General features: G+C 36.0%; 2 protein-coding genes across 2 annotated transcripts; both read left to right on the forward strand.

Annotated features, from left to right (window-relative positions):
* Positions 1 to 14,894: 14,894 nt before the first annotated feature.
* LOC116266360 (low affinity inorganic phosphate transporter 1-like) lies at positions 14,895 to 17,277 on the forward strand. Its single transcript, XM_031647535.2, has one exon. The coding sequence runs from the start codon at positions 15,448 to 15,450 to the stop codon at positions 17,134 to 17,136; it is 1,689 nt and encodes a 562-aa protein (XP_031503395.1). The 5' UTR covers positions 14,895 to 15,447; the 3' UTR covers positions 17,137 to 17,277.
* A 4,347-nt stretch (positions 17,278 to 21,624) lies between these two features.
* On the forward strand, positions 21,625 to 48,204 carry LOC116265252 (uncharacterized). The gene is given in 5 exon segments (XM_031645809.1): positions 21,625 to 21,960; positions 47,394 to 47,522; positions 47,524 to 47,745; positions 47,776 to 47,780; positions 48,078 to 48,204. Coding segments are annotated over 5 exon segments (819 nt in total).
* Positions 48,205 to 72,089: the final 23,885 nt, after the last annotated feature.

Consider the following 72,089-nt stretch of genomic DNA (forward strand, 5'->3'; position numbering starts at 1 on the left):
TTCATGCAACAGTACTGGAGAAGACCAAACACATAAGTCATCGTAATCACACTTAAGGTTAAACTGCATACTGTCGTGATGGCTAAAGGATGTCTCATATATCTATGTTTGTTTTTGCATGTTGTGGATAACATATAGTACCCAATTGTTTTAATTTTTCACACACAAGGAAGTAAGAGCAGGAACACAAAGGGTGTTACAAAACAGAAAGGGAAAAACAAAGGGAGTAAGGGACAAACAAACCAATCAAGTTAGGGAAAAACAGATTCACTGACAATCATTTTAACTTCAGCAAGCCTCTTATCTCCAATGCCTGGATCGATCTTAATGTTGTCTAGCGCAGCACTCACATTTGAATGTGTTATTGGATGGAAAACAATTTTCTATTATTGTTGTCTGTGTGACGTGTATTTTTTGTATATCAATAATATAATGGAACATGTAAAATGAAAGATAAGTACCATAAAAGATGATTTTGTAGAAAACCTTTCATGGTAGTTGTTCGTACTATGCTCTAAAGGTTCAACAAAATAATCGATACTAATATTGCTGATTTGTTGGCAACGGCAAAAATCCTCCATGTAGACAACAAATAGATTGTTGTTAAGTCGTCGAATACAACACCTTGTTATAGTCACCATTGTAGAACTAGAACTCACAGTGATGTTATATACAACAGATAAGGCAGATATTTTAAATGGACAAGTTAGCCATATTACCTATTCTCAAGCCAGTTGGAATTGCTGGTTTCTTCATGACCAGCGACTTTTTTTGTGGAACGTGTCGTTTTCATTGGGCTGACTGATATTTTGCCATGGTCAAGGGTTTTCTTCTACCTAGCCATTGATTATCTATTTGGGTGATGGATTTTTCTCGATGGGCTTGTTACCAAAGACGGTCATTCTTACTGGAGTCAGTCAATACTTCTCTAATAAGATTGGCATAAATAGATTTTTTGGTATCCTACCCCTTTTAAGAGGAAACCCCCTTTTTCATATCTCGTCAGTTTTGAAAGAAAATAGACCAGCCGCCTTTTTTTCTTGTATGTCCTTTTCAAAGTAAACTTTTGAAATTCAAATATATTTACACATGTTTGTTATCTCATAACATTATTGAAGATTAATTTGATTACGAAACATATAACTTGGTATTGCCTACGTAATTGTTATGTTGTTTGTCATTGATCATCATCTAAATCTTATATGTGGATATTATATTTAAACAAATGTAAGCTAATGAAGATTGACTCGATTAAGTTGATTACAGACATATAACTTGGTATGTTCATATAATTATTGTGTTGATGTTATTTATCATCAATCGTTGTCTAAGTATTACATATAGAGGTTATATTTAAACACCTACATTAATGAAGATTGATTATATTGATTTGATTTCCAATGTATAACTTACTATTGTCTATGTAACTGCCATAACAAAGAAACCTTATGTAAGCACAACATAGAACATTCTTAGCGTTATATTGTGTACACCACTACAACACAATTTGCAAAGTACAATGAAACAATGTCATTCGGCTGCATTTAATGGAGTCATTGATTACTTCAACTACATAGAATTAAAGTTGTCAGTAACTACAAAAACAATTTGCTCATTAGTATTCATTGTACTATCACATGTGTACTCTTGCCATGTAAATGTCAAGGTACCATTACAATAAATGTTGTACTGTCATGTACTCCAACTATAGCAATGCGGTCATGAATCAGTGTACTATCGCATGTAGATGTTGGCGGGTGCATTAAGTATGCCATGGTAGGAAGAATTTGGACTATATTCATAAATAAATGACTATGTAGCATGCTATCGTGTTTGACAAGGTGAAAGCAATGAAGAAGGTGAAATGAAAGCTGTTAGTGATGGGATACATCCGATTGTCCATGAGCTCTGCCTAGATAAATGGATAAGTAATATTATAGGTACTCTATAGCCTCATATCATAAGGAAATACAATAGTGGATCATTTCATCCTTTGTCTTCTCCTCACAGGTTTTGCACAATGCAATAGAGTTAATGCAACAAAGAGTAATGAATGAAAAGTACTAAATTCTCAGTCTTTATGTCATGTCACATTCTGCAATACATTTACTCCTTACTTGTTATTGATACATTATTTATGGCCTTGTGTGACGTTGTTCAAAGCGTAGTCCACTAGATGCCCTTCAATTCTGGTTTTGTGCATGCTAGAATAATGTTTTCATACCCCCAACTGTTCTGATCATTTGAAGTTGCATGTATTCAATAGATTACCAACAGATACATCAGATATTCTCACACACCTCATTTATACTCATATCTCACATTTTATACTACATGTCATGATTCCTGCATTGTGGGAAGAGTGCCATCATTGGGTACACTATGTGCTTGACATGCATAAGATTGTTTTCTTATAATACAATTCATTAGAAATATATAGATCAGTACATCTTGATTTGATGTTCATGAAAGATTTTTAAAGAGCGAATTTGAATCAACATGTCTTAGCGGCACTTTTTTCATAGGAGGAAAGCTCGCCACTCGAACAATGGATATGAATGTGATGTATTTGTCACCAGATACATGAAAGCAATTTGTAATGACATCAAATTAGTTTTTGATTGTGTATGTAGCAGATAGACATCACATATTTCATTCAGGGTGTTATTTTCTTATTTACAAACAGGTTATTTTTTCTTCACAAAATGATATACCACATCAAAAACAAAAAAAGCCGTGACGACTTGGTGAACTCCATCATGTCGATGACAGCAAATAGAAAAAACACAAAGAAGAAAAAAATAGAAAGCAACATGAATAATATATTTTGTGTCTAGAAAAATGAAGAAGAAAATAAAAAGAAATGACATAGTGTATTTTGCATCAAACAAAGTGGTTGTTACTATTGAAAAACAATCATTATCTTAGACAATTAACATACAAGTGTCACACCATTAATAGACACTCGTTATGTAATACCATTAGCAAATACTCGTTATGTAATACCATTATCTCACACCATTAATAGATACCCCTTATGTAATACGATTAATAGACACTCGTTATGTAATATCATTAAAAAATACTCATTATGTCATAGTATTATCTCACCATTAATAGACACTCATTATATAATACCATTATCTCATACTATTTTTAAACAATCGTGAAATCATCTCAAACCATTAATAGACATTTGTTATCTTACATCATAGACATGTGGTCATTATCATTCTTAAACAATTATCATCTCATCTCACACCATTAACAGACATTCGTTGTCTCACACCATGAGACATTCGTTGTCTCAAACCATGAGACATTCGTTGTCTCACACCACGGGCAAACCATCCTTGACATTTTTAAACAGTCGTTACATGAGATAACAATAGGAGTACAAATAACATGTCCTATAGTCTCTGAAATAACAACAAGGGCATGACCTAGTGAAACAGATAGCTGCTGAGCTATTGACAAAGGCATGAAATAATGAAACAGATCTTATAGTGTCTAAGTTAATGACAGGGGCACCTATTAACAAAACAGGTCCTTTGGCATTTGAGATAACGAAATGAGTCTGACATAACAAAAAGGGTGAGACCAAATAACATGTCATATAGCTTCTGAGATAACGAAAGGGGTATAAGATAACGAAATGTGCAAGACCAGAAAACACATTATCTCCCCATGGACAAACGGTCCTTACTTTTAAGCAGTTGTGTCTCACACCATTAATAGACATTCTTGATCGCACACCATTGACAAATGGTTCTTATTATTTTGAAACAATCATGATCTCATCTCACACCATTAATAGACATTCTTCATCGCACACCATTGACAACTGGTCCTTATTATTTTGGAACAATCATGATCTCATCTCATACCATTAATAGACATTTGTTATCTCACACCATGGACATACACCCCTTTATTATTTTTAAATAGTCTCGTTATCTCATCTAATAATATTCATAAACATCTATTATCTCACACAATGCCCAAACGGTCTTTATCTCACACCATAGATAGACATTATAAAGCACACCAATAAACACAATTAATATTAGTAATATATGTTTATTATCGATCATCTTGTTTATGGCATTTTGTTTTTGATAGATTCTGATTCAATGTGCTGATTTTGTGAGTCAAAAGGGCAATTGTCTAATCAATGTGTTTATAACTAATAACAATATGACTTGCCCATCAAGGATAGGATGCTGGCATGCAGTCTCCACATGCTTCTGTGCTTGTTTGCTGTGGATCTTCCTAACAAAATGCTCATAGGATTGTTTTCTACGGATCTCCCTCTGACCTTGCTTCTACATCATTGTTGATGTTGATGATGGAGTTGATTATGATGATGAGACATGATATGCATCTGTGGATTATGATCGATGCAAGTAAGTTTCTCCATATGCAAATGGTGATCGAGATGGAAAATTTATTGTTGTTGTGAATGGTGAATGACGAGGGGGCCACTCAATCAATTGGGGTACTTGAGGATGCACTACATCTCAATACTGCTCATTATACCATGGTGTAAACCTGCAGAGCAACTTGACATGATTGCATGATAGCTCAAGCACTTTTACAATATTCCAATTAGTCTTTTTTCTAATGTTGTATGGTGTAAACCACACCTACATACAAATGGAACATTTTGTAAGTATTCCAATATTCTTATCAAGCAAACTATTAAGTACTATTTGGTAAATAGACCTATTCATTTGAAGATTCAATATGATTGATCTGGATGCACTTAACATGGCAAACTCTAGGACTGATATCTCTCCACTGTGTGTGTAATGGTCGTGCCTCTGGAAATGAATGGTCTACAATGATATAATAGAAAGTATGTACTCCCACATTTAGAACTGCAGTGCAAGTCAAGACATTACAAGATATGCGAGTGTTTTTTCCAATAAATTAACTTGATGAACACACTATCAGTGCCTACATCAAGAACCAAAATCCTCTCACAGACGCAACAATGTTCTTCAATTGCTTCAGTTAGCTACACAAATGCATAAACATAGCTGCCCCAAAGCATAACTATGCATCAAGTCAAAATCTTCCAAGAATTGGTTGTCTCGCCAGCTTATTATCGAGCCCGAGTTGTCACTAAATAGACAAATGGAAAATAAATAAAGAATAAAAGAACTCAATGCTTGGTCTGCTTCATGTGATGGTGCATCCTGATTTACATGGTCATGTTGATTGACATCCCCTCAAATCTAACAACATTCTCAAACTCATAATCTGTCAACTCCAGGAGATTGTTTCTCTTCCCACTCAAAGTGTGGTTGGATGTCCAAAACACAGGTTTTTTGTGAATTCTCATATCAAACATCCTATCAACATCTTTTAGGGTAATCATCATCTCAAATTCATTGAACATGAATGTGTGTGTTCGAGTATCTTACTTTTGAGTTAAAGTGTACAAGGGACTCCATTGGATTTCCACAAAGCCATGGGCCAACAGCCCATTGAATTTCATTTTCTTCAGTCTCTTCTTCCAGAAGTTTGAGATCATCTCGTACAATTTGACAATAAAATGCCACTGGTAGTGCCCTTATTTCTGTGACACCATACTAATGTCAAATGCATTATCAAACACAGAAACTTTAGTCACAAATAGTTGAATAAACATTCATTATCAAACAAGGGAAACGTCATAGATTACTTACAATGACATCACACATTCGCCTCCTTTTAGACTTTTTTGTTTTTCTTTGCCTAGTACTTCTAATTTTTGTGCAGCTTCCTTCTGGACAACTATTCCATGTTGCTCTCTCACAATCTATTCACCATCTACTTCCTCTCTCCTAAAGGGGTTGGTCAAGGGAATGAAGATATCCTCTACCCTATCCACTATCAGCTCCACAAATGCTTCCTCTACTTCCTCCAACATTTGATTTTCCTCCCCGATCTCAAGTTTCAATTCCTCCATGCTGGTCTTTCTCATTGCTTCTACGACTTTTGCCTCCTCAATTGGATTTTTCCCTTCATTTTCTTTCTCCATCTATACCACAACAGTAGCTTTAGCTGTCCTACCCTCTGCTGGTTCTACCGACTCATTATTCACAACTACCAATCCATCTTTTACCAAGTTCTTTATATTTGGTCATGTTCAACTTCACACCAATAGACCACGTACAACGGAAGGTCAATGTGATACTCTTCCATATGGATTGAATAAATAGACAAAGTCGATCTGCAAGAGGCAAATGAATCATGAGATAATGTCTTACTATCTTTGTTATATAACAAAAGGGGCATGACTAAATAATGTGTCCTATAGCATCTATGATAACAGAATGGGTGGAACATCCTAAAATGTTTGTGGTCATGAAAAGGGTATGAGATAACAAAACGGGCGAGGCAAAAAAATTGTGACATATAATGTATGACATAATGAAAGAAGTATGAGATAACAAAAGAAGTGGAATCAAATATTATGTCCTATAATTTCTGAGATAACGAAATAGGTTATATAGCATCTGAAATAACAACAAATATATGAGATATGAAATAGGTTCTATAACATCTAAGATAATGATAGGGGTATGAGATAACGAAATGGGTCCTACAATATCTGAGATAATGAAACAAGTATGAGATAACGTGCCTCATAGCTTTTGAGGTAACAATAGGGGTACAAATAATGTGTCATAGTGTTTGAGATAACAACATGGGTATGAGATAACGAAACAGGTCCTATAGCATATGAGATAATAGCAGAAGCATGAGCTAACAAAACAAGTTCTATAGTGTATGAAATAACGAAATGGTCTAAAAGAGACAGTGCCAATCAATGCATCCTATGGCATATGAGAACCATAACCAAATAACACATGTTATAGCATCTAAGATAACAAAAGAGGTATAAGATAATGAAATTGGGGGGATAAAAAAATGCATCCTATAACATATGAAATAAGGAAATGCACAGGACCAGAAAATGCATCCTATAGCATCCAAGAGAATGAAAAGAATCTGAGATAACAAAAAGGATGGAACCAAATAACATAACTAATAACATCTGAGATAACAAAACAGGCATGTCCAACCTCGATGAAACCACCTAAATCTATCATTGTCAATGCTTTCTCATATGGGTGGACTCTGCTTGATCTGCTTTGATAGATGACCTTTACCAGCTCTATTCCCTATTCCTTGTTGAAACTGTTTGCTCTGCTCCGACTGACAACCTTTACTGTCTCCACTCTCTCTTCCTTGATGATTCTGCTCACTTTGCTTCGACAGCTGACGTCTATTTGCTCGATTCTTCAACTAATGGCTTTCCAATGACTGTTTTAAAAATGAAGACACTTCCTTGCTGCTCGGGAGTGTATGTTAGCTATAATGACTTACATATATGGACTGACACAATAATCCCTGCCTTTCACATAAGGTCATTCTTTCTAACAACTACAACTGTTGATTCTGCTTCTCAATGATGGACCTAGTTTCAGGTTCCTATTAGACACATGGAAGATAGATAGTTGACGTGCATGAAAGTTTCTTAAACTGAGGTGTACATAACCCGCTTCGATACATATAACTACTACAGATTCAATTGGCCACATATATCTCAACATTGCAACACATCAAATTGATGCTGGAAATTGGAAACATGTTTCACACATTATATATGTTAAAATATCCTTGCAAGGCTAGCCTTCATCTTGCACATCATACACAAAGTGATCCATGTATAACTGCTCTTACCCTAGAAGAAAATAAGTTTGGCTCTTAAGACATGTTTACTTCGTAGGTGTTTCTTTGGGTCAAACTAGTCTTTTTCTCATCTTAAGTGGTCTTTAATACATAATTAGCTGACATTGTTGCAAGCTATGTTAAGAGAGACTTTTCCAAATCTAACATAAGGGGATGTTGAAAATACTCTCTCGTGAAATATATTGGTTGGAAATTGTTTTATGGATCGATCATGAATTTTTAATTTTTGAAAAACCTCAAGAGTATCGTGAGAGAGAGAGAAAGAGAGGACACGAGAAAATACTAGAATCTCTTCTACATTGTATATGATTGAGAAAATAGCAAATATATAGAGTAGATGGGAGGTTAGAACACAATATGGCAAGATATAAAATCGTATCAGATCCACAATTATAGGGTATTGACGTTGCCAATTAGATCCACAATTATATGCTCCTCAATCATTATCCAAAACCTTCCTTAACAATCTCCCGCAATCTGAACGGTGGTTCTACGACGTTGAGATTGTTTCTGAAAGTTTTGAACATCATTCCTCCAAGAGCCTTTGTCATCCCATGTGCAGGTTGCTCTTTGGTTCGAATGAAGTTCACTTATATCTCTCCCTTATTGATATGATCTCTAACGAAGTGAAAATCAATTTCAACATGTTTGGTATGAGCATGAAAGACTGGATTTGTTGCTAGGTATAAAGCACCTATATTATCGCACCATAGGACTGGTGTATCTTGTGAGGAGATCTTCAAATCCTTGAGAAGCAATTTTAACCATAGTATTTCTACAGCAGCACAGGCTAGAGATTTGTATTCAGCTTCAGTGCTGGATCGAGCTACAGTCCTTTGTTTTCTGGAGGCCCATGAGATAACATTATTTCCTAAGAGAGCAACAAAACCACCAGTCGACTTTCGGTCTTCCGGACTTCCAGCCCAGTTTGCGTCTGTATAGATGCTTAATTGCAATGAAGGCGATTGAGTCAAGCGAAGAACATAATGGCTGATGCCTTTTAAATACCGAAGTATTCTTTTAACCATTGTCCAATGAGCCACTTTGGGAGAGTGCATGAACTGACAGACACGATTTACCACAAAAGTAATATTAGGTCATGTCAGTGTAACATACTGTAATGCATCTATCACACTCCTATATAGTGTGGGATCCAAAAAGGAGGATTCTTCAGCAATTGTGACATTTTTGGTAGTCACCATGGGAGACGTTGTGGGTTTGGCATTATCCATTTTAGCTTTGTGAAGAATGCTATTAATGTAATTTTCTTGGCACATGTATATCTCCCCGAGTTGTCGCTTGACTTCAATGCCTAGAAAATACGTGAGAGGGCCAAGATCTTTAACCAAAAAAGTGGAACCAAGCTGGGCAATGATACGAGAAATGAGGGCTGGTGTAGATCCGATAGTTATCAAATCATCAACGTAAACAAGCAGATAAAGTTGATGCCCATCACGAGAGTAAATAAACAAGGATGCATCAGATTGAGACACAACAAAACCAAGATCAGTAAGAAAGCAACTCAGGCGATGATACCATGCGCGTGGAGCCTGCTTGAGCCCATAGAATGCTTTACCTAATTTGCAGACATAATGAGGAAAGGTGCTATCTTGAAAACCCTCAGGTTGAGCCATATATACATCTTCGGAAAGATACCCATTAAGAAACTCATTGTCAAAATCAAGTTGTCGTAAAGACCAACCAAAGTGGGCAGCTAGAGATAGTAACACTCTGATAGTGGTGGGTTTGACAGTCAGACTAAAAGTTTCTTGATAGTCAATGCCAGCCGTTTGAAGAAAACCCCGAGCGACAAGTCAAGCTTTATGTCGTGCAATAGAACCATCAGGGTGACATTTGATTTTGTAAACCTATTTGGAACTAATGACATGGAGATTCGGTTGTGGGGTACAAGATGCCAGGTTTTGTTTTTTTGCAATGCTGAGAACTCATTTTGCATAGCATTACGCCAGCACAATGATTGAATGGCTTCTTTAAAATTCCCTGGTTCCTCTTGTGCTGTGATGGCTGAAAAAATTTTTGGTTTTGAAGAACCTATCATAGAACGGGTTAGCATTGGATAAGATCAAGACTGGTGGTGGCAGCATCAACAGTCAAATCAGAATAGTTGGTGTATCCAGAACAGATGGTGTCTCTGATGTAGGACTTTCAGTCTCATTGAGCGATAGACCGAGGTGCTCACGAGGTGAAGTCGTGGCAGAGGTTGTAGCCATAGGAAGAGGTAACAAAGTATAAGTGGAGGCTGTTGTTGACTGTGTTGGATCACACATTGGATCAACTGGACTAGAAGGAGAGTCGTCAGACATATTTGGTAGCCAACGAGAAACGAGTTAATCTATGAAATCTGTAGAACAATCAGATCCATGTGTATGAGTTTCATCAAAGACAACATGTTGAGATATAAGAATGCAAAGATGTCACTTGTCATAGCATAAATATCCTTTATGATGACTAGGATAACCCAAGAAAATACATGAAGTAGTATTGGGCTGAAATTTGGAATCATTCATAGGCGTCAATAGTGGATAGCATGTGGTTCCAAAAACCCTCAAATGTGCATATTCTGGATCCTTGTGAAACAACATATAAAAGGGCGATTTGCGCTGCAACTTCAAAGTTGGTAAACGATTGATGATATAAATGGTAGTGCGAAAAGCGTCAACCCAAAAACTATATGATAATCCAGCATCATAAAGCATACTTAATCCCGTTTCGACGGTATGACGATTTTTTCGTTCAACAATTGTTCGGGAGTATAAGGGCAAGAAAATTGATGCATAATCCCATGTTCATCACAGAATGAGGCTAAGTCAGAGTTTACAAATTCTTTGCCATTGTCAGAATGAATGGAGCATATATGTTAATTTAACTGCTTTTCAATCAAGATCTTAAAATTCTTGAAACATAGAACAACTTCAGACTTAGCTTTGAGAGGAAACAACCATGAAAATCTAGAATAATCATCAATGATGAGTAGAAAGAACCTGAATCCCTCTCGAGAGGTGATGGGGGCAGGTCCCCATACATCCATGTGAAGCATTTCAAGAGATTGTGAGGCTTGAAAATCAGAAGTTGGAAAGGATTGCTTATGTGCCTTTCCCAAAAGACAAGACTTACATACTCCTTTTGGAATAGGAGAATTTATTGATATGAATCTACTGGAATTTAAAATACCAACGATCTTCTTGTTGGCATGACCAAGACGCCGATGCCATAGTTCGAATGGTGCTGAAATTTTATTGACGTCTACTGGAAACCAACAACTAAATGCTTCTCCCTTGGTTGAAGATGAATCTATGTTTGACCTCGTCGCCTTAATGGGATGGAGTCCGTTATGCATCTTTGGTCCTTGAAGTAGAACCTTGCCCATCTGTTGATCCTTAATAACAAAATCATGTGGTGAAAATTGAAAAATACAATCATTTTCAGATGTAAATTTTCCCACCGATAAAAGATTGTGAGCCATTTTGGGCACATGCAGGGCATTGTTAAGATGAAACGAAGATACTGCAGTATTAACTAATAAATTATATATGTGCTTAATAGAGAGACTTGAACCATTACCAATCATGATATTGTCCAATCCATCATATGCCGTCTTGTTGTGCATCATCTCATCGTTGTTGACAATATGCTTGGTTGCTCCCGAGTCGGGATACCAATATTCACCAGTGGATTCTTGTAAACTCATGGCAGAGAATGCACGTGGAATATCATAACATGTCCTTGCCGAGTGACCTTTCTGTCCACAATATTGACATGTGATGATGGAGCGAGGATGACTTCCATTTCCTGCATTGTTCTTGGAGTCTCCATTTTGTGGTGGTTGAGTTTGAACATGTGGTCGATTTCCTCTTCCTTGGAATCGACCTCCTTGCCGACCTCTGAAGCCACCTCGTCCTCTTCCGCACCCTCGAAAAGTGTTGAAAGTAATCTGGTTTTCAACCTATGGTAATGCTTGGATAGATTTGTGAGGATCGACCCTAGCTGACTTGAACATATTAAGTCTCTTCTCTTGCGTGAACAAAAGATCAAACAGCTCAGAAAACGTAATCGAGGCATTTGAAGAATTAGCACTAATGAGAGTCACAAAACTTTCATATTCAATAGGCAAACCATTCATTGTGATCTGTACAAGATCACCATCCGTTGTATCTAATCCGGCCGCGGATAGTGTATCAGCAAAAAATTTGATTCGCTCCAAGTAAGTTTGCATATCCATATTGCCTTTTGAATGAAATGTAACTCCTTTCGCAACAACATTATTCTCAAAGGTGATTGAGAACTAAATGACTTTTTCAGCGTATTCCATGCCTCAAACGCTGATTTACTAGTCACGATTTTTCTGAGAACTGGTTCGGAGACGGTGGCCTTGATCCAACTTAGTGCTAGTCGATCAGACCTCTTCCAAACAGCAAACTCTGGATTTACTTCAATCTTGCTGTCCTTGACAATGGTTTCTGAAGGAGTGGGGAAAGTCCCATCTATGAACTGTATAAGTTCTTGGGACTCCATGACCGATTCCAACTGGGAGCTCCATAGTAAATAGTTGCCTCGGTTAAGCTTAACAAAGATAAGTGCAGCGATAGCATTCCATTGAGTTGACGATGGAGTTGCCATAATACTTCTACAGAGAGAAAGAATATGATGGTTACAGTAAAAGACAAAGGACGTTACCCTGTTAGTAGATCCAGGGACCTTCGTTTCTTGAAAAATCAGCAACTCCTAACTGGATTGTCCAAAAATTCTGAATTTCGGAAACAGTAGACTCACAACGGAATCCAACGCCACCAAATTCGTTTTCAGATCCGAACCACAACAAAATCGCGCCTAAGATGAAGTGACGCCACCAAATTTGTTTTCAGCTTCAATACAGCTACAGGGAGCTCTTCAGACCAGCCTATGGTTAAAAATTCATAGCGCCCTGGTGTCAACTCCAAAATGTCTGAAATTTGGTGTGGAGATAGACAAAAGGAAGACGATTCCATCGGGTCCTTGCTCAATGCAAACGGTGGCCGGAGCTGACAACGCCGATGATCGGAATTTCAGCAAAATCTCGGGTTACAGCAGGCGGCCAGAACTGACAACGGTTGGAAAATCTGCGATTCCAGCCGGCTCAGGTGTCGGATTCAGTCGATCTTGGGCTCGTTGGAACCGGAACGAATGGAGGGTGCTAATTGTATAGTGTGGAGGCCAAAGGTTGCCGACGCTGGCGGTGGTGCTCTGATGAACAGGAACGCAGGACAGTTGCTGAACAGAGGGCTCAGCAGAATTGGGGAACAAGGATCTTTGCAATATTTTGCTGCAAAGAAATCTCTGCAATTGATCCATGGAAAATCAAGGTGGAGCAGAGGCTGGCTCTGTTACCATGAAAAACCTCAAGAGTATTGTGAGAGAGAGAGAAAGAGAGGACACCAGCAAATACTAGAATCTCTTCTACATTGTATATGCTTGAGAAAATAGCAAATATATAGAGTACAGTAGATGGGAGGTTACAACACAATATGGTAAGATATAAAATCGTATCAGATCCACAATTATAGGGGATTGAGATCAGATCCACAATTATAGGGGATTGACGTTACCAGTTAGATCTACAATTATATGTTCGTCAATCATTATCCAAAACCTTCCTTAACAATTTTCCTTCAAGAAAGTCCTTCAAAAAGCTTTTCAGATGGGAAGGGTGCACCAACCTTTCTCAAAATTATATTGCATTCTTTTTTCTTTTTCTTTTTTGGACAGCTATTTTTGTCTTGCCATAAAACTTTAACATAGCTGGTTGGGCAGGCTGTGTGTTGAAGACACATCAACGGTTCAATTCCTATGATGCTATTCTCTTTGGGAACAGGGGTACTGCATTCCATCCAAGTCTAGATACAGCTCAGGTCCCCAAGAATAGAGAGAATAGGGGGTTTTGGGCCTCTTTATGGACAATGAGTTGTTAACCCTTTACTCACTCGTAAAGATGAAATATTCTTCTTACACTTTGGTAAGTATCCAATGTAAACCAGAGTTTTGAGATTAGAAACCTGTATAAGCATAGAACTGTGACGTCGTTGGTAATACCAATGCATAAACATCATTTATATTTATTATTTTTTTTAGTGTTTTGATATTACGAATCCGTGTTTGTTCTGTCTTTGGAATTATCTTGACTAACCTAATTTAATTTATCCATGTAATTATCTTTGAATTTTTTTAAGTTTGTATTTTTAAATTTCAAATAATTAATTAAAATTTTATTGTGCGATTTAAGAAATCCAAGTACAATCCGATCGATTTGGCCAATTTTCAGAATTTTGTTCGGACTGTTTCGCCCGAAAGATTCAAGTATAATCGGATTTGGCTGACTAGAATTTCGTTACAAGTGTTGCATCTGACATTACCATGAAACTTAGGCAGACCCATAACAGCTGAAGATACGGATACTGATATTCGACCGCGAGCTGAGTTCTTTCTACTTGGAGATGAGGTGTGTTCATAACAAAAAAAAAAAAAAAAAAAAACGTTAAAAACAAGTCAGCTAAAAATTAGAAAAAAAAATGTTTTCTTTTAAAAACACTAATGAGGGAAAAAAATGAACTTTTCAATTTTCTGTTTTTTCATTTTTTCATGTTTTCATATTCTCTATAGCTTCTAAATATTTATTTTCACTTTCTTGCATTTTATTTTTAAGGAATGATCATCTTTCTCTTTCTGTTTAAAGATTAATTGTTTTAAAATTTATCCAATTTTTTTCCTTTTTTGTTTGGAAAAAGAATTTCATTATTGAAATTAAAAAGAACCTAACAACTGAAATTGAAAACTATATTCATGGATACGGTTAAAACTCTTCTCAGCAAACGTTGACAAAGCTCTAGCCAATAAGAATTGTGATTGTCTGCGTTCGCAAGGTTCAGCAAACGATCGGAAACCCCTATGAAAATAATTTAAGGCTCGGATGTCGAAATCAGAAAAGAATATGCCCATCCACCGCCCCTGCCGAGCTTCTTGTCTCAAATTCTACCCGCAATCCGTACCGTGCCTTTCTGCAGCGATGAGGGCCCCTCACTGTTCGTGCGGGGAGTCTTATATGACGTCACCGACGCACGCCGATCCGCTGTTCTGGCAGAGTTACTGGTCCGGCCGGTCCGAGATCACCGGCAAGCAATCGAGAGGCCCAGACGATGGTGCTTGGCCAGAAGGGTTGAGTGAAGAGAAGGGGAAAGAAGCCCTGCCTCTTCCTCACTTGCGGAGGCAACGTCGTTGATCGAGGCTTTCTCGAACGGCGTGAGAGATTGTGATGGGAGATGAGGAGACAGAAAGCGAGAGGACGAGCAGAAGGAAAAAAAGAAAGGGAAAGTAGGGCTTCGATCTTTTAGTTAATTCTTTCGAGATCGAAGTCAAACGCGAAACGTGAGGGACACGCGGCGGCCTCATATAAGACCTCCGTCTCCATCCCGAGGTTCTCTGGCGAGATGACAACCCAGAGCGTAGCGTGTTGACTCTGTGCCAAATTCAGAATATTCGCAGTTCACATTCCATCGAGAGGGAGAGATAGAGATGAGGAGGAAGGCTTCCTTCTCATCTGATCGCGATGATCTTCTTCTACTCGGGAGTTCGCTTACAGCAATCGGACCCCAACAAAAGCAGTCTGCCTTGTGGTCTGTTCTGTTCTGAGGTTCACCTACTCAAGCCGCCATGGATGTACAGCTGCGAGAAAGGGAGTCGGTGAGGGTGTTAAGCTTTCTTGATTCGGCCAAGGTCCAGTGGTACCATTTCACCGCCATTATTGTTGCTGGGATGGGCTTCTTCACCGACGCCTATGATCTCTTCTGCATCTCACTCATCACCAAGCTTCTCGGTCGCATCTATTACTATGAGGCCAACCCTGAGCGTCCTGGATCTCTTCCCCCCAATGTCGCCTCCGCCGTCAACGGGGTGGCCCTCTGCGGCACCCTCTTCGGCCAGCTCTTCTTCGGCTGGCTTGGTGACAAGATGGGGAGGAAGAGGGTGTATGGTCTCACCCTCATCCTCATGTTCGTCTGCTCTATTGCCTCTGGTCTGTCGTTCACCACAAACCCCAAGGGCGTGATGACCACCCTCTGCTTCTTTCGTTTCTGGCTGGGATTCGGCATCGGCGGCGACTACCCTCTGTCTGCTACCATCATGTCTGAGTATGCCAATAAGGCTACCAGAGGGGCGTTCATCGCTGCTGTCTTTGCGATGCAGGGATTCGGCATCCTTGCCGGAGGGATCATCTCCATCATCGTCTCCGCAGGGTTTATGAACAAGTATCCTGCACCCTCCTACAAAGAAGATATGAAGGGGTCGACTGTGGAAGAGGCGGATTATGTGTGGAGGATCATCCTCATGTTTGGAGCGCTACCTGCGGCTCTTACGTACTACTGGCGAATGAAGATGCCGGAGACGGCCAGGTTTACAGCTCTGGTGGAACTGAATGAAACTAAAGCTGAAGAAGACATGAAGAAAGTTTTGCATCTGTCGTTTATCGTCCCCAGAGAGGATTTGGAGCGAAATCAGGACAAGGCAAGGCAGGTCCGGACAATGGAGAGATTCGGCCTCTTTAGCCGAGAGTTCGCCTGGCGCTACGGCAAGTGCCTCCTCGGCACCACTTCCACCTGGTTCTTCCTCGATATTGGCTTCTACAGCCAAAACCTCTTCCAGAAGGACATATTATCCGCCATCGGCTGGATACCTGCTGCCAAGACCATGAACGCTATCGAGGAGGTGTTCAAGATTTCACGAGCTCAGACACTCATTGCCCTCTGCTCCACCGTTCCCGGCTACTGGTTAACGGTGTTGCTTATCGATGTCATCGGCCGTGTGGCCATACAACTGATCGGTTTCTTCTTCATGACGGTAGGCATGTTCGTCCTCGCCGTCCCTTACGACATGTGGACGACGAAGTCACACCGCATCGGTTTTGTGGTCATGTACGCTTTCACCTTCTTCTTTGCCAACTTTGGCCCTAACACGACCACCTTCGTTGTTCCCGCTGAGATCTTCCCGGCGAGGCTGAGGACAACCTGCCACGGCATCTCGGCGGCTGCCGGTAAAGCGGGCGCCATCATCGGCGCGTTCGGGTTTCTCTACGCTGCTCAGAGCAAGGACCCGGCCCAGACGGATCCTGGATATCCACCGGGCATAGGAGTGAGGAACGCTCTGCTTGTGCTGGGAGTGACTAATGCTGTTGGCTTCTTTTGTACCTTCCTGATTGAAGAGTCCAACGGCAAGTCCCTCGAGGAGATGTCGGGGGAGGTCGGGGAGGGTGCCGATTCTGCTGAGAGCTATCGCCTTGATCAACCGGTTTTCAACGATTCTGCAGCTTCTGCTGACAGCTATCGCCTTGATCAGCCGGTTTTCTAGCTATATATATATATATATATATATATATATATATATAGAGGTTTGATCGACTGCAAATTTGTGGTCTGATGTCACAACTTGTGTATGTGTGCATACTAGTTTGGTTGGACTTGCTTTTTACCTTTACTGGCTTGCTTCGTACTCTTTGATTTATTTTGTTTCTACAAAGCATTGTTGGTTGATGCGTGACAATTAATAAATGGGCTTTGCAACGAGTAGAGCTGTACGAGGCATGGACGTCCATCTCTTCAGCTGCTTCTAATTAAGCTGCTGTTCTGGACATGGACGTCCATCTGGCAAAGGAAACAGTTTAGTGCTGGAACAGTTTACTACTGTTTGATGAATATGTGAATAACACAATGTTTCATGAATTTGTCCTAGAGATTAGGATATATTCATGGAATGATAAAAAATTAGGCGTTAGGTAACTGTTGGCCTCTCCAGTAAGTGTAGATAGACATGCTCATTTGACAAAGAGAACAGTCACTTGTATGGAAGTAGTTCAATAAAATACTTAGATAAGTGATCCATGAACCTATCCCAATTATTGTGGCATATTCATAAACAATTACCATTGTCGAACAGCTCCAATGAAATGAAATACTGCTAAAGATCAATAATCTGAAATCTGAAAAACACAGTACAAAGGAGTGTTCCTTTTACCAAACCTTGTAAGGTAAAGGGAGAAGGGGAGTATAGTTGGCTGGTGGCCGATCACTACTAGTCTCTATGGCTTCCATCTAATGTAGAAAGCAAAGAGGAACACTAGTTCGTTGCTCCAGTCACTAGATTCACTGCACAGTCCACCAAACCATCTAATGTTTTAATATACATGAAATATTCGAATACGTACGCTGTATACGAGTGAAAATGATCATTTCAATAGGAGGTATTCGTTTTGTTTATTATTGGGAAAACAAAAACTCTCCGTTCTTCCATTCTTAGGGTTTTAAGCGTTGCCAGAAATAGCATTATCAGGTTCTTAATGGTGAGATTTGTATAAAGTACTCTTTGGTAAAGTTGTTTTTGTTGAAAAAAAAAGAGTGACCAAAATTTCCAAAAACATAAAAATCTTATAAAGCGTAGGAAAATGAAAATAAATCAAAAACTGACAAAAAGATCAAAAAACCTAAACAAAATGAAGAAAATAATTTCTTCGATGATAAAAAATTATGATAAATAATTTAATTTGGTTTTAAGTTTAGATTAAAATTCATGATGATACTAATGTAAAAAATAAAAAGAAAAACCAAAAAATTGAAGAAAAATGCCAAATGTCTTCATTTTTTTTTCATTTTATTCAGTACTCTAGTAACATTTTTGAAAAATACGACGATTTCTGTGAGACTGGTCTTAAGAATGAGCTCAAATGCCTTGCCCGTCTGGGGATGCTGTTTTCCTCGATGGGCGACACAACGTGAAAAGTAAATATCAAATTACGCTTCGCAAAAGGAGAAGAGTCATATTTTGCCTGTTCTGGAAACAGCATTATAGGAGATTCAATTCCCCCTCTTTTAAAAGCAGCTAAAAGGGCATCCTTTTCATTGCCTGTTATAACCAACAGGATGAACAGGACTTCATCTTCCCCACACCACTGTCTTGTTCCAGTAGACAATGGAGTGAACTGTCTGCCGTTTGATGAGGTTTAGGAACAGCAACATGACTGCTAAACTATTCGGCATTCCATTCGTGCAGGCCGGTTTGTCCAATTTTCGATGTTCCAAGATAAGCTGAACCGCACAATATATCCCGGAACTTATAGATCATGTAAACAATATAATTATACAGAAATTATGTGCATTCAAAATGTATACAATTAAACAAACTGATATCATTGACCAAACTCAAGAACATGAGGCAGAAAGAGAGAGAATTAAAAGCAAAAAGACAGCCATGGATAAAGCCCAACCACTCATTCGAATGTTATGCACTCGGGAAGGTTAAGATCCACAACTTTTAAATGATCAGCCTAATGAGGCATTTCATCGAACAGTTTATCTCCAGTTGAATGAAGCGCTACTACAAGGTCGTGGCATTACTCTGGCTTCAGACTGACATCAGAACGATATGGGAACCACTATCACCGGATTCATCCGTGACGAATTCTCAAATCCACCGTCCTCTTCCTCGTCTCCCCATGTGCCGGCGACCAGTCTCAAAGTCCTTCATAGTTACTCCGCAGGTGGGGCTCTCAGTTTGCCGGAGGGCCCCCTCTCGGTTCGCAGTATCTAAAAAGGGAAGGATTGGCACCGACATTGATGCCGATGGATCGGCGGATGATATAGAGCTCTTCTGCCTCCAGCAGGAGCTCGCATAAGCTCAATCGTGTGTCTTGAAGCTCTCTCGATGGGAGGATCATTGCATCGGGATTATTGCTTCCGTAGAATGCACATCAGACACACAAAAACCAGTTCACTTGGCCTTTATAATGGCAATCCTAATTCCAAAATAAACAACCAAGATTAACATTCTTTAATACCCATCAACATAACACCCTCTAAAATTTAAACTAATAACGTTGTTATCACACGCCACCAAACCCAGTCATGCTACCCATCACTTGGTAAGAGAGAGAGAGAAAGATCACATGGTAAGAAAGAGAGGAAGAAAAAGAGTGGCTGAGAGTCGAGCTCTTTCATGCTATTCTATGTAAAACTACCAAACGGCCCGCTGGTTCCTTTTCCGGTGGTTGGGCGGGATTTGTCTAAACAGAACACGCCCGTTCCGTTCCAGGACTAGGGATGCAAATCAAATGTCCTCCTAAGCGCCACACTGGATCTATCGTCCCTCCAATGAGTATTGCCTGTGCAGCATCTAAGTGTAAAATGTGCATACTTAATGTGGCGACGTTGAAAAGGGTTGTAGACTTTGGGAGCGAGACAAGCACAAAAAAATTAAGTCTGGCCTGAGATTGCTTTCCCATTGGTACGGCAAGCTAGGCGGAGGTTCCTTTTCACATGCATCATCTACTTATAATAATTTTCCATGCTGACACCACATCCGTGGATTCCACTCCCACATTCCTCGCAGAAAATTATTTTTATTTATTTGAACTTGTCATAGGTGTGCATCCGATGATTGAATCTATACGTGGTTACATGACTAATACTTTTAAAAGCTCTTCCATTGGTTTCTTACTTTGACAACTACAACAAGATTTTCAGCTTGTTAGCGTTTCCAAATCTCATCCAAAAAGTCTCCCTTTAACATAAAGTCACCAACTCTCGCTACAAAAAGTCAGATCTTCAAGAGAAAAAAACTACACATCAGTAAAGGTGCATTAGTTTATCGATAAATATTAGACAAGTTTGGTCTTAAATGTGGTTCCCCTCCCATTGTCAGTTAATTATGGGCTTCAGTGGCCATACCGAACATAACATCAATTAAGGTTGGATATTTACCAACGCCAAGGACAAACGGCAGAACATTGTTTATTCACTGGATGTTAGGCATGCCATCATCGTATATCTCAAAATTAATAAATGAGGGGTTTCAAAATTTTACTGATATTGTGAGTACGTCAAAAACATCCTTTTATTGACGATTAGGTGGACTGAGTAAACCTTCATGGTCACAGTCGTTTCTCCTCTAACCATTAGTGAAACTCAAGCTTTTGCCATTTTTTTATTATAATCTTATAGACTAAGGGTGGGTATCGGGCCGGGTCGGTCAGCCCGGCCTGATAGCCCGGGTCTCGGCCTGGCACAGCCCGTTTAAAAATAAAAAATAATTTTTTCCCGGCCCGGACCCGGGCCCGACGCCCAGGCATATTATCGACAATGGAGTCAATGAAGCTCACACATTTAATGACGTGTTACACCTAGATGCTAGTGATCACTAAGTCGACATTATTAATGTTTTTCTCAATGTTCGGAAGAGGTTTCCGCTAGGCCGAACAAACAAGATGTCATGTCTACCACACCACTACTCTTTCCTCCTATCATTGATGTTCTCTATTCATTGTTTGATGGTTTTAGAAACAAAACACCATGTGAAACTGTAACAGCTTACCAGCAAGATTTACCAACAATCATGCTAAAGATTGCATCGATTACAGTCAAGGAAGACGCCCCAAAGAATCCAGCTACAGTTACAAATAAAGGCAATAATCAAGGAAGGAACAAATTTAACAAGAAATCAGAGGATGAACCGGCCAGGGTGCAGATTGCGTCCAAAGATGATAAGGGCAATTAAACTACAGTTAAAGGAGGATAATGACAAACACAAATAAAAAACCATCAGCTACAGAATTAATCATGATAAGAATGTAACCTCTCCTAAAATAAAGGAGAGACTTGAGGTGTACTGATATAAATTCTGAAAGGAACCTTCCCACCAGGTGTGTGGAAGAAACCCTCGTGGATGTACGTGCTTTCTCACTGAACCACATAAATTGGTCACTCTCTCTGTCAATAACTTCCGGTTTCTCACATGGCATCAGAGCCTTAGGTCTTGAGCTGTGAAGTTCTTCAAGGTCAGCTTTCATCTATGGCTGCTTCCATCACCTCCTATCCTTACCTGTATCCTTACAACTTAAATGTCGCTAACTTTGTGGCCATTAAGTTGAATCAAACCAATTTTCTGATACGGAATACTCAGCTGCTTGGATTCATTGAGAGCCAAGACATTACTGAGTTCATTGAAGGAGAGATGGCTGCACCTGAACCCACAATCAAGCATGTCAAGGAAGGTGGCATGGTTGAGGAACGTGTGAATCCAAACTATCAAGCAACGCGAAAATCAGATAGTCTATTGCGTGGATGGAACACCGACACTCTCGCAGAAGAGGTGGGCACAATAATCAGGCTTCAGACATCTAAAGAGGTATGGAACACCCTTATGACACACTTCTCTCATAAATGTCAAGAGAGGAAACATTTGCTTATGCAAAAACTCTGAACGTATAAGAAAAGAAACCTAGCCATTTTAGATTATATCTATGGTTTCAAGAAAATATGTGATGAGCTTGCAGCTATAGGCAAAACAATTGAGGATCAGTCGAAATTTTTTGGCTCCTTAGTGGATTGGGACAGGAATATGAATCATTTACCACCACTATGATGAAACCTCCAACACCGTCTTATATGGATGTCGTAGTTACTTCAGAGTCATGAAACTATGCGAAGTATGTATCATGATGATACTAGTCAACATGCTGCCTTTTATAGCAAAAGATACACAAATCCCAAGTTTAAAGCAAACAAAAATGAGTTTTTTAATTCCAAGGGCCAAAAGTTCACATAGGTGGCACAAACTAGAGGACAATTTCCACCAAATCAAACCAAGAATGGTGGACAAAATAGAAAACCAAAGCAAGGACAAAGGAGTTCGTTGTCAAATCTGCCATAAAATGAATCACAATGCTGCAAATTGCTGGCATCGATTCAATCCTAGGATGTACCACACTGTTCACATCCCCAAAGATTTTTGGTTTTTGGAGTGGTCCAAAAAAATGAGTTTTGTTTTGAAAATGAGAGAAAAAGGGACTTGGTTGTTGGTACGAGGATCAACCATTTCCGGCACCTTTAGCGAGGGCAATCAATCTAAGGACTATGTTTATCTTTGATGCATTTCATTTTGGCTTAAACATCCTTATCATTTTAAATGCGGTGTTGTGTTTGAGAAAATGTTGAATATTTGATGTTTCAAACTTTTGAAAATATTTTTGAAGAATTACTTGAAAATGTGAAACATTTTGGAGAAAACTAGAATTGAAAAATATCATTTGGAAAGCTTGGGAAATCATTTTTGAAGTCACTTTAGTGTTCTCTTGAGACTTTAAGTAGGTTTGAGATTTTGCTCTAATTTGGTTCTTTTAGAGCTCTATCTCATCTTGCTTAAGTTCTTTTAGAGATGCGATTGTGCTCATTTGTGATGTTAAGTGAATGTGGATGCATGAATACATTGAGCTTACATAATTCATTCATACCACAATATTTATCTAAAGACATTTCTACCATCACAAATATTTAAGATTTTTGTACTAAATATTTTTGGTGAAAGAGAAAAGTTTTTGAAAATGGAATGACGTTATAGACCCTCAAGCATGATTCCATTTGAGTTTTGGTCTTAGTAAAGTCGGCAAATGAAAAAGATCTTTAAAGAAAAATGTTCAAAAGAATTGAAAAGATGAAAGAGTTGATTCCAAGACAAATACAGAGAAAGGGAGAGAGAAAGAGATCTTGAAAATCGCAAAATCAAAAATTTAAAATAAAGAGATACATATTAATATATATATATATATATATATATATATATATATATATATATGAAAGCCTATGAAAATGAGGTTTAAATCAAATAGAGAAGAGAAGATCATTTTAGAAAGAGAAAGGGAGAGATTTAAAAATGGAGTGCACATATATATTTATTCGTATATACGTATACGAGAATTTATAAAAGTATGTTCAATCATAAAGAGAGAAAGACAAATAAAGATATTTATGTGTATAACATGTATATACACATATGTCTTCATGAGTTTTAAAATCAAGAAATGACTTAAAAATATCTGACTGAAATTTTGATGTAGGCTACAGGGGAGCTTGGACACATAAAAGTGTCTAAGCTAAGTCTCCAAAGCTACATTAGAGAGGGTATTTGGTTTTGAAAATCTTTTGGAAAACATGCTTCCAAATATGAACATAAAATTATAATTAGTTGCTTCAAGAAAATACATTTCTCCACCATTGGGTATGGAAGAAAATCAAATATACATGAAATGATCAATGATGAAGCACTCATTGGGGTTTCTAATTGAGTGATTAATAAATAAACTAAGCATGAAAATGACATGAAAATGCACTTTAACATGTACAAATTCGTGAAGGGCTTTCTCAGGTTGGATAAGTTCCAACCTCAAAAATCAACACAAGAATAAAGAAATCCCAACCCCAATCACTCATTCTCACAATGCATTTGCTCATCAATTAAAGAAAAATTAGAATATCATATATGAACATCATCTCAAGCATATATGAGGAGTAAGAAAATATAGCAAGCATATTTTGGAGGTAAAATGAAGAAATGGAATTTATTTCGCCTTGCTCATACTCTCGGTGCACTTAGGATATAGCTCTTGATTCCGGATGAGAAATCATTTGAGCTTTCTTGTACGACCATGAGAATGTGGCAAGAGGAAAAGATGAAGTTAAAATGAGAGGAAGATTACAAACCTCGAATATGAATGGTATTGAAAATGAGCCCTCTCTTTTGAATGATCTTGGAGTTTCCTCGGATGAAACTCTAAGGTGATGAACCCCCAATTGATCTCTTTGTGCACCTTTGAATAATTTGGACTTGAAAACTATTCGCTTCCAAGGTTGGAAAAGAAAAGAGAGATCTAAGGAAAATTTGGAATTTCAAGTGAGGAAGCAGAAAAGGTTCCTCCATGGTTGGCTCATCACCCAAGAGGGGGGAAAATGGGGTTTTTATAGAGAGTTTTGCAGCCAAAACTCAAAATTCAATTTTTTTTCAATTTCACAACATTTTCATGCGAATTTCAAAAAATTTTGCATTATTTTCAATTTTTTTTAAAAAGAAATAGGTTTGAAATGAGTATGATTGGCCATTAGGCTTGTAAATCATTTTGATGTTTAGGCAGGGCTAATCCCACTTAAAACACTCAAAATCACCCTCTAACGGTCCATTTCCAAAGAAAAAATGAGGTTTGCAGTCGACAAGGCATGCCAAAATGCCCTTGAGGGCATGTGCCTGCACGTGGCAAGTGCGGTCACGCATGAGAGCTCGTCGCGCTATCATCCGGTCGTGTTGTCAGGCGCAATAGTGCGCCGTGCTATAGCATGGCATGTGATATCGCGAGCGAGCACAATCGAGTGAGGCAATATAAGATAAATAAGGGTTGTTTATAAAATAAAATTATTATTTTGCTATTTGAAAAATGGTTTTTTTTAACAAACGGATGGCCGACTCCATTTTGAGCAATTCAGAACTTGCTTCAAATCTGAGTTTGGTTCAATCGGTTGACCGATCAAGCATGCAACTTGGGTTTAAAAACATGTTTTGGCGTGAGAATGAGACCTTAAAACAAAGGGAGGGTTCGTGCACGCGCAACGCTCAAATTTTGTTTTTTAGAACTAAATTTTGAATTTTGGGTTTGAAATGCTTGATTTAGATATGAATATGGGTTTTGGATCTAATTTAGATCAAAAAATTAGATTTTGTGTTTTGGTAAAAGAGTGTAGCATTTTTGAAAAATTTGGGGTGATAAAAGATGCCCCTCTTTGTTACTAAGCCGGCACTAGCTGTGCTTTGTGACAAAGATTAGCACCCTGAATTTTTCAAAAGAAACATTTTTGGAATGATGCTTCAGGCTTAACCTCTTAACTGAATGCGTTGTTTGAGCTTACATGGCAGGTTTAACTCTTTACCTACATTGGTTTGTTGAAATTGAATTCAGGTTTAAACCCCTTGAATGGGTTGCCTTAGCTTGCATTATAGGTTTAACACCTTGCCTACGTGGGTTGCTCTTTTGTCCATAATTTCAGGTTTTACCCATTTCCTGAATGGGTTGCTCCATAACAAGTGGCAATGCCAGGAAAGAACCTTCATCACCTCAGATACCTCTGTTGAAGCAAGGAATGAAGCCCTATTGCTCATTCATTGGTTATAACAAGAAAACTTCCCATCACCTCGAGTGCCTCGAGTGCTTTTTGATAAAAAGGTGTAGACAAAATTATATAAAGGAAACTAATATATTTTCTGTTAATAGGAAAATGAGGGTGCAATGTAATATGAGCTTTGATATGAAAGAATTTATGTTTGTCTTCAATGAGAATGAATTCCGACAAAGCTTATAGGAAAGAAAATGAGAATATGATCGGTCGATGGTGATTATCATAGCAAGATATAAAGTTGATGATGTAGGAAAATAGAGAGCCTTAATTTCCGAATGATTAAATCTTAAGCAAAGTATAAATATATGATGTTTGACTTAGGAAGATATAGACACAATAGGGGTGGATGAATAAATTAAAAATAGGTGCCCGATGATTGAAAATAGAATAACCTTGGAATAAATGATGACCTAATAAAATCATGGAAGTAGTAAAATGGAAAGAAAGACACACTATAGATATTGAAGTTAGAAAATTATTTGGCTAAATATAAATGAAGAAAAAAAGGGAATGCATGACCTCAGTCAAGTACGTGTTGATCACGAACCGAGATTGATGCAAAAAAAATAATGGAAATTGTCTCAAAAAAGAAGATTGATATGTGAGGGTGAAAGGTAGTATCATGTGTATGCTTAGATATAAAAGAATTTTGGATTTGTCTTTAATGAGAAGCAATTGGGGCAAAGCTTGTAGGAAAGAATTGTGAGCAATTTATCACTTGTGAAGAATCTTAACTTTGAAAAGATTAGACCCCAAGTAGAGTATAATAAATGCATGATGCTTGATTCATATAGATTCAATAAGTTAAAATCACATGTCCTATGATTGAAAATGTAGTATACTTGAGTAAAGCAAAGATTGATATTCAATTTAGAATAAATAACAACCCAATAACACAGGGAGAAAGATATGGGTGTTGAGGCCAAAATAATATGTATGACCTGAGTCAAACAAAGTTGGTAATTGAGCCAATAACTAGCTATCATGTTTAAGAATATGAGGTTGGACCAATGAATAAATGAGGGATAGACATTGTAGGATAAAATATAGATTTGGAAGCAGTTCTGAAAAAAATGAACTTGCCGAATGATAGAATTTGAAAAATCAATGTCGCTTAGGTAGTAGCTTTAAAGCATGAGCTTATGACGTGATCATGTTGAAGATTATATAAAGATGATTGAAAAAACATTGATTTAAATGAGAAAGATGGAATGTAAAATTATTAAATTGATCAAAGTTTGTATGAAGACACACATGCATTCATCAGATAATGATAAAGATCCAGCATTTTCGAAAGTCATCTTTATCATGCATATATTTGGAAAATGAGCATGACCCTAATTGACTTTCGTTTGATAAACTATGATTATTCCATATAAGATATGCCGATATACCTTAGCCAAGAGGCTTAGTACGAACATAGACTCCTCCAATAGGCAACTAAGTATAGGGTTCATCAACTTCTTCTTGATCACTCGTTGATATACCACAAATTACCACTCATGGTACTAACGAGGAGACTTTTTCGCCCAAGGTGTGGTCCAATTGTAAGGTTTAGTCTTGTGCTACCGCCTAAGACCAAGCCCAGCAACATGATGACCGCGACAAATAGGTATGAGGAATTTTGTGATATGAGAAATCATGCAAAATCAGTTGTCTCTAATGCAATGTTCCTAAAAATGATGATTAAAATAATAAGAAGAACAAACATTGTCTTCAAACAATTCGTAAATTGAGGTGGGTTGTATTTGATGCTAGATCTAAGTGAACATGATTAATCATCCTCAATTAGTCTTATATGCAAAAGAGCAAACATAATCATCAAATATGTAATGAAATGCTGATGAGGTCAAGGCCAAAGTAGGGGACATGCTTTATCATCGACAATATATGAGATGTTCAAGTTTGTGGAAATGCATCAATTATAATCATAGACAAACGATAATGGGTCCCATCACGGTCGCCATTTGTTCACATCCATAAAGTTTTTTTGTTTTTAGAGTGCTCCAAAAAAATGAGTTTTGTTTTGAAAATGAGAGAGAAAGGGACTCGCCTGTTGGTACGAGGATCGACCGTTCCCAATGCCTTTACGGGGGGTAATCAACCCAAGGGCTATGTTTATCCTTGATGCATTTCGTTTTGGCTTAAACATACTTGTCATTCTAAATGCGGTGTTGTGTTTGAGAAAATGTTAAAGATTTGATGTTTCAAACTTTTGAAAAGATTTTTGACGAATTACTTGAAAATGTGAAACATTTTGGAGAAAACTAGAAATGTGAAATATCATTTGGAAAGCTTGGGAAATCATTTTTGAAGACACTTTATTATTCTCTTGAGACTTTAAGTAAGTTTGAGATTTTACTCTAATTCAGTTACTACCTAATTAGAGTTTTATTTCATCTTGCTTAAGTTCTTTTGAAGATGTGATTGTGCTAATATGTGATGTTAACTGAACTTGAATGCATGAATAAATTTGAACCAAAATCGGATTTGGAGCAAGTTTGAAGTCGCCAAAATGAATTCGACCACCCGTTTTTAACAAAAAAACCATTTTTCAAATAACAAAATAATAATTTTATTTTATAAACAGCCGTTATTTATTTTATATCATTTTATTAAATTTAAATTTAACTTAAAAAAAAGAGTTTTTGCATGTCCCGCGACATACAGTCGCGTGACTCGCACGATCACCTCACGCATTCATGCATCCACATTCACTTAATAACATCACAAATGAGCACAATCACATCTCTAAAAGAACTTAAGCAAGATGAGATAAAACTCTAATTAGGTAGTAACTGAATTAGAGAAAAATCTCAAACCTACTTAAAGTCTCAAGTGAACACTAAAGTGACTTCAAAAATGATTTTCCAAGCTTTCCAAATGATATTTCTCAATTATAGTTTTCTCCAAAATGTTTCACATTCTCAAGTAATTCTTGAAGAATCTTTGCAAAAGCTTGAAACATCAAATCTTCAACATTTTCTCAAACACAACACCACATTTAGAATGACAAAGATGTTTAAGCCAAAAGAAAATGCATCAAAGATAAACATATCCCTTGGGTTGATTACCCCTGGTAAAGGTGCTGGGAACGGTCGATCCTCGTACCGATGGGTGAATCCCTTTCTCTCTCATTTAAAAAAAAAAACTCATTTTTCTAGAGCACTCCAAAAACAAAAAATCTTTGGGGTTGTGAACACACACGCAATGGCAGCTATGAAGATAGTGACGAACATGATGACAATTGGTTTCCAGATACGGGGCATCCACACATATAACATTCGATCTTGGTAATCTTACAAACTTTGCCAAGTACCATGCTAGCGATCAAATTATGGTGAGAAATGGTGAAAAATTAAATATTACTCATATTGGTAATACGGCCATTCAAAATGGGGGAAAGACGTCTTGCACTTAATAATGTTCTTGTTGTGCTTTAAATTAAGAAGAATCTAGTTTCGGTCAGCCAATTAACATTGGAATATCCATATATATTTCAATTCTCTGCTCACAGTTTTTTTGTTAAGGACAAGAGGAACAATTGGCTAATAGCATTGGCTAGTAGAACTAGAGATCTCTATGCATTCCAAGAAACCAAGGACCGACAACATACAACCTTCTTCTCCAACAGATTTCGATCAGCCAATAAAGAGACATGGCATCAGCGTTTGGGTCATTCTCATTATCAGATAGTTGATTTTCTTGTTAGCAAAAATAATATTGAGGTGAGTGGATTTCAATAAGACTGTCAATTTGGTCTAGTTGTCAAGTTGCCAAGATGTGTGGACTTCCTTTTCTTTCAATAGAGGATCATTGTCAATTTTTTCTTGAGCGAATTCATTGCGATTTATGGGGACCAGCCCCCATCATGTCTACACTACAGTTTCGATTTTATGCTATATTTGTTGATGAGACTACAAGATTTGTTTAGTTATATCCCCTTTGGCACAAATCTTAACTTTGTCAAGTGTTTATGGATTTTCATAAATTAGTTGAACTACTGTTTGAGGCAAAGTGAAAAATTTTTTAAACCGATGAAGGAGGTGAGTTTAACAGTCAGGTATTAGAGCATTATTTGAAACATAATGGCATTCAAAACATCAAGGCATGCCCCAAAATGCTACCACAAAATGGTTTGGCTGAACGGTGTCATCGGTCCATCGTTGAATTGGGTCTCACTATGCTATTTCATGCTCATATACCTATGAAATATTGGGTCGATGCCTTTCTAATTGCTGCATGGTTGATTAATCGGTTGCCTACTGCCACTTTGCAAATGAAGTCACACCTTCAATGTGTTTTTGGAAAGAAACCAGATTATGTATGTCTTTGCATCTTTGGAAGTCGATGCTTCCCATATTTGAGAGATTATGCCAAGAATAAATTTGAACTAAGATCATTACTATGTGTCTTATAGTTCTATTCACAAAGGCTACCAGTGTTTATATCCTCCTATTGGATGTGTATATATTTCACGGCATGTAGTATTTGACGAAGTTTACTTCCCATTTCATAAACCTGAAATATTTTTTTCAAGAGTTGAACACCAACTGCAACCTACCACCTTTAATGATTGGACCGAGCCTCCTCATACCACCCGTGATCCAGCTGGCCTTCGTGCTAACTATGAAACTTCATCTACTCGTATGCATCATGAAGAGCTTCCAACACAAGAAGCATCACCAGCTACTGTCACTACCTCGGTTCCTCACGAATCAGCCGTGCACACCGAGCCAACTTCTCCTTTCACCGACTTAGTCTCAACGTCTCCTTAGCTTCCACCTCACGAGGACTTTCACCTTACTACAGTACCCTCACCAAGTTCTACTATACCATCAAGTGCTACTCCTACAGCTCAACTCATGTTTTCCCATTACCAAATTCTCATGCCATGGTCACTCGAGCAAAGGCTGGCATTACCAAGCCCAATCCTCGCTATTTTCTCACTGTGAGTATTCCTTTAGAACCTAAAATAGTAAAAGAGGCCTTAATGCATGATGGATGAGTGGCAGTGATGAAGGAAGAACTCCATGCCCTTGACCCTTGCCACACATGGACCCTGGATCCTTGGCAACTGAATATGAATGTGGTAAGCACTCGTTGGGTTTTCAAAACCAAATTGAAAAGTGATGGCACACAGGAACGTCTCAAGGTTAGACTTGTAGCCCGTGGTTTCAATCAAATACCTGGCATTGATTTTATGAAGACTTTCTCTCCGATCATCAAACCGGCTACCATTCGTATTGTTCTCACTATTGCGTTGACCAACCATTGGGACATCAAACAGCTTGACATCAAAATGTGTTTCTTCATGGTAACTTAGATCAAACTATTTTCATTGAGCAGCCACTAGGCTTCATTGACCCTTCCAAGCCAACTTCAGCAGGCTCTGTATGGTTTTCGCCAGGCTCCTTGCGCTTGGTACGATCGTTTTGGCTCCTTCCTATTAACCAAGGGGTTCTATGATAGTATCTCTGATTTCTTCTTTATGTTGATGACATCATACTCACCGGGAGCAATAGTACTCTTCTTCAGCAGTTTGTCAAAGAGTTGACTATTGAGTTCACCATGAAAGATCCCGGCTATCTTCATCACTTTTTAGGTGTGGAAGTTGTAAAAACCAGCTTTGGACTTTTCTTATATCAAAGGTGTTATGCTTTCAGTCTACTTGAACGTGTGAAATTGCTTGGTTGTAAAAATGCCATTACGCCATTGGTTCAACATTACCAAACCCCTCCTGATGACACGCCCTTCGCCGATCCCATGTTATTTCAAAATCTTGTTGGAGGGCTACAATATTTTTCACCAGGCCAAACATATCATTCAGCGTTAATTATGTCAGTCAGTACATGTAGACAACAACCAATAGTCACTTTCAGCAATAAAACGTATACTTTGTTACATTCATGGAACAATTTCTAATGGGTGTACGCGATCTCCTCAAAGCAATTTTAGGATTCATGCCTTCTCCGATTCTGATTGGGCCAGCTGTCATACTACTCGATGTTCTACTACTGGTTATTGTACATTCATCGGTACAAATTGCATCTCTTGGGCTGTGAAGAAGCATCCCACTGTAGCTCGATCTACGACTGAAACAGAGTATTGATATATGGCCTCTGCAGGAACTGAACTTACATGGATTACATATATTTTGAAAGATCTTGGTATATACTTGGCTCACGCTCCAATCCTATACTACGATAACATGTGTGCTCTCTAGGTTTCTACTAAACCGGTTTTTCATTCCTGTATGAAACATGTCGAATTAGATTATCACTTTATTCATTAGAAGATCGCGCTAGGCCAACTTACAACAGAATTTGTACCTTCCTCTCAACAACTTGCTTACATTTTCACCAAGGCCCTCTCAAGTCATCTCTTTTACTCTCTTCGCGACAAACAGGGCTTGACTAGAGCCCCACCAAGTTTGAGGGGGGATGAAACCGTAACAGCTTACCAGCAAGACTTACCAACAATCACACTGAAGATTGCATCAGTTACAGTCAAGGAAGATGCCCCAGGAATCCAGCTACAGTTACAGATAAAGGCAATAATCAAGGAAGGAACAAATTTAACAAAAATCAGAGGATGAACCGGCCAATCTGCAGATTGCATCCAAAGATGATAAGAGCAATCAAACTACAGTTACAAAAGAGGATAATGACAAACACAAATAAAAATAAACCGTCAACTACAGAATTAATCATGATAAGAATGTAACCTCTCCTAAAATAAAGGAGAGACTTGAGGTGTATTGATATAAATTTTGAAAGGAACCATCTCACCAGGTGTGTGGAAGAAACCCTTGTGGGCGTAGGTGCTTTGTCACCGAACCACATAAATTGGTCTCTCTCTCTCTCTCAATAACTTTTGGTTTCTCACATCATGTTCCTTATGTATGGCATTCCTTATGTCTGGCATTTGTTTTTCCCATTTCTGTCTTGTTCATTCTGTTCTGGTTTGATTTTTATTTTTCTCATTCTATATGTACTGTCCAGTATTTACATCTTGCACCATTTGTTGCATCTGTTCTATTCATTCTGTCCACCGTTTGATAATTAGAACACTCAGTTTTGTTGGTTTTTACTTGATTCATCTATTATTTTAAAGTTAGTGACATCACACAAAGCTTATGCAAAAAATCATTCATCATTTTTTTGTTTGAATTTGTTCTATTAATTTTGTCTACTGTTTGATAATTACAACACTTTGTTTTGTTGGCTCTACTTGTTTTGTCCATTGTTTTAAAGTTAGAGACATCATACAAAGCTTATGTAAAAAGTCATTCATCATTTTTATGTTCGAAATAACAAGAGTATGTTACATAAGTATTACTATAAAATTCATAACGAAAAACACATTTAATCAAAATCGACGTATTCAATAACTTGATTCTGTTGACTCAAGATAACACATATAACACCAATATAGCAAAATTAACTTCATAACTCGAACAAAAGAAACCAATATCACAAAATTAATTTCATAACTTGAACAAATTATCAATGTTAGATGTTCAACTAAACATTATCACGTAACCCACAAGAAATCAAATTACAAATTATTGGGAGATGCACATTGGCATATATTAACACAGAAATTAATACAAAGGCTCATAAACCTAAGGCAATGAGATTAGTCCTACATGATGTATATGCCTTTAGTCCTCCCATCATAAACCACATAAAACTTGGGACGTGGCATAATTGTCTAGTTCTTGCATGCCATTGAAACAAAAAGACAAACAAACAATTAACTTACCTGCATGAAGTATGAAAATGATCTAGTGTAGCTGAAATAATGACATATGACATAATGATATAATCCAGCACTAAAAACATGCACACCCTTCCCCTCAAAATTTCTCTAAAAGCTGGATCTTGCTAAGAGTCAAGGAAGGGAATAAAGCTCTAATGGGGTGTGGGCGTATAAGGGAAAATGTTGGCCTTCGGGAGCGACGCCAAAGCTTATAGAGTTCTACTCAGTCACAGTCGAGGAAGTGATTGCAGTTGTGGCTTTTTAAAAGAGGGGAGAAGGAGATGGGTTAATAACCTGGACTTGAAAATGTCATATTTAGCTAGAAAAGCATAACCATTGAATAAATGGTGGAAAAGTCCTCTCAATAAAGAAGAACATCCAAAGGGGGAAAAAAAAAGCAGGCACGCTGTTTGGCTAATGGGCAAATCATTCCAATATATTTAACAAGCAAGGAAAATATGCTTGCAAAATCACCTTATTACACCATGATTCTACATAAAAACAGGAAACTAGCAGAAGGAAATAATGGTGGTGAGAGATAGGCTGTAGCAATTGATTGCAAGTAAAGAACAAAAAAATGAAACTACTCTTTCTATAGAATGCTTATAAAAGAATATATATATATATATATATATATATATATATATATATATATATATATATATATATATATATATATATATATATATATATATATATATATATATATATATAAAGATAAAAAAAATATGGGCAGCCAATAGAAGTGCAAATGAGATTGTTTAATGATAATAAAGTACAAGCTATTAATTTTTTGGATAAGAGCCATTTCTGAAGGTCCTACTTTGTAATATGTACATGCAAGGAGGCAAAATTTTATGGGGAGGACAAAAAATATGAAGATTACGAAATATGGACATTTTATAGAACAAAAAACATTTCAGTTGAGCATGTCTTGAATAACCTGATGTAGGAAAAATAAGTTGATTTGTGTAAGTTGAAAGGGTAATTAATATAGTAACAATTTATCTCAGCCATCTACAACCATGTAAACAACAAAAAGGAAAAAACCATATGTGATATCTTAATGTCTAAAAACATAATTTCTTTTCCAATCTCAAATAACAACCGACATGAAATGTGCTATATAACCATTTATCTTTGTGAAACACCAATCAGAAAGCATGCAAAAGAGATAAATTGAAGAACATAAAGTTAAACTAAATAGAAATACATTTAGTGAATATCTCATTAACAAATAAGTCATTTCAAATTAACAAAAATTTGCTCATTCTTTGATGCCTCAATCAAGTGTAGAGGATGTGTTGATGGACAATTGCCATCACATCAGTTCAAACACAAGAAACAACATCATCAACTGTCTCTGACAATTCAAGGTAATAAAATTCACTAACCCAAGGATTTGGGTTTGCTTTGTTTTTGTTGACTTTGCATATCAAACAAGCTTCAAGGTTTTACTTTTACAAGGAGTTGTCAATCTATGTCAATAGGATCTTTTTAATAGAAAAGTTGTTCAATTTGAGATGCACAAATAGCTCATCATCCATACATGTATTTTTAAGTTCATAGGAATGAAACCAAACTCATACTTTTTCATGCCTTTAGAATGTGAACTTAAGATATTAAACCATTTACATTTAAATAAAACAAGCCTCAAATCTCCAAAATAATCAACTTCAAAGATATCCTTATTGGTACTATAGTCGGTAACTTCACCAATAACATAACTTTTATCTCTTACAATAGAAAAACTAGAAGTTTATGCAGTGACAACAATGCCACTATTCTAAGTTTTTCTCTTTTATTCTCTTTCAAATACATGAAATTGAAATCCATTTGTGACAAGACCATTATATTTTTTCACCATCTTCTGCGGATATTGGGAGAGCCGTAAACTTCATCATTCACTTGTTGGCATGTAACGCTTTGGCGTAATTGAGGAATTTATTGCAAATAAATGATTAGTTAGATGAAAATTTTAAATAATACATATTAAAAGTAAAATTAATAAAACTGCCTGAGATATAATATACATGATTTTGGAACCATTCTAGAAAGTAGACATATGCATACCTTGTGCTCTTGAGTACTGATCCAGTTGAATAATTACATTTACCCCCAAGCCCATCTATCAACACTAATTTTCATTTATTTTTTCTTTTTTTGCCTATTTTACTCGGGTCAACTCGATCTTTTGTTTTATGATTGATGTTTGGTAAGCAATTGTTTTACTGAACGAGTCAAAGCTAGTGACTTTTCCTTGTCTTTGATTGTCTCTACTTTTTTTGAGTTCTATCCATGGGTTATGATGTAGTCCTGCCAAAACTCTCGACTTTTGATGATCATCAAACTATTGACTTAAATTTTCTTGTCCTTGTAGAGAAACTGAAATCATTAAGAGCTTACATGATGAAATATGATTACTTGTGAGGAAGGTTTTATCATACTTGAGATGCTTGTATGCACTGAGATGTGGAAACATGAACTGAAGTGCAAAAACATGCACCAAAATGCAAAAATGTCACAATAAAATGTGAGTACCTATATGCTTGTGGGTTCCATACAAATACAGGTGCTTATACGCTTGTAAAGATTTAAAACTTCTATGCAAAAGAACATAAAAATGTGCATCAAAGTGTGAAAATATGTGTTGATGTGGGTGTACTTGTGTGCGGCGAAGCGGGAAATCTTACGCAATAGTATGTTTACTTGGGGGCATTGAAGCATTAAATCTTATGCCAAAACACATTTTACTTGGGTCCACTAGAGCGCAAAGAAAATTTTATATTAGAATGCAAAAGTTTGAAGCCTTATGCAGGCTAGTATATTTACTTGGGTGCATCGAAGCACAAAATCTTATGTCAAGGCACGTTTACTTAGGGGTGCCAAAGCACAAAATCTTATACAAAAGTGCATTAACTTGTGTGCGCAGTAGTGTCAAATCTTACATCAAAACACGAGATTTATGCACTGGTACATTTACTTGGGGATGCGAAAGTGCGAAATCTTATGCCAAGACACATTTACTTAGGGTTGGTGAAACACTAAATCTTATATCAGAACATGATATTTTGAAAACTTGTGTGAAATTTTATGACAATGCACACTTATCTGAGGGTACTGAAGTGTGAAATTTTATACCAGTGCATGTTCATGTAAAACTTGTTTGTGCTTAAGCACAAAAAATAGTGTACTATAGTATGAAAATTGTTGTGCCGAAACACAAAATCATTTTGGAATTTGAGCTGCATCAAAATGCAAAGCCACATGCGAGAGCATGAAGTTTGTGAAAATTTGAGTGCACCAAAGCGTGAAACTGAAACTTGTGTGTGAATTGAAAACTTGTTTGCATTGACATGCAAAACCTAAAAATTTACATGTTTGAAAAATTGTGCACTAATGAGCAAATTTTGAGAAACTTGTATGCACTGAAGTGCAAAATTTGAAAATTTTGTATGTGCTGGAGAGTAGAAATGTTGTGCTGATACACAAAATGAGTTGTGAAATTTGTTTGCATTGAAGTGTGAAATCATGTGCAAAGACACAAATATATAGAAATGGGAAAACTTATGTGAGATTGAAAACAAATGTTGATTGAAAAATTTGTGGGTATTGAAATGTGATTTTGGGAAACTTATATGCATCGAAGGGCAAAATTGAAAAACTTGTGTGCAACGAGGTGCGATACTGGAAACTTGTGTGATTAGAAAAATATGCACGTATCGAGGTGTGAGACTGGATAATCTTGTGAAATTTGAAAACCTGTGTGCACCAAGGCGCAAAATATGAAAAACTTGTGAAATTTAAAAACCCATACGCATCTAGGTGATGACATTTGGAAAACTTGTAAAATTTGAAAATCTATTTGCACTAATGTGAAAATTAAAAAAAAAAGTGTCAAGTTGGAAAACCTATATGCAAAGGTGTGAAATTTTGGAAAACTTGTGAAATTGAAAAACCTGTATGCACCGAGGTGTAAGATTTTAGAGAACCTCTGTGCACCAATGTGCCAACTTTTAGAAAATTTCTGAAATCTGGAAAACCTATATGCAATGTGTGAGATTTAAAAAACTTGTGAAATTTGAAGACCTATATTCACCAAGGTGCAAGACTTGGAAAATTTGTGTGCACCTAGGTGCCAAATTTAAAAAACTTGTGCTTACTAAGTTGCAAAATTTTGAAAACTTATAAAATAGAAAAACTTGTGAAAAACATGAATACACTAAAATCAGAGATTTGAAAAACCTGTATCTGATTGGAAAGCTTGTGCACACTGATTTACGAAATTGAAAATTGGAAGACATACAGGCACCGTGGCATGAAAGTTGAAAACACTATGTGCACCAAAATGCAAAATTTTGAAAAACATGTGTGATCTTTGAAAAATTCTACGAAATCAAAATCAGGTATGCACAAATTTACGAAATTTTGAAAAAGTTGTGAAATTGAAAAACTTGTGAGCACTAAAGTGTGAAATTTTGAAAAAATTATGAATTTGAAAATTTGTGTACTAAGGTGAAAGTTTTTTGAAAAATTTGCATGCACTAAGATGCAAATTTTGAAAATTTTTTGTGCATTGGAATGCGAAGTTGAAAAACCTGTGAGCATTGAAATGTTAAATTGAAAACTTGTGTGCATTGGAGTGAAAAATTATAAAAGTCATGTATGCTTAAATAGTTGGAGCTTTTGACAAAACTTGAAAAATTGGTAAGTGCTTGGACGTGGAAACTTATGGACTGATTGCTCTCAGATTTTGAAAACTTTGCAATTGCCTTATTGAAAACCTTTTATGGCCATTTCCTTGCAGCTTATTATGTTCTTGTAAAAAATGATGTCACAGTATGAAGGGTAGTGAAGGAAATGTGTGAATGAAGACAAGAGACTAGTCTAACCATTAGGAAATATATCACATGAAAGAATACCGAGATGCTTGAACATGTGAGGGACAAAAATAACTCTAATTGAAGAAAGAAACTTGAGAGAGAGATCCCAATCATCCCTACATGGCATGAGAGAGAACAAGAAATGAAATGATAAGAAGCTTGATCTAAAATATACTCATGATTCAGGAATAGAGTCTCATGTCTGGATCAGTTCTTAGAATAGAATGTACAATGTGGCAGAGGAGAAATGTTTTGATCATAGCAACTATCAAAACAACATGGTGAGAATCAAGACAAACATGTGAATGAATACACAAATAGATGATGGCCAGACTAAGTGATGAGACTGTGCCTGTTAGGATCGACCCAATAAGGGATTCAAACTGAATGGCAATGTTGACCCTGTCTTTGAAATTTTGTCTAGTTTTTTATGAAAATTTGGTGCAGAATAATTATGAAATGTGATGCAAGAAGATAAACATGTAGCCAAACAAAACACGCAAAATGCTTCAAATAGCAACCCTTAATGACATGGCTCTATCATACAAATGTTTCAAAATGGCTTGGGCACCTAAGTTAAACTGATCCAAATGGTTCTAAAAGCTGAGGGTCTTCATTTTCCTTGATTACTCACCAATATACTAGGCTAATGCCTCAGTACGGGTGAGTGGAGGGCCAATACCAACCTCGAGTAGGTTGGTCCAGCTGTTGAACTATCTTGAGCTAATGCATGCATGGAGTATTCTGTGTTATAGTGACCAAGACAAATGGGTGAAGGGAAATTTTGAAATATGCAAGCACATGTTTAAACAGTTGGCTCTAATGTAGTGGGACTTAGGATGTGAGTTAAAATCAAAATGAGAAGCAAAAATAGTTTTCAAGCAACTCATAAATTAAGAGGGTTAATGTGTGATCCTATTCCTAAGTGAACATAGAAGAGCGCTCTCAATTCCAAGTCCTAATGCACATAAAAAATATACACATACATCAAATGAGGGTACCTAAGTAGCTTTAAGGGTGAGAGAACATTTAAAACATAGAAAAATGAAACATCCTTGTCTAGTCAAGATAGTGACAGGTCCCATTATGGTCACCATTTTTGTTTACATGTAAAATTTTTTACCAATTCTTACATGAAGACCATAATAAATGGGATATCATTAGTTGTACTTGCATCCATTTCCTTGTATGGGATTCCAATAGATAGGACCCGACCTATAGGATCCAAGATTTGAAATTCGAAATCCAATATCCAAGAACTAGAATTTGAGATCCAAAAACTGAAATTCAGAATCCATGATCCAATGCTTGAGATCTAAAATCTGATATCCAAAATCTGAAATCTGAAATCTGAAATCCAAAATCCAAGACCAAAGATCTATAATCCAATATATGAATTCCAATATCTGAATCAAAAGTTTGAAATCCAAAATCTGATATCCAAAATCCATAATATAAGGTTCAAGATCCAAAATCCAATATCCATTATCTAAAATTTATTATTCAAGATTCATTACAAGAAATCTGATCCAAAATCCGAAGTTCAAGATCCAAAATTTAATATTTAAAATCAATGAACCGTAATCTAAGATCTGAAATTGATATGAAATAATCCAAAATCCATGATCCCATATTTAATGTCCAAAATATGAAATCCAATACTTGGTATTTAAGATGCAAGATCCATAATGAGATATAAGAAATCCGAAAATCATAATCTATCATTATGATTATTGAGATCTAAATCCAAACTCCTTGTTTAAGATCAAATCATGGTTAATAAACATTCAAGATGTAAATGACTAAAGCTAGGGTGGTCAAAAGGACTGGATTTAGTCTTGCCTAAGCTGTGTTTGAACCTACCTAGGGACATACTTGATTAGAACATATGTGTTGGGGTTTATTTAAAGTGCATGATTCTTGATGTGATCTTTATTAATTGGATGTGGATGTCAATGCAGTTCACTAGATCTAGGCTATGAGTATCGGTTCGTAGATTGTAGGCTCTGGGATCAGTCTGGGCTTGGTCTCAGAGGACTGAACTAAGATTGGACTGCATGCCTGTATGACCTAGGGTTTTTGAAATCATTTTAAAGAAATTGATTTTGAAAACTTTTTAGAAAACTATAATTTGGAAACAGCCCTTGCATTAACATCAAACTGGATTCAGGTTTTCACATACATGGGTTAACGCCTCAGGGTATGCTACTAGGCAGATCTAGTTTGGTTTCAATCAAAGGGTGCATGTGGGTGTAAAGTGATCTAGTGCATGTTAAAACATATGCTATGCATGACTAATGAAAACATATATGAAATGTGATCTATTACGCATGAGACAAAAGCAAACAACACGAAATCATAGAATTGAGATGAAAAACTAAAAAAGAGAGATAAACATACCATAACAAAGATGGACGTGCTAAATTTTCTCAAGAATTAAATTCTAAACTAAAATAAGAAGAAACATGTGAAAAATAGAAAAGAAATATAGGTTAGTTGAGGTAGACTCGATGACATTTTAAAGTTATGAGCGCGATCCTCACTTGTAAACTTTGGTTTTTTGAAAATTCATTTGAAAATCATGATATCTTGGATTAATTAATTTTAGATTGAAATTTGAAATTCAATATTATTGAAAATGGTTCTCATATGAGAAAAAACTTATATTATATTTATATCTTGATCAAAATCATTTGGATGTGAAAACATGTTAGTTTTGGACTTTGAGTTTAATGCAAGATTTTGAACATAGATTTGAAATCTAGTTTACTTGGATACAAATATATCTTGATCAAATTTATATCCAGATATAAAATCCAATTTTATTCAAGTTGAAAACTACTTTATTGAGATATAAAAGTTTATTGAAAACTAGTCCTTTCTATAATGGATTGAGGAAAATGGACTTATGAAATGGATTTCAAATTGGATATAACTTTGAAGACGACATTTGGATTTTAAAATAGAGATTTTGGATTTGAAATCCATTTCAAAGCATTATTAATGTGGCCTCGAGTCCAGCTTGAATCTATTGACATAGAGGCCTTGAACTTGGTTATTTCACATCAAGTGCCTACATGGATGGAGTAATAAATCATTTGATATGCTATTAAAGTTATTGAACAAAGCATTTTCTGTTGGTGCGCAAATACCAACATCATTTTATGTAACAAAGAAAATTTTTAAAGCATTGGGTATGACCTATGAGAATACATGCATGTCCTCAAAATTGTATGTTGTTTTGGAAAAAATATATTGACAAGGATCAATGTAACGTCTGTGGTGCTTCTAGAGTTAGTATGGACATATTTTGATGAATTGCATCCATTTTTTTGCATTGGACACTTATAATGTCAGACTTGGTTTGGCAAGTTATGGTTTCAATCATTTCCTTACTTTGAGTACATCAATAATACATAATCTATCATCATTGTTGAATATAATCTACCACCATGGATGGATATGAAAGCCATACGTGAATTTGTTTTTGTTAATTTCTGGGCCAAATTCTCTAGGAGAAAAGATTGATGTTTATTTGCAGCTACTAATTGGTAAGTTAAAATTGTTGTTGGATTTTGGTGTAGATACTTATAATGTAAGCAAAAACTAGTATTTTCGGATGCATGTGGCTTTGTTATGGACCATAAATGATTTTTTAGCTTATGCAGACTTGTTAGGATGGAGTACAAAAAAAAAATTGGCAAGCCCTATATCCAAAAGGAAACAAATTCTCATCATTTAAGAAATAATTGTAAAGAATGCTATATGGGTCATCAAAGATTTTTACCTACACATCATCCATATAGGTTGGACAAACGTTCATTTGATTGCGCTGATGAATTATGAATTGTTCCTATATATCTTTCTGGAACTAATGTATTACAAGAAGTAGAACATGAATCATTGAAACAAAATTGGAAAAATAAAAGCATATTTTTATTTTTTTATATTGGAAGGACAATTTATTAGATCACAATTTGAATGTAATGCACATCAATTTTTTTTTGTGAAAATATAGTTGGTACATTATTGAAGTTAGAGGGAAAGACAAAATATCATTACAATTCTCGTTTGGACTTACAAGTGATGAATATAAGGCATGGACTCCTTCCACAAATATATAATAGAATTGGTAAGATATTGTTACCAGTAGCATGTTTCACTATGAGCCAAAAAAAGAAAAATATATTCTGCAAAGTCTTGAAGAATTTTAAAGTTCCAGATGGTTATGCTTCAAATGTTTCACAACGTCTGCATTTAAAAAGAAACAAAAATCTCAAGATTGAAGAGTCATGACTGTCATATGTTGATTTATCAATTCCTTCCATTAGCGTTATAGAGGTCTTTACTAGAGTATTGATTGTGTTTTGTATTTTTTCCGAGAAATCATGTATGAAAGTTGGAAAGAAAATGATTTGAAGCATTTATAAGATCAGATTATATTGAATTACGTCATATGGAAAAGATATTTTCGCTTGCAGTTCTTTGATATCATGATTCACTTGCCTATTCACTTAGGTTGTGAAGTAGTATTAGGTTAATCTATACAATACGGTTGGATATATCCCATTGAAAGGTATGTGCATACATTATTTTATAATGCTTTAATGGCTTTTATTATGTTTTATGTATTTATGTGGTATAGAGACACGTTTTAATAGACTATAAAGAAACTATGAAGCAGTTTAAGCAGCACAAAATTCTATGTTATTGCAGAGAAGATGGTTTTTAGGAGCATATATATATATATATATATATATATATATATATTGTTCACTATGGACAACTTAATGATCCAACAAGTACACACTTATATATTGTTCAATCATCCTTCGGTGGCACCTTACCTTCAGTAAGTTACTAAATGTTGCATTTTGAGTTGAGCATAAATGTTTACTGTACTCATATGTTGGATTTTTATTAGGCAACATCTTGACTTATTGAGAAGAAAATATTATTGAAGGCCTCATGAGATTGAGCACTTGCACAAGGTCAAATTTTTAAAATGGTTTCAAGATTATGTAAGTTATATATTAGCAATTTCTTATCATTTATTCCTAATATGTATTATTTAAATATATCATATAACTTATCTCTTATTTGCTATAGATTCACCCATTATGTTAGAGAAGTATTGGCCAACGAATCAATGTTAAACTTATATGGCTATCATAATATCCTCAAAAAACAGTTAAAAAAAATATAACGGTTTTGTGATAAACGGATTTCGATTCCATACACTTGAATGAGGAGGAAAGAGAAAAAGTCAAAATAGAGGTGTTGTTGTGACTGCATGAACTTTGAGTTTCTCAAGTGTAAGAGATGAAAATCCAGTTATTGGCAAGGTTACCAACTATGGCGTTATTACATATATCTTTGAAGTGGAGTACGATGGAGATATAAAGTTTGTTTTATTTAAGTGTAAATGCTTTGATGTTTTGAGTTCACATGCTAAAGGCATGAAAAAAGATGAGTTTGGTTTTGTGCTTGTGAATTCAAAATATACATGCATAGAAACTGAACCATTTGTGTTGGCATCTCAAGTTGAACAAGTTTTCTATGTTGAAGTTCCTATTGACACAGATTGGCAAGTTGTTGTCAAAATGAAACCTCAAGAATTATTTGATATGCAAAGACAAGAAACTATGCCGGATGAAGTGATTGATGAAGTGAATAACAATTTCTAGGATAATGAATCTTATAACATTGAAATATCACAGATGGTTGATGATGTTTCTTGGGTGCAGCCAGATGTACCAGTCATGTTTGTTGACACATCTTTTGTAGTTGATTGTGTGGCTATCAAACAAATTCTTCGTTGCAATCCAAGGTTAACCCTTCAATATGGTATTGTATTATTTTATATAATTTTGTTAAATAGATTGTTCTTGAGATTTTGCTTCAAAATTGTATCCTTAATGTTGGTTTCAATTGTTTCTTCATAAGTAACAAGACATTCCCATCTTGCTAATTTTTTGTTTATTGTGATTATATGGTTTGAGGAATATCTAAAAAAAACGTAAATCAAAGGAGAATTTAATGGGGCATTGCAAAGTCGCAATTCCTGAAGATCAATGGAGGAACTTGATTTGACATTTTGAATTTCATATATATATATATATCAATTAGTTTACTTGGCTGTATTCCTTTGTAGGTTCTAACTTTAACACTTCGTTGTAGGAGAAAAGTGAGAAAAATAACAAAACTACACAATGTACAAGACTCCGCATAGAATGGGCACAAAAAGTTTGGCCTGATTTCGAGAAGAAAATGAATAAGAACCAGAGCCATCCCATGCCGAAGTCTTTAGTATGACACAAAATACTAGAAGAAGAGAGTATAAGAACGTAACAACAAATGAAGTAATTGTAAGTAATAATATTTCATTACTTTAGTAACATTGATTTTAATTGAAAATTATTAAATACATGTGTTTGAAACATTACACTGATTTATAGATTCAACTGAACGAAGCAATGTCTCAACTACTGAAGACATTAGAGATTACATGTGTCCAACTAATGTTTTATCGTATGTGATGGGGCCAGACAAATTTGGACGGGTGCATACTTATGGAATGGGGGTAAAACCTTCACAATTTTTTGATGCAATTCCTAGTTGAAGTGAATTGATGGCGCAAAATATGGTATTGCGTGTAGAATTGAAATACCTATGCAATAAAGTGCATGAAGTAGAAACCAGCCACACTGACCAGATGTGCAAATTGGAAGATAGGTAAGTTGAAAAAATACAATTGTTGGAAGGTAGGCATGCTGAGAAGATATATGAACTAGAATCTAATGCAGCAAAAGTAAACGAGTTACATATTTGAAGTCAAGATGTTGATGAAAATGTTGAAAAAAAACTAAGTGGTAAATATTCAATGAAATATGTCAGTTTTGTTAAGTTTGTTGTTAGTAGCTGTGTTTATGCCTTGTTTTGGCTGACGTAACTCTTCTCTTGTCATTTTTTTACAGGTTCGAAGATGACGTAAACTACCACATGGAACTCAGCTGTGAAATTGTTTTTTGTAAAATATAGTTTGATGCTAAAATCTTACATGTTCATTACAAGAATGCTTTGGAAATACATTTAACCTTTTGAGATGAAAAACCTATGCTTGTTTTTGTTAGGTCATAAACTTGTTCCTTTACTGTCTCTTTCATTCGTTTGCTTTCTCCTTTACTTCTCTACTAAATAGAATTGTAGTCAATGATGATTCTGACTGCATTAGTATGATGTTCAAATATAATTGATACCTGAACGGTTAGCCAAACACATATCTTCTTTTGGTTGATACATAATACTCAACTCCTTGGGTTCTTGGGATTTCCATCGCTGGATCTTTGGCTAAACATATTTATAGTAGAATGAGAGGGGGCGGCATGTGCTATGTGCAAGAATTAAGTGATGTGCCCTTTGAATTGGCACATTTTATCTTGTAAACATTTGCATGTACTTTAGATGATTAAGCAAAAGCTAATGAAGGAGGGATTATGAAATTTGTTGGATAAGTAGTATCATGTTCTAGAGCAGATATTTTTTGCAGAGTCAAATTTTTGCACAGATATACTTTATCTTCTCCATTGAGCTACATATATGTAACAAAAGGTAGTGGTGTTAGTAACACAACACATGAGGCTGATAGATTCTATCTCTGACTAGATATTTCTACAACGTATAGGAGTTAATCATTTTTCCTTAGCATGTCTAAGAGGAAATTTTTTGAGCAATGAAATATTTGTTGATTCCATGAGGTGCAAGAACAAAGTCAACAAAAGATGTCAACTGCTGCATTTTTCATGAAAAAATTGCAAAATCTGGCAGGCGAATGTTGTCACTAAATTGTTCATGTATCAATCCTCTTGGCTAAAGATCTATCATCACTTTCTCTTGTTTCACAGTTCAGCAGATATGCAGGGAATTGAGAGAAGTAACACTTAAAGATGGTTCAACCTGCTCATATGGAAGAACACTTCCAAAAGATCCAACTTGTTCCATGCTATGCATTGCAAATTTACCATTTGAGTTAGAGCCACAAATACAGGTGCAACTTTTTCTTGAGAAAATGTTAGGGGATTTTTCTGACACAATGTACTATTAAACATTAGACAGTTAAAGAGGGGAGTTAGTTTACTCTTGTGAACATCATGAATCTTTTTTTTTCCAAGAATTTGATTCATTTTATCATTGTTTTTTAAATTCTTTCTATTGCTCTTGATAAGGCTTTGAAAATATGATATTTCACAGTATTATCCTGGATTAATATCACTTGTTGATTACAATCTTCTGGCATTCATAATACATGAGATGTGTTGAACAAAGATAAAAATTTGTCGTACAAGCAGGACCCTGCTTTGGAGCCATTCCAGCATGAGCCAGAGAAGGAGAAACACTACGCAAAAGTCTTCAGCTACCAATAATGGAAGGGGCAGATGACACCACTGTCGTGTTAGAGATGGAAGCGGCATTAAGGAAGTATGAGTAGATAGGATCAGACCTTGGGATCACTGCCACCTGCAAATTTTCTGCTGTGGACCCAAGCAAATTAACCAGATTGATAATCGGGGAGGAGGGCGGAAAGGTATAGTTCTTTTTCATTTTCAGCACTTTCATTCTTGAAACAAGCATATGTAAAATCTATTGAGCACTGTATAACTCAAATGTTAGCTTAACCTCTTGTTTCTTCTTTTGTATAATAGTTTCATGTATGATGGGATCAATTACTAATGAATCCTGGACAATTCAGATCAGTATGATTCTATGGTGGGTATGTGGGTTATAAGTCATTTCTTCCGCCACTTTCTCCTCTTTCTTACACACATAAACTTTGATTTTTTCATTTTCAGTTCAGATCCTGCTTCACATCACTTTCCATTACTTCCTACATATAATATTTTTCAAAACATGTGTATCCCTTTTTGCCTTCATATATTGCTTTCTGTTCTTTTTCATGTGCTGGTTTATGGTCAAGGTTTCACTTGGCTTCGAACATTTCTGCTTGTATCCTTTCAGTATACTGGTCTATGATGAAAACCAGTTTTGGAAATCATTTGCTGCCATTGTTGGAGGTTCAAAGGTATGATCAAAGATTGGAGTGATTTGAGTCGTTACTGGAAAAGGCTGATATTCTTCTTCTTGGTGGAGGAATGATTTTCACATTTTACAAGGCACAAGGTCTTTCAGTGGGATCATCACTAGTGGAAGAGGATAAGCTCGATTTTGCTACCTCACTTCTTGAGGAAGCCAAAGGCAAAAGACTATCTCTCTTGTTGCCCACTGAAGTTGTTATTGCTGACAATTTTGCTCCTGGTGCCAACAGCAAGGTTTGTTATTATTCTGTTTCTAGACTCTAGATCATGTCAATTCGTGTAGCAAGCATCACAAAACTTGTTAGTGTTCTCTTGGCAAGAGATATATCTCGCAGCTACCTACAAATGATTTACCTTTCACAATGTTGGGAGAAAATAGACTTTGAGCTTATATAGTGGAAATTTTGAGATTTGTAAAGAGTTATGCATAATAGTAGAGGGATTGTTTTGATATACCATGCTCTCTTGTCATTATACCAAAGCACCAATGGTATTTGTGATGGGTAACTTAAAACCTCTGAAATCATATTATTTAATTACCTTTTGATTTACTATTTCTTGTATAGTCCAGCTTCTGCGATCCCTGATGGTTGGATGGGACTTGATATTGGTCTCGACTCCATCAAGACTTTCAGTGAGCCAAAGTCACCGAAATCTACGGCCCCAAGGAAGTTAAAAAGAGAAGACGGCTAATTTCCCTTGACAAATTGTGCAATGTTTGCAAGGGGTCTGTTAACACCCCAAATTTTTCCACATCGGAACTAAAGCGATATCAAAATTTTACAAAAGAACTGTGAAAACTTGCAATTTCAAAGCTAATTTTGAATCTAAAGAACAATTTAGATTCAATTTAACCTGCGACACAAATCCCAATGCATGATTACGAGTCTAAACTATTTGCAAATGTCTTTTGACATCCAAATCCAGTTGCAAATGTCATTTGAAATCCAAATCCAATTGCAAAATTCAAATTTTGACTCAAATCCAAGAATTGGATCTAATTCGGTCTAGAATGCTATGTGGGAGTGTGGGCCCCACCTAGCCCATGTGGTCAAGAGCCCCCCATGGGTCAGCGCCCCCCCCCCCCCCAATTTAAAAAAAATAAAATAATATATTAAAGGAAGAAAGGTCGTTTTCAAGGAGAAATGAATGAGCAACCTAGGAAAAGAAAGACATTTATGTCTCCCTCTCTTCTTTAGCTAGGTCATCTTTAAAAAGGAGTCAATTTCCAGAAAGCAATAACTAGGCTGGTCAAACTCACCTAACCTACTTAATTCAAGTAGATCTGATCCGGGTGCACCAAAATGTGGTGCCAATTCCAGCTAGGTTCGGTCAACTTGGGATCAACACAGTCAAATGGATAGGTCTATGCCGCGGGCCAATCAGTGGACGAAAATAGTCTTTGACCGAATCGAATCCACTTTGACTAAACTTTGTCGAAGTATAATTCAACTCAATTAAGTGCTTTCTTAGTTCAAATTTATCAAATTACCTCAAAAAAAATCAAACTACTCGCAAATGAGCTTTGACTTTGGTCAATTGGTCGAAATGGACCAATCTGGACAATTTTGCCATTTTATAGTCAAATTGAGATTATAGAGTCTAAATTGGTTTATGAAAGACACATATACATTTAGATTTGCCAAACATATAAATCAAATACCAAATGAAAATTCAATATTTCAAACCAAAGTTTGATTCAGCTGAAATCCATCTTTAATTAAGTTATAGACGAAAATACCCCTTTCAAACCAAATTTGATAGAATTTTTATATTTTATTCAAATTTAAATTGAATTATAATAATTCAAAGGCATTTGGAGCTTAGTAACTCGGTTTTAACCTAACAAGCTTGATTTCAAACAAAGAAAAAATAAATAGCACAAAATAAGGAAAAACCCTATGCAAGGGTATTTTGGTCCAAAATTTTGGTCAAAGTTGGTCAGCTAGGTCTGAACCAATGTTGACCAAACCTTGCCCAGCCCACCTAGCTCATGTAAATGGGCTAAGATTGGTCAAATTAGAGCCATTAGACCCTCTTTAACTCATTTTACAAGTCCCCAAGGTCTTAAGCAAGTTCATAAGGTGAGTTAAGGAGGTGGTTGAACCCACCTCCTCTATATAAGCCCCCTCTTGACCACCAGGGGGGGGGGAGGGGGACGAAAATTTCAAACACTTCACCAAGTTGATGCAGCAAAGGTACTAGGAGGGAGAAGCCAAGGAGGAGAAATAAAATTTGTTCAAGCCTTCTTTCCCCTTCTCTCTCATTTTCTTCTTTATTCCCTCTATCGAGTCTGCTAAGTGAGGGTGCTTAAGAGAACCCTTACTTACCGCAAGGTAGGTAATTTTAATCAATTTCTCATCTATTTTAGCTTCTTGTTGATTCATTTTAATTTCAGCAATTCGAGAGAAGGGTTTATTTTCATTTATTTTATAGCTAGGAATGATGCCCAAGTAGGTAGAACCTACGATCAAATGTACCTGTTAATGCATAATGCATGCATGTGTCAGTTTTTCTAAAAGACTAACCCATGTATCAAATTTCGAAAAGGGCCCCAAGGCCACACCCATTTCAAAACAACAAACTTAAAACCATTTTGAACTCCTCACAATGAGAGAATCCCACGGTGAGAAATAGTGATTTTGCTGCAACATATGTGATGAAAACGCTTATTAGGGATGAATACAGTCTTATGAATGTGATCAACTCTTGCATGGTAATATTATGGATGAATTAGCTTGAGTATTGTTGTTTTCTTTTTCATTTGAAGTCGTTCGGATTCATGTCCTTCAATTTAATTGATCAAGGGTGGTAGAGGAGATTAGAAACAAGTTTTCAATCTTCATATGTAAAAGAACCCAGCCATGAATCATCATGATTCATGAGTCATGCGGTCCTTTGATTAAATTCCATTATTTTGAAGAGTAAGATACATATATATATATATATTGTTATATATATATATGGATTGAATCTCTTCTTAAAAATCATTTTCTTCTTTTAAAATCAGGTTGGAACACGTTTCCAAACTGGTTTTTAAGAAAGGGAATCATTTTGTTGATTTTGATAGCGCATTGCTATGAAATCATTTTCATTTCATTTTTATTTAATTTCAGCAATTCATACGTAAAACGTATGCAAGTTGCTGGAATGCGACCATGATCTATGGGAATTGGCTTAAGAATGTCAAATTTTATATATTTGTGATGCCAATTTTTCACCATAAAGTGGTTATATTTTGAAGGACAATAAAAAGGTTCTACTCCTACCTAATCGGCTCTCTAAAAGCCTTTTAGAAATTTCCTCCACCAATTTTCAGACTTACATGTGATTGATTGAGTTTCAAAAACAATGTAAGATCACATTTCAAAAACCATAGTCTTTGTATCCCTTAAAGAACAAGATCAAAAGTGTTTTCATAGTCCAAGAAATGAATGGATCATCTAGGACAAGAATATGAAATTTTGTTTGATTTTGGGGAGAAATAAAGGTTTTTGGAACTCCATGATATGAATGAGAACATGTGGCACATGATTTTTGCCAACTTGATGCTTAGTTCATATGGAGTAAAAATGAATTTCATCATTTCCCAAAGAGTCGAACACTCTTAGAATCAATATTTTAATTTTTATCGATTTAAATCAGAATAAAATCTGATTTTATGACAATTTTATGGAAAAATGATGATGTCCACATTTTCTGCATATTTTAAAGCTTGATTTGATCCTCATTTTCCTAATTCTTAATTGTTTTGAGTTTCTCATCCATGACTCAAGTTTATGGACTACATCTCTAATTCATGTGCTTAATAATATAATAAGCACATTTAGAGAAAGTCTTACATTTAATAAAAATCAATCTTCATACATAGATTGTATGACGTGTGATTGCAATAAATGAATCTTGAGAGATTTTGAGAGAGAGAAGAATAAATATTTCATATAGTTTCCCTTCTCATCTCATGCATTCCCTTTCACTTAAAATCAATAGCACCACGTATACATTTTCAAGAAGTTTAGTGGTTCAACTTTGAGTTGCAAAAAGTGATCAAGTCATATTGCAACAAGAATTTGTAAACTTCACTTAATTTCAAAAGAAAACACAAGCAATGCATTTACAATCGTTGCCAAAATATATCTAGAAAACAATATGTTTTTTAACAATTTGGAACCTATGTTCTATCAAAAGAAGAACTCAAAATCAATTTTGTTTGCTAAGGAAACTTATCTATTTTCTCAAAAGTTGATCATCATTTCAAGTCATCATATTGAGTTCACAACAAAGAACTCAATCTCAAATCTTCAAAATCCTCAAAAATTACGGACTTTAAATCAAATGACACCAAAACAAATGTTTTTAAATTAACTTGAAAACTCTCCAATCTTCAAATCTATTTTCAAAACAAGTTCAAATCACTTATTCAAAATGAATTTTGGTTCTTGAATCCAAAATCTCAATGCACAAGCATATAGGATTTGCATCAATAACTCGTACATGATCCAAGTAATCCTTAGTCCTTGGTCCAATTACCCCTGTTAAAGGCGACAGAAACGGTTGGACCTCGTACCGATGGGCGGATCCCTTTCTCTTGAAATTTTTTCTTCAAAACCTCAATTTTAAAAGAATTTTGCTGATTCACATTTCGACTCCCTTTGAGACAGGGGTGGGGTGCGAACAAATGGCACACTCGATGGGACCTGTCATCATCTGTCTAAGGACTTATTTGGATAATATACAAGTTATTTCACAATGCTGGATATCAATTGCACAAAATTTTTTCATAAACATGCATACCGGCATCATGTAGTGTACATTGAGGAGATTCCGTGAACCTCTTTCATTTCAATTTATCCTACCCCTCCTCAATTTATGGATTGTATGCAGCCCATGTATGCATTCAATCTTTCAAATCTATCTCTTAGGAACGTATGCAATAGAGTCATCTATTTCACATCTTCTCATGAGTTTTGAAAAATAAATCCTTACCTTCATTATATCCCGGTCATCATGTTGCCGGGCTATTTCTAGGACATTAGTCCAAGATATAGCCCTACAACTAGACCACCCAATTGGACTGAGATGTCCCCCTATTAGTACAGAAATGGACAATAGTCCCGCAATATCGATGGGTGAACAAGGAGAATTGAAGAACCCAAATCTAGAAAGCCCTTGGAGGAGTTTATACCAGTACCATAAATTTGGTATACAGGCATACCTTAAATTTTGGATAAATCAAGAACGATTTATCCATTTATTCTCCATAGGTTCCAAGACCAATTTTCAAAACAATGCATATAGGCAAGGGTCATAGGGGATTGCATTATCAATTTTTCATCAATTGCTTGTTTGGATGATAGAAGCAAATGATCTAGAATTTGAAGAATACAGAAGATTCCGAAAATACATGATTATGCTCAATGAAAAACAAACTCAGGTAGAAAAGGCCAAAAAGAAAGGGAAGAAAACAAAAAAATATTCACAAGTAGTTCCGACTCTTCTGAAAATACTACAACAGAATCCAGTAGTGAAGAAGAACCAAAGACTTCTAAGAAAAAGAAGAAGGGAGAACCTTGGAAAACGAAAAATTCATGAAATCGAAAAGAAGTTGAATGCAGTTCAACTCAAAGGCAAGAACAAAAGGAATTTCAGCTGCAAAGATTTCTACGAAAGTTTCAAAAATGACAAGCATATAAAAAAGTTGTCTAAAAAATTTATCAAATTTGATGGCCATGGAGACCCAAAGGCACATTTTGTCATGTTCTTTGCAAAATGCTACAAATTTCGCTACAATCACAGGGCCCTCTTTCGATGTTTCCCAAAGAGTTTGGAAGGAACTACTGTACAGTGGTACTGGAAGCATATCAATCCAACCTTTTCATTGAAAGGTTCATCCAGAATGTCGAAACTGCACCTACAATCACTAGACTATGTTATCTGAAACAGAGGCCAGGTGAAAAGGTGAGGGATTTTATTCAAAGATTGAGGTCCTCTTGCAACAAGATGAGGGACCCAATCTCTCAATCTCATGCATTGAGATTGATTGTCAATAATTTAACACAACCATTGAAGAGCTTCATTTCCAATGCTCCAATCAAATCTTTCATTGATCTTACTGAAAGAGCAGAATGCATCGAAGCAGGAATTGAAAATGGAGCCTTTGATGCCGTCATCCCAGTAAAGGTTAGGGAAGACACAAAGAAGAACAGTAGGAGTCAAAATGATCCAACATCATAGCCAATGCTGCCACCTTCAAGAAAAAAAAGTCAGAATATCCCATGAATAAAGGGGTGGCAGACAAAGCTAGCAGCAGTAGCAGCGGCATTAAAAACAAATATCCTGGATGGGGATACGATAGAAAATTCACCGCATTACAACAGAGTTATGAAGAAGTCGTGCACATGTTGATCGAAAGAGGTACTATGTTTCTTCTGAAAGTTTCCAACCCCTCACCGATGATGGGGAAAAGCAAAGAACAATTCTGCAAATTTCATCGTACTCTAGGACATGATACAGAAGATTGCCTTGTACTCAAAAATATTGTGCAAGATGCAGTTGACAAAGAAATCATCAAGGAGGTCAGTAAACAACCAGAAATCCTCAAAAACCCTTTTCCTAAACATGGAAAAGGAACAGTTTCAATGGTCAGGTTTTCAACAAATCATCAAATTATGATGACAAACAAAAGGGATACAGCATCCCTGGATTTCTTTGAATTACTTTTCAAACATGATAAATGTTCCATCAATGCATAAACCAGATTGGTTAAACAAGACAGTCTGACAGAGATTGATCAGAAGTCACAAGTATGGAATCCTGAACCTTTAGAATCTATTTTGAAGGAATTAGATCCCTTACCTCAAGTCAAGAATGAAGGATTTAGCGTCAACAGGGGGAACGAATGGGCTTTTGAACTATATGAAAATGGTCCGATCCCATTTTCTGATAAAGATCTACCAATTGGAGGCGCATCACACAATGATGTCTTGCATATAGTGGTTGAAACAAGGGGCACCAGATTTTCTCATGTTTTAATTGATGGAGGTGCAATCTTGAATATTTGTCCACAACAGACAACTTGTACATTGGGCATCAGGCAAGCCGACTATACCCCATCATCAATTTTCATCCATGGATATGACGGAACAGGACAACCATGCGTAGGATGTATATGTCTAGATCTGAATATCTCTGAGACATATCATCGGGTTTTATTCCATGTGGTGGATATAGAACCTTCATTCAACCTGTTGCTTGACAGACCGTGGATCCATGCTACCAATGCAGTTCCTTCCACTCCACATCAGTGCAGCAAGTGGACTCACAACCGGGATACTATAACAATCTATGCAGAAGACAGACTGAATCATCTTGTGCATCCAATGATTCCAGTACCAACGTATAAAATCGAGGTACCCAGTATTCAAGTCTGCAAAGAAGAAGAAATATCTCAAAGTCTTAGCAGATTGGTCATTCAGAAGCCAAAGAAACAAATGTGGGTGAAAAGGGGTATCAAACACGAAACAAGTTACAAAAGTCATCTGTTATTCAAGAAATTTTGCCAGAATGAGAAAGGATTAAATTTACTTATACGCCATGGCTACCGGCCATTTACTGGACTTTGCAAAATTGAAAATGGAAACTTGGAGCCGATTACTTTGACAGGACAACGAGGCACTCAAGCCTTGGGATGTCAAAGTCATGAAAAAGTGGATGCCGAGGAAGGATTCAAGTCAGTACCCTTTGTCAAGAGCAGCACCATAGGCAGATGTTCACCATCAATCTGAATCTACAAATCCGCTGTCATTTTATCATTTAGTCATCGTTTTGTCATTTTGTCATCATACCAAGTATCTTTATTTTGTAATACCTTCAAATATGCGATGACATATGCAATTTACTTCCATATACAATGTCTCAAATCCCATCTAACTTCTTTATAATCTTTAGGATGACATCTGAGGGTCAAACATCAAAAGCTTTTAAGGATGTAAATCCAGAACTCACTGAGGCAGAATGTCCAGAGTTCATTCAAATAAGAAAGCAAGATCAACTGTCACCTTTGATTAATCATCCGATTGAGGAAATTAACATTGGCACGAAAAAGAATCCAAAGATTTTACAAATTGGAACAAGTCTTTCAGCAGAAGAAAGAAAAGAGTTGATAGACTTCGTCAAAGAGCATCAAGAAGCCTTTACATGGACTTATGAGGACATGCCAGGACTTGATACAAAATTAGTCGAGCATCGACTACCATTGCAACCAGAATGCAAGGCAATCAAATAAAAGTTGAGGAAACTAGACCCTCGTCTTGAGGGGCAAGTTAAGGAAGGCCTAGAAGACCTACTAAAGGCAGGGTTCATCTGAACAATCGACTATCCTGAATGGTTAGCAAACATTGTGGTAGTTCCAAAGAAAAATGGTAAAATTCGACTCTGCATCGATTCCAGAGATTTGAATAAAGCCACACCAATGGACGACTTTCCACTTTCAAACATCGACTTGTTGGTAGACAGTACCGAAGGCCACACTATGTTCTCCTTTATGGATGAATATTCTGGCTATAACCAAATTTAGCTGGCAGCTCATAATCAAGCCAAAACATCATTTACAACCCCATGGGGCACCTTTTGCTATACCGTAATGCCGTTTGGTCTGAAGAACGCTGGGGCAACATATGAAAGGGCTATGACAGTTATTTTTCATGATCAGATGCATCAAATCATGGATGCATATGTAGATGATTTACTAATTAAGTAAAAAACAAGGGAGAATCATATCAGCATTCTCTCTCAAGTTTTTGATAGACTCCTGCAGTATAAGCTTAGGTTGAATCCACAAAAATGTGTATTTGGAGTGGAATGTGGTAAGCTTTTAAGATTTATGGTCAGGAAAAAGGGAATCGAGATGGATCTTAATGGATCCTTCCAAAGAAAAGGCGATCATTGAAATGTCACCGCCAATAAATCTTAAGGAGCTACGCAGCTTGCAAGGCAGAATTCAGTCAATCAGAAGGTTTATATCTAATCTTGCCATGAGATGTGAACCCTTCAACTATTTACTGCGAAAAGGAGTCAAGTTTGAATGGGGACATGAATGTCAAGCCTCATTCGAAAAGATCAAGAAGTATCTTCTTTGCCCACCAATTTTAAAACTCTCAATTCTGGAGAAACCTCTACTTCTTTACATCATAGTTAACAATTCAGCCTGTGGTGGATTTTTGGCTCAATATGAAGAAGGATGTCGAATAGAACATGCTATCTATTACATCAACAAGACATTTGTGCAATATGAAAAGAGTTATTCCCACATGGAAAAAACTTGCTTAGCCTTGGTATGGATGTGTTACAAATTGAGGCACTATCTATTGTCTTGCGAGATTAAAATTTTATCCAAACTCAATCCACTTAAATATATCCCTGAGCAGCCATTTCTAAAAGGAAGGATAGCAAAGTGGCAGGTTTTATTGATGCAATATGATTTGAAATATGTGTCACAAAAATCAATCAAGGGGCAAGCCATCGCAGATCAATCGGTAGATTTTCCTCTATCTGAAGAAATGAAAAAAGATGATGATTTTTCAGATGAGCAAATCCTAACGACTGAACCAGAGCCAATGTGGGAAATGCGTTTCGATGGATATAAAAGCACAGCTGGGGCAGGCATTGGGATACTTTTCATTACACCAGAAAAGGAAATGATTCCTTACTCCCTCAAATTGAATTTCCTCTGTACACATAATATGACAAAATACGAGGCCTTAATTCAAGGAATCAAAATGCTTCTCAAATTTAAAGTGCAAAGAGTTCGCATTTTTGCAAATTCTCTCTAAGTTGTCAGTCAAGTCAATGGGGATTGGCAAGTTAACTTCCCTCTTAAAACAATTTGAGGAGTATCAGCTCTTGCATGTCAAAAGAGAATTTAACCCAATTGCAGAAGGTTTGGCTAGTTTAGGCTCTACCATCAGCTTCAAACCTGAAGAATTCATCAGATCTTTTGAAGTCAGAAGACTCGAACAACCATCCTTTGTCATACCAGAATATGTGTTACAAGCAGAAAGCAGAGAAACACCATGGTATCAAAACATCAAAAATTTTCTTCAAACGGGAACACTTCCACCTGAAACGTTCCGAAAAGAGCAAAGAGCTCTGAGACACATGTCTTCAAGATATTTCATTTTAGATGACGTCCGACACAGAAGATGATTCAACATAGAATATGCTAGATGTCTCAATACAAATGAGACATTAGAACTCATTCAAGAAGCCCATGAAGGAATTTGGGGAGGACATGCAGGGTATCAGACCCTCGTCAAACAGATAGTTAGAGCACGGTACTATTGGCCCACAATGCAAAGAGACTGTCACCAATTTGTCAAGAAATGCATCAAATGTCAGTTGCATGCACCATCTTTTGATGCTCCAGCAACATACCTTCATTCGGTCAGCTCACCCTGGCCATTCTCTACGTGGGCCTTCCACGTGGTCGGTCCAATTAATCCACCTGCCTCAAATGGACATAGGTATTTTCTTACGGCTATAGATTATTTCACCAAATGGGTCGAACCAATCACCTTAAAAATAGTTGAACGACGACAATGGTACTCATTTTAAAAATGAGAAAGTGCCCCAATCTCTGTCACAGACACAAAATACAACATTACTTTTCTGCCCCGTATTACCCTCAAGGTAATGGTCAGGCAGAAGCAACCAACAAGATTTTGATTTGTGTCTTAGAAAGGACTGTTGAAACAGGCTAAGATTGGCATGAGAAAATGCACAATGCACTTTGGGCATATAGAACCACAATTCAAATGCCCCCCAATGCTAAACCGATAGAATTAATATATGGAATGGAAATTGTCCTTCCATTACATGTCCAAACACCAGCAATGAAATTTGCTGCTCTTATTGAACTCCCAATTAGCAAGTATAAAAAAAAGAGACTTGCTCAATTAGACCTCTTAGACAAGAAAAGGCTACAAGCGGCAGAGCATGCTGAAGTCTATCGCAAGAGAGTTGCCCGACATTATGCCAAATCGGTCATTGAAAGAAAATTCCAAGTAAATGATTTTGTACTAAGCTCTACAGTTCCATTGAGAGTAGACCCAAAGGAAAATGGGCACCGAACTGGGAAGGACCATATGTCGTCAAAGAGGATCTACCTCACAATTCTTATCGGCTGATTGACACTGATGGGGTCGAAATCCGTGATCCAATTAATGCTTTACATCTCAAGAAATTCTACACTAGAATTTGTAAATCAAAAATTTCAAAACAATTATGTTTTGATAAGCACATTCTTACCGATTTTCAAATCAACTAAGGGGCATAGTATCCCTTAGAGAAAGTTTAAAAAATGCATCAAAATTATCAAAATTTTCAAACTTAGCCCATGTCTTGAGAACAACTGCAAGGGCATTGGCTCAAAATATGCAAGAAATTCCCAATGAAATTGAGGGAATAGGAATTAATGTTGGTTCCCACAATTGGCACTTGTAAAGGTCTAGCATGAGACGCCATAAGAAAAGCCCTTGTCACCTAAAAGACATTGGCAAGATGCAAGAAAAAGCTATCAAGCAAGATGAGTTGAGCGATGAGCTCGGGGTGAGTGTAGTTGTTCCTCTAGTTCAAAGCTCTGCAGGCGCGGGTGGGCATATGACTTATGCTTACGCTGTGAAGCTAAAAAGTAATCCATGAACATTTTGCTTATATTAAGTCTCCTAAAGCCTTCTGAATTCGAGTAAGTAAGTCCGAGGAGTGTTTTACACTTGGTACCCAAAGGCCAACTGGTCTGGGAGTTATCGGCCCAAAGCTCGCTACAAGGGTTCAGAAGAAAAGCCCGATAGACTTGATATTGCATAAAACAAACTACACAAAACCACCAAAGCAGTGGAACTCCGTAGTAGCTTTTGGGGTGATGAGGAATTTCCCCCAAGGTTGAAGGGTAGCTCAAAAAGAAAATCAAAATTCAAAAGTTCAAGCTAATAAGTGAAAAACTAAGTAAAAAGGAGAGAAAAAGCACTTGCCGATGGTCTAGAAGGCGTCAAGGGCTAAGTTCTCCAAGCATCAAATGCAAAAACTTTCACAATTGCAAGATTTTTCAACCAACATTAATTCCTACACAAAGTCTCCAGTGAGATGGAGGAAAATCTTCTTATTTCAGGTCTATGCCTAGCATTTCCCCTCGAGTGAGGATGGTTCAACATCATTTGAAAAATGGATTTTTCAATTTTAATTTGCAAAAATTTGGTGCGTAAATCTTTGCTATTAAGCAAATCCTTCAACTCGCTACAGCAAAGAGGGGCATCTGTTAACACCCCAAATTTTTTCACATTGGAAATAAAGCGATATCAAAATTTTACAAAAGAATTGTGAAAAATTACAATTTCAAAGCTAATTTTGAATCTAAAGAACAATTTAGATTCAATTTAACCCAAGACACAAATCCCAATGCAGGATTACAAGTCCAAACTATTTGCAAATGTTATTTGACATCCAAATTGAATTGTAAATGTCATTTGACATCCAAATTCAATTGCAAATGTCATTTGAGATCCAAATTCAATTGCAAATGTCATTTGACATCCAAATCTAATTGCAAATGTCAATTGAAATCCAAATTCAATTGCAAAATTCAAATTTTGACTCAAATCCAAGAAGTTGATCTAATTCGGTCTAGAATGCTATGTGGGAGCCACGTGTGGGCCCCACCTAGCCCGTGTGGTCAAGAGCCCCCCATGCGTCAGCCCCGCCCCCATTTAAAAAAAATAAAATAATATATTAAAGGAAGAAAAGTCGTTTTCAAGGAGAAATGAATGAGCAACCTAGGAAAAGAAAAACATTTATGTCTCCCTCTCTTCTTTAACTAGGTCATCTTTAAAAAGGAGTCAATTTCCAGAACGCAATAACTAGGCTGGTCAAACTCACCTAACCTACTTAATTCAAGTAGATCTGATCCGGGTGCACCAAAATGTGGTGCCAATTCCAGCTAGGTTTGGTCAACTTGGGATCAACACAGTCAAATGGATAGGTCTATGCCGCGACCCAATCAGTGGACGAAAATAGACTTTGACCGAATCGAACCCACTTTGACTAGACTCTGTCGAAGTATAATTCAGCTCAATTAAGAGCTTTCTTAGTTCAAATTTATCAAATTACCTCAAACAAAGTCAAACTACTCGCAAATGAACTTTGACTTTGGTCAATGGGTTGAAATGGACCAATCTGAACAATTTTGCCATTTTATAGTCAAATTGAGATTATAGAGTCTAAATTGGTTTATGAAAGACACATATACATTTAGATTTGTCAAACATATAAATCAAATACCAAATCAAAATTCAATATTTCAAACCAATGTTTGATTCAGTTAAAATCCATCTTTAATTAAGTTATGGACGAAAATACCCCTTTTGAACCAAATTTGATAGAATTTTAGAATTTTATTCAAATTTAAATTGAATTATAATAATTCAATGACATTTGGAGCTTAGTAACTAAGTTTTAACCTAACAAACTCGATTTCAAATAAAGAAAAAATAAATAGCACAAAATAAGGAAAAACCCTATGCAAGGGCATTTTGGTTGAAAATTTTGGTCAAGGTTGGTCAACTAGGTCTGAACCAATGTTGACTAAACCTATCCCAGCCCACCTAGCTCGTGTAAATGGGCTAAGATTTGTCAAATTAGAGCCATTAAACTCTCTTTAACTCATTTTACGAGTCTCCAAGGTCTTAAGCAAGTTCCCAAGGTGAGTTAAGGAGGTGGTTGAACCCACCTCCTCCTCTATATAAGCCTCCTCTTGGCTACCAGGGGGGAGGGGACGAAAATTTCAAGCACTTCACCAAGTTCTAGCAGCCAAGGAGCTAGGAGGGAGAAGCCAAGGAGGAGAAAGAAGATTCGTCCAAGCCTTCTTTCCCCTTCTCTCTCATTTTCTTCTTCATTCCCTCTATTCGAATTTCCTAAGTGAGGGTGCTTAAGTGAACCCTTACTTAGAATTTTCGTGGAGAGAAGCTGCCTTCTTTTCCACTCAAAATTCTAGCAAGCTATTCTTTTTCTAGCTTTGCTAAGCTCGAATCCAAGCTTGGATGCTTGCTTAGGATTGCTCGATTTAGAAAACAAGCGAAGGCGAAGATGAAGTATCAAACCGACCGCAAGGTAGGTGATTTTAATCAATTTCTCATCTATTTAGTCTTCTTGTTGATTCATTTTAATTTTAGCAATTCGGGGGAGGGGTTTATTTTAATTTATTTTATAGCTGAGAATGATGTCTAACTAGGGAGAACCTACGATCAAATGTACATGTTAATACATAATGCATGCATGTGTCAGTTTTTCTAAAAGACTAACCCATGTATCAAATTTTGAAAAGGGCCCCAAGGCCACGCACATTTCAAAACAACAAGCTTAAAACTATTTTGAACTCCTCACCATGAGAGAATCCCATGGTGAGAAAGAGTGATTTTGCTGCAACATATGTGATGAAAACACCTATTAGGGATGGATACATTCTTATGAATGTGATCCACTCTTGCATGACAATATTATGGATGAATTAGCTTGAGTATTGTTGTTTTCCTTCTCATTTGAAGTGGTTCGGATTCTTGTCTTTCAATTTAATTGATCAAGGGTGGTAGAGGAGACCAGAAATAAGTTTTCAATCTTCCTACGTAAAAGAACCCAGCCATGAATCATCATGATTCGTGAGTCATGCAGTTGCTTGATTAAATTCCATTTTGAAGAGTAAGATACGTATATTTATATATTGTTATATATATACACGTGCAATCTCTTCTTAAAATTTATTTTCCTCTTTTAAAATCAGGTTGGAATACGTTTCCAAACTGGTTTTTAAGAAGGGGATCATTTTGTTGATTTTCATAGTGCAAGGCTATGAAATCATTTTCATTTCATTTTTATTTAATTTCAGCAATCCATGCGTAAAATGTATGCAAGTTGCTGGAATGAGACCATGCTTTATGGGAATTAGCTTAAGAATATCAAATTTTATATATTTACAAAGCCAATTTTCAGTCATAAAGTGGTTATATTTTGAAGGACAATAAAAAGGTTCTACTCCTACCTAATCGGCTCTTTAAATCCTTTTAGAAATTTCTGATTTCCTCCACCAATTTTCAGACTTACATGTGATTGATTGAGTCTCAAAAACAATGTAAAATAACATTTCAAAAACCATAGTCTTTGTACCCCTTAAAGAACAAGATCAAAAGTGTTTTCATAGTCCAAGAAATGAATGGATCTTCTAGGACAAGAATATGAAATTTTGTTTGATTTAGGGAAAAAAGAAAGATTCTTACAACTCCATGATATGAATGCGAACATGTGGCACATGATTTTGCCAAATTGATTCTTAGTTCATATGGAGTAAAACTGAATTTTATCATTTCCCTAAGAGTCGAACACTCTTAGAATCAATATTTTAATTTTTATCGATTTAAATCAGAATAAAATCTGATTTTATGATAATTTTGAGGAAAAATGATGATATCCACATTTCCTCCACATTTTAAAGCTTGATTTCATCCTCATTTGCCTAATTCTTAATTGTTTTGAGTTTGTCATCCATGACTCAAGCTTATAGACTACATCTCTAATTCATGTGCTTTATCATATAATAAGCACATTTAGAGAAAGTCTTACATTTAATAAAAATCAATCTTCATGCATAGATTGTATGACGTGTGATTGCAATGAATGAATCACAAGAAGTTAAGTTATTCAACTTTGAGTTGCGAAAAGTGACCAAGTTATACAACAAGAACTTGTAAACTTCACTTAATTTCAAAAGAAAACACAAGCAATGCATTCACAATCTTGGCCAAACTATGTTTAGAAAACAATATGTTTTCTAACAATTTGGAACCTATGCTCTATCAAAAGAAGAACTCAAAATCAGTTTTGTTTGCTAAGGAAACTTAGCTATTTTGCCAAAAGTTGATCATCATTTCAACTCATCATATTGAGTTCATAACAAAGAACTCAATCTCAAGTCTTCAAAATCCTCAAAAATGTGGATTTCAAATCAAATGACATCAAGACAAAGGTTTTTAAATTAACTTGACAACTCTTCAATCTTCAAATCCGTTTTCAAAACAAGTTCAAGTCACTTATTCAAATAGATTTTTGGTTCTTGAATCCAAAATCTCAATGCACAAGCTTATAGGATTTGCATCAATAACTCGTACATGATACAAGTATTCCTTAGTCCTTGGTCCAATTACCCCTGTTAAAGGTGGTAGGAATGGTTGGACCTCGTACCGACGAGCGGATCCCTTTCTCTTGAAATTTTTTCTTTAAAACCATAATTTTAAAAGAATTTTGTTGATTCGCATTTTGACCCCCTTTGAGGCAAGGGTGGGGGTGCGAACAGGGTCATTGGAGCATTCTTTTTCACAAAGAGTGACCAGCGTTTCTCACCCCTTATCAATGAGATACAATCAGAAATTGCAGCAAAGAAGGAGAAGAAGAAGAAGAAGAAGAAGGTGAAAGGTATGTGCCCCACGGGGGGGGGGGGGGGGGTTGTGGGGAGTTGACAATTTCCCATACTGTTTGTTCACAGTAGAAGGCTTGTAAAATCACTTGAATGGTGTGGTGATAGATATTGTACAAGGGCTAGGGTGAGTCCTCATGTGGCCAAAATGAGTGTGCTGTCCATGTTGCTTAAAGAAGCAGCATGGCCCTGAATAAGGGAAATTAAGTGGAGGTTGAGGATTTTATTCAAAAGCTAGTGCTGGAGAAAAATGGGCAGGTTTGTATGCATGCTCACAATTGCTTCTTTCTTTTATTTTTGTTAGAAAAGAGATTTAGAACCGTCAATGATCCACTGTTTTTTAAGTTTTTTTTGGAGATTACTGACAGCCAATTTAATACAGCACTTCTGCAGAAGCTGGAAAAGATGGATGTTATAAACCTGTCATTCAGGAAAAAAAATTATTGCTTCATCATCATCCTTTTATCTATCTTTGTTTTAACTGTGAAGTGTTATATTCATAAACAATGAAAAGGAAGGGCCTCAGCCAACAAAAGCATATGCATAAGCAACTCAAAAATTCTACGAGGAGTTTTATGAGAAGAATATCAAGGAACAGCTTCAAAAGAGAATTCCCTAATTTTCTTATCTTAACGTTGAGTTGATAAAAGAAAGTATTCAGGGAAAATTGTCTGATTTTCAGAACCATAGAAAACTGTGATGAGATGGCTAAAACTGTATGTCTTGATAATTTCATTGGTTTTCATTAATCTCAACCTATAAACTTATGGTGTGGAATTATATTAAAACTTCATAACAGTTTAACCAGAGAGTACACCTAGTTTCGTATTGGCAAATGTTGCAACATTGAATAAATATCGTCAGTAGTTTAACCTGGTAAGTTTTTCAGTAATCTGTCCTCAGACCGTTGCCCTGCAAGACCTCCAAATGATGTGTGGGGATGACATGCAACAACATCAGATGCAGGTAATTAGTTTTTAGAGTCTCTTATAATTGTATAAGGAAGGTGCACCCATTTGGGAAGCAATAGCTGATTTTTTTGGAAAAAAAAATTAAATATTTAGTAATTGCGTTACTAATTCTAATATGTAACACATTTAATTTTGTTACTAATTACAATTTGTAACTCAGCTACTGCGTTAGAATTTATTATAAAAAATCATTACTTAAAATAAATGCTAACACATGACATTTTTGTAAGAAAACCCTTTTGTAACGAGGCCTTTAGTAACAAAATTGGAAAACCATTGGCTACATTAGAAAAGACAATTACTAATGCAAATTTTGCATTACTAAATGTGCATATCCTTGTAGTGCCATTAACATTCTTGAATATACTGAGTTGTGATATGAGGAATAATAACATCTTGAGCACTGTAGAACATTTGGCTTATTGTCGTGAGGAATGAATAATACATGCAGACATTAAATAAGGAAATATACTTCTTGAAGAACTTCATGGTGAAAAATTGCATTTTTTGATATTGCAAGATTCTTCCCAAAAGACACAACTCATGTTGCAACAGCTATTGATGGAAAACTGTAAGCTCTCAGGCGTTAGGAGGTCAACAGTGTGGGCAAAAGGAGAGATTTACCATGGAAGGATCAGGTAGCAGCTGACCACAAGCTTCCAGAGCTAGCTTCCCCATCTGTTAACAGGAAATATATAAAGAATTGAAAAATTATGCAGCTGTTACTACTGTCAAGTTTCTCTTTAATATATGACAATACTTCATATTACCAATTGGTTCTTATATGGAGTTCCTTCTGTTTCTTTTTTCTTGCTATGAGAATAAATAGTAGAGGGTACTGCTGAAGTGTTGGTGTTGTTGGTGAAACAGTTGCAGAATTTTCGCATGGGTGGTTCTGGCCGTCTTCTGTTCCAGGGAGCCTGTTGAGGTGCTGGAGGCAGCTGCTTGCCTGGGCTACAGAAGGCACATTAGTTATTTTTCAAATTTTATTGGGTTCATCTATTGAAAGATGAAGCAAACAATATTTTGGTGATAATAAAAATTATTTTTTTTTTGGGAATTAGTTGTTTCTCTCCCTAGGTCTTCTCCATGTGTATATATATACATACATATATATACATATATATATATACACACATATATATATATGTATGTATATACATAGACATTTGAGGAATATTGGTTGCTAGAGGCTTAAAACCTTACCCAAAAGTTTAGTCATGGTAGCACTATCATTAACGGTTTGAAGTATTTGGAGGAATGGTTCGAAACTGTTGCTGCAAGCTTTTACCAATGGTCCTGGGTGCCAGTGCTAAAAAGGCACTCTCTTGCAGTTAGTGTGTTCGTGTGAGAGAGAGAGAGAATGAGAGAGGGAGACAGAGAGAGCATAAGAGAGGGACATAGATGACTTTCAGTGGTCAATATATGGATTGATTGCTTTCACCATAGACGATGCCTCTATCAACTGGCAATTCACTCTGCTACCACAACTCTTGGGCAGCAACATGATGTGTATGTGATCCCAAGAGATGCCTCTCCATCTATAAGATTCCATATCACATGCACTGGATGAGTAATTTTTCTTTTGTTATGGATGATTTTCATATTTAGTTCTTGTCCAAATCTTTTCCTTCAAGTGGCAGTCAACTCCACTCAGATTTATAAAATCCATGTAAATGGATTTTTGTTTCTTTTACTCTTTGGTTGACAGTTGATATTTGCCATAGTTTTTGTTTCTTCGAATTGAAGTTGAAACATTCAAGAAGGAGAAGTGATTCCTTAATTGGTCATGTTTAAAGGTAGATATGTTACACCCACTATACAGAGTGATGAGGCAAAACATGTAAATCTTACATATTTCAAAAGTGAACAATATCATAAGCAAAATTCAAAATCTAGAGGTAACATACTAATTCCGAATGAGCAGGGCTTCCCACTGCCCGACATAAAGCCGAAGCCCCTACTTGAGCCCTCATCCTCCTAGTGTATAGGGTCTGCATGTAGTGCCTCGGGGTGCTGCCCCTGCCACATTTCAAGTTGCATGTCAGTGGCCTCTATTTTCAGAACAATGAGTTGATATCCTAGAGATTTGAACAAGCATTTGACTTCCAACTAGCTCAGCAAGAATCTACTAGAATCCTTAAACATATTATTCTTAGAGAACAGTCATTCTTATCATATTATAATCTATCAAGTTCTAATGTGGAGTTACTAATTAACATTTCCAAGGAAAAATCATATTTAGAAAGACAATCTAAGCAACTTGATTAACTATAAACTTATAGCATAGAAAATGAAAAATAAGCAATAATACAATTTTTAATAAATTCTACTCACCATGAAAGTAATATTTTTGTTCAGTATGACCTCTGGTTGTACTCGTTTTTGCCTAGAGGTAAATAATGTGGGTTCAATAATAAAACTTCAGACATAGACCTCAAATCAAATTCTACCAAGCATTGGGTACACCCTCTTACTTTTGGCCTGGTTAGAACTACCGTAACCCATTTTAATCAATCTCAGCCCTAATCTAGAGGGAATCCCCAAATTCTAGCCTTACATGCTCATTCAGCCCTCTTATTTCTAAAACCTCTATAAATATAAGCAATGCATCCAAACGCCTAATATATTAATTTATAAAAGTGAGATAGAAATTAAAGAAGAAACATAAATTCAAAATGACTTTACCTCTCTTATTCATCATCCTCTTCTTGTTCTTCTCTACTTTTCTCCCTCTCTATTGTTCTCTCTCTCTCTCTCTTTCTCTCCCTCTCTCTCTCTCTCTCTCTCGCCCCCTGCCCCCCTTCTTGTGTCCCCCTTTCTTATTTTGTCTTTCTATGTCTTGGTTTTTTTTCAAAGTAAAAGGGAGAAAAGGCAGTTGGGCTTCAAGAAGCCTTTTGCACCTCTAGTTCATGAAATAAGTCCATTGATCTTATAAGCCCCCTTATAGCAAGGTCAAGTGGAACTGCTTTTCCTCTTTAAAGGAAATTTTTGTCCTAGAAATAACCTAACCTCTTAAAGTTTATAAGGATGTTGTGATCACCTATTGTGTTCTTGTTCTCATGCCACAACTACCTCTGGTAAATAGGTCCATTGCTCTTTTAATAAGGATACAACTTTTCCATGAATGATGGAATCTTTTTATCAAGAATACACACTAGTCTAACTAAATAGGTCAAGTCCTCATCAATTGGATAGGTTGTTCTTTTTGCATATATAAATGATTGTATACTTTCTCAATATCGATACATAGAAGACTAAGAATTTTTTATGGTTCTGAGGTAATTTAGTCTGAATGCCACATCACCTATTTTCTTTAAGATTTCATATGGTCCAATGCACCTCAAAGTTAATTTAACATTGTTACCAAATCAAGGTCTAATTCACTCAAAACTTAATTTATCATTGTTACCAAACCAGGCTACCCCTTTGTAAGGTGAAACCTTTTGAAATACTTTATTTCCAACTTCAATTGAAGAACTTATGTACCTATTATCCCCATAGCTTTTTGTTTGATCTTAGGTTATTTTCATGTTTTATTTGATCAACTTGACTTTTTCTTTAGTCTTAATAACTTCCTTTCACTCACTTTATGTTCACACACAAGCATCCTATATCTTCTATCATAAAGAGCTTCATAAGGTGTCATTCCAAAACTTGATTGGTAACTATTGTTATAAGCAAATTCCGCTAAGGGCAAGTGTATATCTCAAGAGCCCTAAAATTTTAGTATGCAAGCGCGTAATGTGTCTTCTAATGTTTGTATTGTTCTTTTGTTTGACTATCTATTTATAGTCGAAATCTACTATTATACTCAGTTTGACTCCCAAAACTATGTGCAAACTATGTCTGAACTCTTAAGTAAATTGAGAGGTCTCTTGATTGCTGTTCATTGGGACAGGACAAACAAGATGTCCTATCCATCACACTACTATCTTGTCCTCATGGACAATGATGTTCCTTGTCTACCGTTTGGTAATTTTAGATACAAAACACTATGTTCCTCTTGTCCGGTGTTTGTTTTGTATATGTTTGTTATGTTTGTTCTATCTGTCCTGTCTGGCGTTTGTTTCTATTTAGTTTGATCTGTCTGTTGTGTCCAATGTTTGTGTCTTCCATGGCTAGTTCTGTCAGTTATGTCTGTCCTGTCTGGTGTTTTTTTATATTTTGTTCGAAACTATCTGTTCTATCTAGTCTCTGTGTCTTCTATGATCAGTTTTGTTTATTATATCTATTCTGTCTGCTATATGATGACAAGAATATCTTATTTTTTGAACATGTTATATCAAAACAAGTATAAAAGTCATAACAACATGTTATATGTAAATCAATACGTTTGATAACATGATCCATAATATTATAGCAAAATGAACTCTTTGAATAGATTCATATATATAACAAAAACAACATTACTGTTAAATGTTCAAACATTTATATAGTCACGAGTATCAAGTAAAATTTTGAAATACAAATAGTTTAAAATGTTCAACTGTTGTAAGCCATATGTTGGAATACATTGACACAAAAATAGTTATAAAACTTAAGAATAAAGCTACTAAAAATACAAAAATAACTATAACAACTGGCTAGATTATTAGTCTTTTGTCCTAGACACTACTCTTCCCATCGAAACCATGTAATACTTGAGAAGATGCATCACTGTCTAGTTCCTGCATTTCAAAAATTAAAAAGATGAACAAATAATTAGATTATCACCATAAAGTATTAAAATAATCAAGTATAATTAAGACAATGACATATAATATAATAAAAATATTAGGCAATGAGTATCTTACTTGAAACATAATCATTCTACATCATTGAAATAATTTGCTCACAAAGTCCATTGTTGCTACCACGTAGTTGTGTTTGTTTAGTATTTTCATCATCATTTATAATTTCATTTACTTCACTATCATTTATATCATCAAAAGGAAATTTTTGAGCATTTGGATTGTAGTTGATTATAAATTATGACGAATGCTGCTTGTATAATTTTTACTTGGGTGGATATAGGATATGACACATGATTCTTCAAAATCAGAAACCTTGCCTTAAGCAAACCAAACACTCTTCACAGTAGGGGGCAAAGATGAGTGTTTATAGTTGTACAATTCTTCTTTTCTCTCAATTTGTCTAGATCCAGACACATTAAACTCTGATCGATGGTACCGGCTTCCTCTATATAGAGTTAATAAACCGACAATATTTAGATATCCAATATCGACAAATAATATTTACGTATTTCATAAACAATAGTATGTAATATGTCAGTCAAACAATTAAATTCATCATAGTAAATTTAAACCATTCATGTTTATTTTCTTACCATGTGGAACTTCTAATGGATGAAGATTATCTTCTAATGCATTGTACAATACTCTTGCATCAGTTGCACTTTCCTTTCAACTGGCTAGTATGTAGTAAAACCACATATTGAATTTCACCACTGTTAAAGCATTTTGAGATTAGAACCATTTTCTATTTCGCGAACAATTTTGGCTATCTTTTTAGACATATACTAGAATATATGTACCACCCATTGCTCACAAACAGCTACTGTCGTATCATCTCTACATCTCATGTGTTCATGTGAAATACAAAGAATTGCTTTCAAAACTAAGTTGAAGTACTTACTAATTGTTGGTCCTGAGTGCTGAAAATCAGACTGGGCTTGTCGATTTCTTTGATTATGTCCCAAAGTAACGACAAACGTCACTACTTGTTCTTCAATTGTGATTTTTCTTGAATCACACAACTCCCTATTTTTTAACAAATTACATAATAAAGCATATGTTCATTGATCCACTCTCAATATTTCTATACAATTTCTTGAGTATTCATGCATATAGTCATGCACAAATAGGGGCCCTGCTAGTCAATCAGTGTGTACTAAATTTCTAGTAGGTCAACCATGACCTTTTAAGCATTTCATCATCAACTACATAATAAGAATAAAGATAGTTGTGGATATTTCATCCATCCTAATAATAAATACACAAATTTATGAGAATAAACACTATCTAATTACAAAGAATTGTGAAATAAAAATCAATTGTAAGAATGAATTTATAACCATTTATAATACAAAAAATTAAAAACATCAAAAATACACTATTACAAACAACTAGAATATATCACAAATTATAACAGATACACACAACAAAAGTAATGCATAATTACAAACCTCCATAACGATACTTAGTTACAAACATTACATGTTGTTAGCCAATCTACATTTAGAACCAGCTAACCTGCAATCATGTGGCATCATAAGAAAAGTGTTTCCTTTATCAAAATTGAAAAATAAATCGACTGATCTGAAAACAAATTATTATCCATTTTCTCTTTTGCATACATGTTCTTCAATTGTGATTTTTCTTGAATCACACAACTCCCTAATTTTTAACAAATTACATAATAAAGCATATGTTTGTTGATCCACTCTCAATATTTCTATACAATTTCTTGAGTATTCATGCATATAGTCATGCACAAATAGGGGCCCTGCTAGTCAATCCGTGTGTACTAAATTTCTAGTAGGTCAACCATGACCTTTTAAGCATTTCATCATCAACTACATAATAAGAATAAAGATAGTTGTGGATATTTCATCCATCCTAATAATAAATACACAAATTTATGAGAATAAACACTATCTAATTACAAAGAATTGTGAAATAAAAATCAATTGAAAGAATGAATTTATAACCATTTATAATACAAAAAATTAAAAACATCAAAAATACACTATTACAAACAACTAGAATATATCACAAATTATAACAGATACACACAACAAAAGTAATGCATAATTACAAACCTCCATAACGATACTTAGTTACAAACATTACATGTTGTTAGCCAATCTACATTTAGAACCAGCTAACTTGCAATCATGTGGCATCATAAGAAAAGTGTTTCCTTTATCAAAATTGAAAAATAAATCGACTGATCTGAAAACAAATTATTATCCATTTTCTCTTTTGCATACATATCCCTTAATAACACCTGTAGTATGTAGTTTGGGTTTTCACAAGTTGTCGTATGTACTCACCAATGGTTTCAAAAGTATCATCATTTATAGTTGTGGAAGT

Source organism: Nymphaea colorata, chromosome 12 (genome assembly GCF_008831285.2).
Source record: "Nymphaea colorata isolate Beijing-Zhang1983 chromosome 12, ASM883128v2, whole genome shotgun sequence".
Taxonomy (NCBI): domain Eukaryota; kingdom Viridiplantae; phylum Streptophyta; class Magnoliopsida; order Nymphaeales; family Nymphaeaceae; genus Nymphaea; species Nymphaea colorata.

What these genes read in the sequence shown, in the direction of transcription:
- LOC116266360 (XM_031647535.2), top strand. Translation starts at nt 15,448, where the DNA reads ATGGATGTACAGCTGCGAGAAAGGGAGTCGGTGAGGGTGTTAAGCTTT.